This window comes from Opisthocomus hoazin, chromosome 3 (genome assembly GCF_030867145.1).
Source record: "Opisthocomus hoazin isolate bOpiHoa1 chromosome 3, bOpiHoa1.hap1, whole genome shotgun sequence".
Lineage (NCBI taxonomy): Eukaryota > Metazoa > Chordata > Aves > Opisthocomiformes > Opisthocomidae > Opisthocomus > Opisthocomus hoazin.
The window spans coordinates 64,315,092-64,387,180 of NC_134416.1; the positions used below are offsets into that span (position 1 = coordinate 64,315,092).

At 37.2% G+C, this 72,089-nt stretch overlaps 1 protein-coding gene across 2 annotated transcripts; it reads right to left on the reverse strand.

Annotated features, from left to right (window-relative positions):
• Nucleotides 1-785: 785 nt before the first annotated feature.
• On the reverse strand, nt 786-14,606 carry DSEL (dermatan sulfate epimerase like). Of its 2 annotated transcripts, XM_075416538.1 has the most exons (3): nt 14,103-14,606; nt 13,632-13,711; nt 786-13,411 (listed from the first exon to the last, which is right to left on the reverse strand). In XM_075416538.1, the coding sequence occupies exon 3, from the start codon at nt 12,452-12,454 to the stop codon at nt 8,804-8,806; it is 3,651 nt and encodes a 1,216-aa protein (XP_075272653.1). In that variant the 5' UTR covers nt 12,455-13,411; nt 13,632-13,711; nt 14,103-14,606; the 3' UTR covers nt 786-8,803. The 2 variants fall into 2 exon arrangements, with proteins under 2 accessions (XP_075272653.1, XP_075272654.1); XM_075416539.1 differs by lacking the exon at nt 13,632-13,711.
• Between the last annotated feature and the right edge of the window lie 57,483 nt (nt 14,607-72,089).

Sequence of the window (72,089 nt, forward strand, 5' to 3'; positions counted from 1 at the left end):
TATTTGTACCTGTTTTGTAAGATACATTATAGAGCATGAATAGTAATAATTTAGTAACACAGTTAATGGCAGTTCTGATAAATTGACTCTACAGGTTTTTTTCCGAAACTTAAATAGCATCTGAATGTCTTTATTTTAGAGGTTATTTATTTATATTTAACTTTAAAGGGGAATTTAATAAATTTAACAACTTTTTCCTTTCATTTGCCTCGCATCTATAAATCAAAAAAAAAATTGCACCTAAATTAATTTCAAAGGCACTAAAACAATGATATATATATTAGCTGTTTAAAACTGTACCTTTAAGTTATAAACTTCTCAAGGGTGATTCTGCAAAGGATGCTATGAGTCTGTTGCTATGCACAGTCAACTGAACTAAATGCAGATGAAGCAGATTGCTGGCAAACTCTTTCAACAATCTGTGAACTACGAGTATCAGTGCTTTTTCTTTATTGTCCATCCTGGCTCTTCACTAATCTTTCTATTCACTTCACGTGTTAAAAGTACTAAGGCCTGGCTACTATCAGAAAAAGATGGAATACAAATAGGTAAATTCCGATACACTGAAGTCATCAGGATCATTCATTATGCAAGATTTGCAAATGCACCCTTGAGCAATTTAGAGGTACATACATTCAAGTGATAGCAGCTTAAAAAAAACCCTAGTACATCAACAAAGCCAGGGCATCTTAATGTAACCTTGTTCTTTTCTTTCAGAAAATAGACGGAAATTCCTCTTAGACTAGCTTGCAATTAGAGGGTCATGAACGTTAGTCATTAGGCTGAGGAATGGATGAAAACTACACATACACTTTTAAAGATCTGATTATGAGACGGGCTTAATCATGACTAAATGACAGTATTCTGACTGTCTATAATATGCATGTTTTCTCATCACCTCTATTTTGTTCAGCAACAGTGCAGTCCATTCTTAAACATGAAACCATTCTTTATTACAGAAGTCACCTTTTCTTTCAAATGTGTCACCAAAGGATGCTGGCAGTTGAGAAACCATCAATATTGAATCTACACCAAGCAGGTAAAGTTGCACCCCCTCATTGAAAAACATCCATTGGTGCTAACAGTGTTGTTATAGAGCTACACTGGGTAACAGCTACACAGTTACAAATTAACACAGTTTAGGAGTACAAAAGAATAGCACTGCTTTGAAGAAAAAAAACCAACAACAAAATGCATCCAAACAAAAGTTCCTTTTAACTTACCTTTCCATTAGTACTCTTAATGGTAATTTGAAACCGACAATGTTAAGCTGATCAGTTAAAGTGAATAATAAAGTCTATGATTCAGGCATTCATAGTGCATAATATGGCAGCTCATTAAGACCTAAATGTTCGAACACATGCTTTCAAGTCTATTCTCTTCAGCACCATAACATTTTATTTCTCCTGTTCTTCTCTTCATTTCTGTGTACCTATCTTAGCCCTCACCAGGTCTCAGATTATGTTTCTTGAAATCAAGTGGCATCTGTACGATGTAATTTACAAAAAAGATAGACTGGAACATCCTGAAACACAACAGAAGGTTCAAGAAAATGTAACAAAATGGACATTTCAAAATAAGATTCAGAAAACATTTATTTCTAGGCAAGCTGTAGGATCAAAACACAAAAAAGTCTAAAATACTCCCCCAAAAAATGTAACACCTCTCTTAGAAAAGCAATTAAGAGTGAAAATATTAATTGCTTTCTCAAAAACAAGTGTATATTTATTATCTGTGACAGCCTGACTTTATCACTTTCTTCATACTAGTTTCTTCTGCGCTTTGTACATTGGATTTATTCACTTTGAACAACCTTCCAGAAAACAGCTAGAGACAAATATTTTCAAAGAATTTGCAATAGACAGCAACATTTGTTTACACCATACTTTGTTGCTCCTATCATAATAGAGATCTTCCATGTAACTCTCCCAAAAGCCAAAGCTGGGTTGAAGATTCAGAAAGTTAAAAAAAAAAAGACCTAGGATGAGCTACAAAGGGTAAGCACATACCGCCCACCAACTGCAAAATAACCAAGCAGCCACTAACAGAGAAAGCACAGGGCTAACGCACTCCAGAAAAAAACCTCAACATTAAGCCTATTTCACAGCTGAATATAAGGTCATCGACACTTAAAAATGTGCAAACCTTTGCTGTACAACATGCTGTAGTTCACAGGAGAGACAGAATCAGGTCTTACTCTTGCTCCTACGTTTAAGATACATCTTAAGCATCTTCTGCTAAATTAAATGAACAAAAACATTAGTTAGCTAAACCTGCAAAACTCTGCTGTGGGAAACTAGTTGCAGCTCAGATGCACCTGCAGTGGGTGACAGACCTTTGCAGCAATAATGGTGCTGAGCTACCTGTGCCTCTGGATCTGATAGATACTGCCTGTGCCAGCCCACATTCAGGGACAGAAATTCAGAGGGCTGCAGTTATTCCAGTTGAGTATGTGTCCTTTTTTTTAAATGAACGCAGAACAGAACATTCCTGGCTGCTGGACCTTGCCTACCTACACTGTCAAATTGTTAGAACAGTCTTTCGGCCAACTATCAGTCTCCAAAAAAACTCCTGAGTATAGCTCAGGAATCAGAAGAGGCACTACTCTAAATATACAGTTTGCATATAGCTACAGTGTTTATAGAATAAAAGACTTCAAAATTATGGATTGCACACTTGTCCAGTTCCTGAGAACTGAGCTGGAAATCACCCTTTTTGTTCCAGGAATACAGCTATTTTGTGATCTTTTACTTACCACCAAACACACTTAGTGTGCATCCGAGGGCAGACAGAATCAGGTCTTGCCATCAATACTTTCTGAAAGATAACAGTAGCTCCCATATTCAAAACAAACAAAAATAGCAATATTTAAAAAATTAAAATACATACACTTGACCATATCACAATGGTTTGTGATATCCTAAGTGGTGAAATAATTTAAGAAAAGAAAGGGATAACACAAAAGTATTATTTTACTAACAATAGTTTTATGCAGGATGTTTCACAAAATTTTGTTTGGACATTGTATGCACTAGAACTGCTCAGACACAGAAGTCTACTTAGATGTTAAGACCATATACATTTAAAGCCAAATTCAACCCAATTTCTTTGAAGCCTTTCAGTGGGTAACTCAAGTAAGAGTTCAGTTACCTTTGGCTTTTGAGCATTTACAAAGAGGTAAGCAATGTCTGACTTACCTCTGAAGGCAACACTCACTTTCCATTGATTCTAGAGTGACAGTGCTCCTTATTTAAGTGTGAAAGTTAAATTACTTGATGTGAGATAGATGAATTCAGGTCGTGTTCTTAAACACCGCAATATCTTTCCAATAAAGACAGTAAAGTAAATGTTTTATACCAGCATAAGTGAAGAACCTTTCAGAAATTATTCTGTGTTAGAAAGGTGTGAATGAAATAAGACTGTCTTTGTTCTCCTACATCGCATATAACTCAGCATATTGTCAGCTCAAAAGATGTATAGTTTAATTTAAAACAGTATCATTTTGGTAATGTGAAACAGCACTTTCCCATTATTAAGTATTTTCTGAGACAGCACAAGATCAGCCATTCACATCCATTATGAGAATAGTGTAGATCACGTATCAACAAATTTCTCTTCACTAAAGAAAATCAAAGTCCTAACACTTGAAACTGTGCTTTGTACATTATTTTGAATAACTGCTTATTTCTATACCTCCATTTATAAGCTTATAAATTTATCAGACAGCCTACAGATAGCTTTGATTAGGGTTATGGAATTTATATTTTTTACATTACTAAAATGCATTTCCTTTCTCCATCAGATAAAAAGAACAGTAATATTTCATAATCATTTGAGGTATTTACTTCCTGTAATTTCTGTTGTTTTGGCATATTCAGGCTAAGTAGATGATAATATTTTGATGATAGTAGAAGATAGTATTTTGGCCCTGTTGAAGTCAATGGCACAACATTCATTGAGGTTAGCATGGCATCACTTCACATATGGCCCAATTATGAACAGCTCACAATTTAGGGATTTGATCCATGATGAATAGTCCATGATATTCCACACTGAAATGCAATGAAGTGGAACTTGAGACCACACGAGTCTACAGACTCCTTGATCAGAAAACATATTTCTTACAATGAGATTTAAACAAAGGTTTTAGTCTGAATCAAAGCTAAAAGGGAATCCACAAAAAGGAAGGAAAGCTTATGATGCCCTGATGATAGAAATATTGAGATCCAGCACTCATCCTCTTGAAGAAAATAATTTTATGTTTAATTAAAAAGAAATCATTTTGATAAATTACTTCTGTCATCTAAATAAACATCAGTTTCTAATTATAAAATATTCCAACATATGAAACCCAAGACATGGGCCACTCACAAAGGGGCTAATTTTTGTAACTTACAGAAATATTGAAGTAACATACTTGTACTCTTAATCTTGAATGGTGCACTTCAAATGTTTTCAGCAAACACAGTATTATATTCCAGATAATGTATCTTAATCAAATAAATAGTGTCTCTAGGACTAATAATAGAAATAATTGACTGTCAGGTGGAACCAGGACTCCCTTAGCAGTCATATCATTAAGTTTCAACAGCTAGTGAAACTGTTTTTATGGTTAAAAAAAAAATCTGATTCATGACTGCAGCTTTACAAATCCGTTACCAATAACTTAACAAACCTTAAGTGCATTTTTTGATTTGCATTCTAACACTATCTAAATAGTAGAACACTGTCAAATTAATTGTGTCATATATTTACATACAATTGAGGATCTTGTACAGAAATTCCACTCTGGATCTGGCAAATTAACTTAGAACATAAATTCAGTGAGGACTGCATGCCAACTGCGTGCTAAGAGGATGAAAGGAACCAATCTGACCATGATACCAAGGCTCACCTCCACACATGTCGCTCTTGAAAAAAGCTTACTAGAAGTAACAGAAGTATTTAGGTATGCTCAGAGACTACAGATTCATGTGATTTAACAGAACTCTGAATGCCACGACCCCTGCGCATCTCCCCAGGGCGAATGTCACATAATTACAAAGTAAGTAAATAACTGAAATGTTTTCCTCAGCATTTATTTTCCTTAGGCTGCCAAATATGATTCAGAGATGTAACCATTTAAATAAAGCCTGCCTTTTTAAAATAGGTCAAAATCTTAGCTGTCTCATAATTGGACAGTTCAAACTACAATATAGTACAAATAATTATCAACATTTAACATAGGGACAAGAAGGAAGAAAGTTAACATAAAGTACTGACACTAATTTTCATCAGCATCTTTATGAAAGTGTAACTGAAACTGCCCGTACATTCTTCAATACAACGTACCTTAACAGACATGCTTTTCAAAAAGGTCTACCAGCTCTCAAATTTTACTGACAGTCTTAAACATTACTATATGGAGAAAGGGGTTGTTAACGTCTGTGTCTATGTAGTGACGACATTTCCTCTGGATGCTAGCAACAGAAGGGAATTCTGAGGATAACTCTGCACACCCACAAAATCATTTCATATTACAAAATTGCACTCATATTCTTCATATATGGAATAACACTCGTCTCAATGGGAACATTTGCATAACAAAAAAAAAGATTTAATGACCGATTTCACTGCACATCAGCACAGACATAATATTAGAATTGATCTTTTAATAGACAACGTTTATTTTTTTTTTATCACCAGACCTCCACGGCATTCCTGCTTCTCCATACCACAACTGTCATTTTATGTGTGGTGCCACCGAAATTTATTCCACAAAGTCCCAGATCTGCATCCTTTAGTGGGCATTCTCGTCAACCATTTGCAAGTTTATTCAGCTTTCTGCTGTGTCTTGTGTTGCTATTCATGCAGGCAGAAGGCCACAATCTCAACACAAAGTCATTCAGCTCCACAGCTGGGATACCTCCTGTCTGGTACTAACCTTGGTCAAGTGGTCATGTAATTTATCATCTAAAACTCAACAAAACAATTACTTGATTGAAAATTGGAGACTTGCCATACCTTAGCATTCCTACCCTGCTGTTTTCAAAGACACAGCTTTTCCTTTTACATATTTTTAGCATAATGATTTCAATACATTTGCCCTCACAACAAGATCTAAAAATAAAGAACAGAGTTCTCTTTTACCTTTTTACATCTGCACAAGGAACACACAGTCCAATGAAATCTGAATATATGCATTCTTTGAACCATGAAAGTACACTACAGAAAAGAAATAGCTCCTAAATCTTGCATATCATTAATGACAGCAATGATGCTATTTTGAACGTAAGTGCGTGGGATACCCTGTATTCCAAACGCAGCACAGATGATGCTTCCAACAGGTAATTCTGTCCACTCTAACTCCTCAAAAAAAAGCCCAAAAGTTGGTTTATAGGCTATTGTGGCATTCCATATGGTACTTTCAGGAAGGGATTTAAAGGTCTCTTTCTGCTTCCACAAATACACAGTCAGTCTTAATTCTTACCTTCAGCTGTCCTAAAACATCTGACAGACAAAAGCCTTTTTATTTGTTCTGATTCTAGAGTCTAAATCCTGGAAATAGAAGGCAAATGCTGAAACTTACTCTGTCAAGTACAGACTGTACAGACATCAATACTTGTTTTTTTTTTTTAGCACACGATCAAAAATGGCTTCAGAGAGAAGCCAATTTGAAAGACTGATACTTGGAAACCAAAGTTTCACAAACATGTCAGTGTATATCAACTTGTTTAGTATTTCCTTTAACACAGCATTCTACCTAGTCAGGGGTGAGACTTAGGACTGAAAGGGGAAAAAACAACTGCTCCTAGTAAATGACAGCCAAGTTATGGTTAGTGAAACTGCAAAATTTCAATAGTTTTATCAAGCTAGAGGCCAATTTTGACATATTAATGACTGGCTGAGAAAGAGCTACTTTTATCTAGGTCATAATGAGATACCGCAATTTGCTCCAAAGGATGTAAAATGTACATATGGGAGGGACAAGACAGCGGTGTAAGACAGGGGCATCAAAGCAAGATTGGAAGGAAAGGCAAGAACTCCCTTGTATTAAAAATCAGAAAGAGTACCTGTAATCTGCACGAAAAAACTCACTGCACTTTTGACATTGTCTAACGCTTACCACCCAAATAAACACTAATTACATGCATATTTCAATATAATAAGCCAAAAAACTGATCCTAGCTTCCACAAACCAACTGAAGCATATTTCAAGACAATTCCATTTGTAACAAAAAACAGATGGTAAAGGAAACAGATGTCTCTTTGTGATCTGATTTACACATCTGCAGACATTTACAATATGCATGCATTTCCAAAGAATGCAGAGCAAGTTAAATTAGGAAACAGGAAAATATGTTCTTGATGGGCATGCGCAAAGAAAGAGTGTGACTCAAGAAGAAAATTAGCTGTGATAAAGACACATCTATCCTATCAAGACTATCTGTTTCCAAACCAGTATCATATTACAGCACCTTGTTAAAGAAACACCCATCACCACAAAAATCAGATAACTTTGGAAACAATTTACTGCAGGGAAACATCACTCAAATGTGAGGTGGCTGATGGATGGGTGATTTTCAGATTTCTCCCCTCTCTGAAAGAAGTCCCAAGGTTAGTAATGGTTGTCCTTCAGAAATTCATTACACAGGAAAGCAACACATTCCTCAGCAACACAGATCTGGAGATTTATTTAAGATCTTCTAAATCTCAGATTGCCATTTTATGCAGACATCAACAATAAGCCACTGACAATGACATTAAATATTTGCACTGGTCTCAGTGAAACTATGCACGAGAATCAGCAGAGAAATGTGTTACAACAAAGAAGGATGGAAGAGTCTCACTCAAAAGGAGAAAATCCTTGCAGAACCTCTTCAACAAGAGGTACAGGATAAACCAGTGCAAGGAGCCAAGATGTCAACAAACTTCAAAATTAAGTTAGGTTGAGGCAGGTCAAAACTACACAAAGTCTTCTCCAAATTTAACTGCTCGTTTGGGAGATCTTGTTGGTTTCTTAGATTTTGTCCGATTTCTTTTTCTCCAGATAGTTTACTTCAGGCTCACAAAGGGTATCACATTATCAGGCACGGAGAATGAAGTCTTCTCTTTCGTCAGAGCACAAACCCCCATTTAAGTGCCACACCTCTGAGCTGAAGGAACCATATCCTACAACGATATTCAAGATCCATGTCCATTCCAGTCCCGCACCTGTCTGCTCAGACTGCAAATAAGGAACTAGATTCACTCAAATGTTCTGACTGTTTCCTCCTGCTGAAGGGAAGCTGAACAGTCTTAAATCTCATCTTATGTTTAGTTTGTACCACTATAGTGACCAGTGAGACACAGACAGAATGCATCAGTAAACCTGTCCAAGTGGGCTAATCATCACATCATTGGGAACTGGGCCAGTTTAACCAGTTTAATTTAATATAAGTCATCACACATTATCAGATGGTAAGTACTTTCAGGAACTAACCACTTGGGCTAGAGTCAAACTGGTGAACTGGAGGTGAAAAGCTCCATATTCTACTACTAATCCCCTGAGCTATAGAGTCCCCAGCTGGCAGTTTTACAAAGGTTCACACAGCTCTTTTTGAAAGGCAGCAAAAGTAGTTGAAAGGTTTTTTCTGAAAACAAAACAAACCAAAACAGAACAAAAAACCCTGCACTTGCAAGAACAACTATATTTTTCTTAAAATAATCTCTCTGAAAGTAGCAGTCTATACACATTTTACAAGAATAAACAAACCTCTCTAATACTTATCCACAAATTGGGAGTCAGAGATCATTAGTGCAAATTTCTGCTGACCGGCAGCATTTACTCTATAAACTTTGGGTATCCTAAGTGGTCCATTAGAGAACAACAGATATCTTCAATCTGTCTAATCTCTTCATTGGGCATGTTTTGTTTCCAGGCATGAATGCTACTTGGTGAAATTTCCCCTTCGTAAGGAAGATAGAAAAGACTGGTGGAGGTGGCAAATAATATTTGGTTTAAACTAGCGGGAGGAAGAGGAATACCAAGAAAGGCAAAAATTGTTTCAGCCGTCTTCCGAGGAAAGCTCACGATATCTTCAAACTTAACCAGCTGATAATTTGTTGGCTGCAAGTCCCCATTTATTCTTAGTGCTGCTGCTGTGTTTGTTAGCCATAAATGGGACAACACAGAAACAGCATTCGGATTAGAATTTGAAAGTTCTTTTCTTAATGATTCATATTCAAATGCATAGCCTTCATTTAAACTACATTTTCCTTTACCATTCTCCCCTTTAAACATTGCAGCCAAGCGTTTTGGAACATTTTTCAAGGAGTAAATGCTTGGCTTATTTTTGTACAACATTGAATAGATCCACGCCCGTGGGTCCCTTACTACATATAATGCTCTCATTGACGGTCCTAGGATTTCCTGAAAGAAGGGAAGCTTTAATGTCCAGCTCCCACTACTTAAACTAAGCACAGGTCGCGCATTAGGATAATAAGCGAGATGTCTTCTCAGTTGCCTAATATGTTCAGCATCTTTATCTTGACTCCCTCTTGCCCTGCTTCTTTGCTCTGACAGAGCTTCTCTCTTTTTGGATCTCTTCTTTTTGTCCTTGCTTATGGCAGAATGCTGCGCAGTTTTACTTCTGCTGGCTTCATATAAATGAATGTTTTGTAAATGTAACTTTGTGTCTCGAACTAGAGACTGAAGCCACCCTTGGACAAGACGAAAATGACCATTCTGGACATCAGAAACCTTCCATTCACATGGATCTACAAAGGAATCAATTTCAAATTCAGTCTCTGGAATTTCAAGATAGGGTGTAGGTATCCTAATGTATAAGAAGTCACTGCTATTAAAAAACAGCTGTTTCAGAATTTCTGCACCAGAAGCAGGAAGAGAAGTAATGACAACATCTGGCAAAACAACAGGGTTTCCTTCTAATTTTTTGGCTTTATTGCCTTTATCACGTTCTAGCCTTGTCATGTCACTGCTCCATTTTGCACAGATGGGCTGAGTACACATGCTCCACATATCCACTAATTCAATAAGCCACAGTGTGACAACCAGTATCAGGATCCAACGCAACATTTTACTGAAGGATATGTAAAACCGCCACTGAAAAGCCAGTATGACCAAACTAACACCCAGAATTAACCCTGCAATTATGTTCACCTTGAATCCAAAAGGGAAAACCACCCTATCATTTTTTATCCGTTTTTCCACAGATTCAGTACCTAGACCAAACTTGGTCACTTTGTTTTCATGAACTACTTTGGCAAAACCACCAAATCCCAAGTAATCAAACCTTGTCTTTAAATTCTGATACTCAGTCACAACAGAGATGGTATTTTCAGTGTTGTTAACGCTGAGCGAAATCTGAAATCCAGTTTTTGCATTATCTATGAGCCTGCAGTTAGAAACATTGACATACGGGCCATAGAAAAGGTAAACAATCCTTGTAAGCATGTCTTTCATTGGAAAGGTAACATTTACAAACTGAGTCCATCGCTTTTTGAATTCAGCAGCTTGTTCTGCCTCCTGTATCCTAGCAACAGGACTACTCCCATGATGATCAAACCAAAACATCTTGTAGTGGGCATCCCACACATCCATCATAGCTCCATTGTATTTGTTCCTAAACTTATAGGGTGTGTATTTAAAATCAATGTCAAGATTATGAAAAAAGGCACTGACAGAATTAACAGGAGAGTCTTCCTCCTTCTCGATGTGATCTACTACTAACAATGTCTGAGAATTTAAAAGCAGCAAAACGCGATACACACTTCTCAATTTCATTGCTGATGTGTAAGCAGATACCGCTTCACCACTCACAAACATCATGTCTCCAGCCTGGGAGGCTGTTATAATTTCTCCAGCTGAGTCTCCAACCTCATCACCAATCCACTTCAGCCACTGGGCACACTCACCAAGCTGTCCCTCCCAAGGCTGGTTGCACTGGCTCGTAGGAGATGGAGCAAAGACCAAGACGTTGTTCAGGTGGCTGAGTTTAGGTCCGTAAAGAGCCTCAGATACAAACACCTGTCCATTGGGAGCAAAAGTGAAAGAGTTCTGATCAGGATGTTCATGTCCCGGATTGAAACTTCTCCACCCATCAATCCAGGCATACGGCTGAAAGCGAACAATGTCATAGACAGCACGTCCACCGAGTTTTCCAGACTTAAAGGACACAAAGGTGTTTGCCTGACTGTTTGGCAAGCCAGCCCCGTAAGTAACAACTCCCCAGTTAGGAAACACATGCATTTTAGCAGTACCGTAGTCAGGAGGTGGCTGAGGAGTGATTTCGGCAGCATACCATATAAATTCAGTGTGCAGTGTGCTCCATCTTTGTGAAGTGGACGGCACCATTGGCCCGTCCTTGGGTCTGTGCTTTCTAATCTGCTGTGCCAGCCAGTTGCCAGCTCCATTCTTCATGATAAACTTATCCAAGAAAACCAGTTGGCTCTCAGGACCATAAAACCAGTTGTAATTAGAATCCGCTATGCCCACAGTCCTCTGAAAGCCTGGCAACAGGGTGGCATAGTAAAACCAAAAGTGCATTTTTAGCCAGTTATTCTCCAAGTTATTAATACCAAAGTGGCGCTGGGCCAGAAAAACATACTGGGTTACTGACTTGGCTGTGTAACTCCCGTAAGCTACCCCCTCATCCAGAGACCCATCTACAATGTGATTGAGCAGAAACATTGTTTTCTCCATCACATCAACAACAGTGTGTTTCCAAATATTTGCCTGAGATCCTTTGTCCACCCCTGCAACTAAAGCCCCAATAAGCAAAGCAAGCATGTTGGTTGCTTGGTGGTTATGGAGAAGCTGCTTTCCCCAGGAACGAACCTTTGAGTACTCATACATTTCCTCGCTTACAGACCATATCTTCTCCAGGTATTTTTGCCTTCTCTCATTTTCCAGCGAATTATACAAGAAGTCAAAAGCAGTGGCAAATCCTGTTAGGGAGTGACCGAGTGGCACTTCATCTCCAGGTGCATTCTCAACCAACCAGTTTTTGTAGCCAGCCATTCTATCCATATATTCTAGAGCAAAATCTAATGCAGCTTTATCTTCAGGGCACAGCAAACAATAAAATGCTAGAGGTGGCAGATTGTTACCATAAATCTCATTCCACTTTGCAGCAAAATCAATGTGCTTGGGTGGAGGCAGGTAGTATAATGGGTTGGACAGCATAACCATAACCGCACTTCTGATGGCTCTAAATAGATGGGAATGGCTTGTATGAGTCTTCTGCCTCAGTGCCTGGACATCTTCAGCGTCAAAATACAAGCCTGGATGAAGAACTGTTTTTTTCAGCTTCTGCTCAGCACTAAGACCTTCAAGTTGCTGTTTTTCATACTGAACTACATTTCCTATGAAAGTCACCCAATCAGAGTAATTGCTTACAGATTCTTCAAAAGTGAAGACGGCAAACATCACTAATGTTAGAAATAAAGCATGCCCCATGAACATCAGAGCCATGATCCATTAGGCAGCTTTTCTTCCCCAGGCACACATTTCCTAACAAAACACACTGTTCAGATATAAAACCTTGATCCAGTTAGTACAAAGCCAAACATCCGAAGGCATATTTTTCAGGAGAAAAGACTAAGCGTGCTTTCTAGCAGATAATCAGATTACTTGTAATCTGAGCTATAACGCAGAAATAACACGGCTGTTGAAAACTCAAATCTCGGGTGCCTTGTCTTTTCACTCTTTTCTCAAACATAACTCTACAGCATAAATACTAAAATTAGGGAAAACGTAAAATCTCGAAGATATGCATATAAAACACAGCTTGACAATACACTGTAAGAGACTGAAACACTATCTCTTGATAACCTGAAAAACTTGACTTGAAAAAAGGAATCGGAGTCACACATTTACTTTTTTTAAAAAGGTTTCAATCAGGTCAAATTCCACTTCTAAAGCTGACAAAAACTCCACTGATCACAAATTGATAGAATTTATTCAAAACAATGTGTTATATTGATGAAATAGGGAATTTACAGCACTTGGAAAACAGACTCCAAAAATAAAGTTACTGTCTTCAGCTTTCCCCTGATCTCAGTTTCCACACAAATCCTTCCCATCTTTCTCTTTTGGGACTCCTGGGAGAGTGGGAAGGAAAAAAAAAGTAAAAATCAAGACAGATCCTCCATTAGCTCCTTTTGATGAAGCTGCTGTGCTTTTAACCACTGTCCCCCTCTGTCCGTGAACGGTGCGTCTGCATTAACAGTCACAGAGTATCGACATATTTTCAAGCCTTCTTTCATCTTATCTTCAGCCAACAACGCTCAAATTTTGCCAAACGATTTGGATAATCCCGCTCCTTCCATTACGAAGCAAAAGGAAAGCATGTGAAAGAGGCAGAAAGCCAGCCCTTTGTTGTCAAAAGGGCAGTTTCAGGTTTCCTTCCACGGTGCACGTTGGTCCTTTCTGCGGAAACAGAAACAACAGCTCTCTGAAGCGGTACCGGCGTCAGGAAACATTCAAATCACTTCAGGCGACAAAGTACTCCTGACTTTCCAGGAAAGACGAGTTCATGCACCTTTCCTTTTACATTTTTTTTTGTTTTTTTTTTTTTTAAAAAGGGACATTTTCAAAGTTCCACGAAATTTCAGCAAAACAGAAATTCTGACTGGCTGCTTAAACTCACTGTATCTCATCTTTTCCTTTCATTCTTTTCGCAGCTGCGAGTCTCGGGGCGCATTTTCCCGCTATGCTGCCAGGAGCTACCTGAGAACACAAACCCAAGACGCGCCGCCAGAATCAAACGGAGCTCAAATTTAAGAAAAAATAAAATAAAACAAAATTATCTGTATGCGTGAACCACCCGCGGGGTTCCGCCGGCGAAAGGAAGGCGTGAGGAGGAGAGACCCACGGGCCGGCCCCGTCCCCCCGACCGGGGGGCGACCCCCGCCCCGCCAGCCCCGGGGCGAAGCCTGGCAGCGCCCACCACCCGCGGCCAGCAGAGGGCGCCGGCCGCCGCCACCGCCCCCCGCCCCCCGGGGCCGCACAACTTGAACAAGTTTCGGCGGCGATCGCGGGCGCGCCCCGCACGCTCCTAAGCCCTCCCCCGAGCCCCCCCCCGCGGCCGGGAGCGCCCCGAGTGTCACCCCCGTCTTACCGCGGCGGGGTCGGGGCGGGCGGCAGGCGCCGGCGGGCCGTGTCGTTCCGCCCCGGGGCGCAGGGCCAGCCGCCGGCCGGGGGGCCGCGGGAGGCGGCGCGGTGAGCCGGCCCCTTCCGCGTTGCCGCTACTTTTCACCCGGGCTGGCCGCAACTTCGGGTCCCTGCCCTCCGGCGGCTGCTCCGCGGAGCTGATGGCGGGGAAGACGCGGCGGCGGGCGCTCAGCGACGGGCGCGGGCAGCGAAGCAAACTCGCAGGGCTGTCGCTCCGGAGGGGCGGGGAGGGACGGAGGGAAGGAGGCGGGGGGGCAGAGCCGCCTCCGGCAGAACAGGGATGCGCCAAGCCTCCGCGCCGTGCTGCGGCGGCGCTCGGGCTCCCGGCCCCGCCGCCGTTCCCCGCCGCTGTTCCCCGCCGCTCCTCTCTCTTTCCTGCGACTGCGTGAGCCGGCCGCCGCTCCCGGCGCCGAGCCCGGCCCTGCTCCCAGCCGCCGGTGCCACCGCCGCCCCCGCGCCTCGGCAGCGGGCTGCCGGCCCAGCCCAACCCAGCACAGCCCAGCCGAGCCGAGCGGGCACGCCCGGGGGCAGGGCCGGGGCCGGAGCGGGGGGGGCCGCGCCCGGGAGCGGCGGGGGGAGGCGGGGCCGCGCCGCCCGGGCGGTTCCGACCCGGCGGCGAGGGAGGATCTGGTGGGTTCTGCGCGGGTCCCGGTGCGGAGAGCGGCGGGCAGGCGTGAGAGGGATCCGCGGAGGAAAAGCTGCGGCGGGGGTCGCCTCCGTGTCCGGCGGCCGGCAGCTGCCGCCCCCAGCCGCGGCGATGGCGGGGCCCGGCGCGGCGGCGGCCGGGGGCCGGCGGGCAGGGCCGGGCCGGGCCGGGCCGGGCGGCAGAAGCTGTCTCTCTCGTGGGTAGCAACTTTGCAAGCGCGGAATAAACACGTAACGGCGCCCATTGCTCACAAACCAGGGGGATGCGGAGCATCTGCTGGTTGGAGCGGTTCCGCTGTTTGTAACTGCCTCCTTGCACAGGCACTTAAATTTATGTGGCGTATTAAAGTAGTTCTCATTCAGCTTTAGCTGAAGGCTCCTGAAGTAACACATAAACCGTGACGAGGTGTAAAAACCTCCGCCCCTCACTCGGCTCGGTCACCGCCAGCGAGGGGGTGAAGGGCCGGTGGAAAACGCCGGCTGGCCGGCCTGGTGCCCACGGTCCAGCCATGAAGCTCCGGAGGTGTGATGCCGCGCCCCGTTTTGAATCGCAGTTTGGGTTGCGGTGATGACTTTCCAAGCCTGAGTCTGTAACCTGTCTGATGTGATGCCAACATATTCTTTGGTAGTAAAGGCACTCTAGGAAAAGAAAGGGTGCGAGATTTTTGATGTGTGTTACCGATTACTCTATGTATAAACCGTACCTGAAAGGACGTGGGTTTCAATCAACCCGAGAGCATAAGTCACCACTTTTTCCCAGGCATAGCTTGTACCCTTCTCAACTTCCCTTTTTTTCACTCGAATATCTTAGAAAATACAGTTGTATATTTCAGTGTTTCTTAAGCTACTCAATGTATAACTATCTTGAAATGAATATATGAATATATAATGGACATACGTTATGGATACTGATTCTGTTTCTTTGTGCTATGGAAGGCACCTTAGAAGGATTAAATTATTAAATTATGCACATTTTCATCAATGATGAACTACATCTGGAACCATCCTAATCTTTCACATGTGCCCTACAGACTTGGTTTAAGAGGGAAAAATACTGATTATTGCCTGGATCATATCTTCCCATCAGCAGAAATTTGCATAATGACCAAAGATCAGCACACAGTTCCCTGACCTTGCATCTGTTAAAATTCCGCCTTTTCATGCTGTTGGAGAAGTTATTCCAGGAGGAGAGCAAAGGGAAATGTAAAGCAACAGTAGAGGCCACGTTCCTCTTGAAGTCGGTAGAAACAGAGTGGAATACGCTACAAATTAAAACCTCCCAAATCTTTTTCTCTCTGTTCCACTTCTACCCTGTGTTGTACCCATAACGTTTCTCCCAAGGCTGACCCATTCCAGAACGTCTTGAAGTCTTGGAGAATGACTTTTCCCATAAATAGTCAGGCAATTCTGAATGAGAAGAACATGTGGAGGACTTTTGTTAGGTTGAAAGCAAGAATAAAGCTCTCCCAAGAGCCCTTTGGGACCTGTGGTGAGATCATTACGTACACAGTGTTCAATGGCAATGTGATACTTGTGGAGAAGGATGAAAATGAATTATTGACTAGCCCTGTATATTCACAGATGATACCATTTTGACAGTCTTATTTATAAAGCAGTGAAGCCATTTGTAAGGCATTTTTCTTTTTCTGCAGAAGCTTTTTCACATTACCAAAGATGCACTGGCAGAATAGTTAAGGTTGATTTTCTGCTAAGCCCATTGCAAAGCAAGAACGTCCTTAACCATGTACGATTTCAACTCGTATGGGCTACTTACTTTCTGACATTTTCAAGTCATTATGCTTCAAAAAAAAACCCAAATATCAATAGTGGTAGAACTAGTGATCAATTATTTTTCCACTAGTAATTTTCAATAGTCAGCAAAGACCCATAGTTACTATACTACAACTGAAAAACAAAACCTCATAGATTTAACTGCTATCCAGGAGAAACAATTAAGCAAAGCAAACTTCAAAGGGGTTGGATTAAGGTAATTAGAAATAGTGACCCTGGGTTGTAGCCAACACTTTTGCGTAAAATGAGCCTGAATTGCATTGGCATTCTGCCTTACTTGATTGCATGGTGGTCAGTAAAACCAAGGTCACTTTCAGAAGAACTGTTCATCGTGAAAGTACCTATTATAAGTTACCATTTACATTCTTATTTGTAGAAACACTGACCATCTGGCAACAAGCTGAATTATATTGTTACTTTTTCAAATATTCTTCATAACTGTGAATAGCTGAAATGCAAGGCTGATGGGCTATCAGCCGGAAAAAGATGCTGTAAAGTATCTACCAAGAAAATGAGTTTTGAGTCATGGGAAAGTGACCTTGCTGTCACTTCAAGTTCTTGGTATAAGAAATCATGGGTTGTTGTTGCAGATACGCTCTGGCGTACCACTTCAGGGACAGAATTCTGCACTGATACCAAAATCAGCCATCTGAATGATCTTGAAAACGCTAGCAGCATTATTCTGCTTGAGTATAGGCCAAGTGCTAACAGATGGAAGTGAAGAGCAGGATAATCAGCTGGACTGCAACAAAATATTTGCCAGTGTCAAAAAGGATAGTAATTAAAAAGTTCACAAATGCATGAGGTATTTGAGACGTTGTTCCACATGCACAAAAAGAGCCAGGTATTTAGGTAGGATCTGGACTGAGGTAAGTAGGCGTCTAGTAATGCTGGACTCTTGAAACTTCTGCCTAACTCCTCAACTAGTGAAAGTGCATAAACTCCAAAGTTTCAAGTACAGGTTTTATTTCAGAGGCATCACAAGTTTGGGGGAAGAGTTGTTGACCACATAAAAATCTCTGCATATTGGCAGGGCTCTGTGCTTATTTCACGTCTAAACCTAACTGTGGCCTGAAAGATACACTTTTCTTAATCTAAATCCAACCATAGATCTAATTCATTGTGAACTCTTGAAATATACCTCATCTGCAGCTCCTTCTTTTTCAAGACACAAAAAAGCATTGAAGGACAATGCAGTGTTCATGAGGATCCTCTTTAATGCAATAATCTGTCGGTCAGAAGCACCCACCTTTCACAGAGAAGACATGGGTGCAGTGGTCTTTTCTCCTTTAAAGGATGCTAACCAAAATCTTTCAGCCCTTGAATGACCTAACCACCCCTTGGTTTCAGCATAGAACACCTTTTTGTTCTAAACTTAAGGGCATCCTGTGAAATCATGTTACTTTTCATCAATATAATCACACATAGAAACATACACACATAAATTGTATCACAGGAAGGAATTAGACCCTCTGCCATCCAAAAACAGCTCACACACTTTATGATAAACAGGTGTTGGGACAAAGTGTATACTGCATTCTCAGAGCAGGGGTCATTCGTTCAAATCAGGTCTCCCGTTCTGACACTCTCCAAGTCCACTTCCTCTCTGTAACACCATGCGACAAGAACACAGACAAAACCACACCCTTAGCTAGTCAACTAGTTTTGGAGGGAGAAATCAGATGTTGCTGATGACATTTGACAAATAAAGGGGGTGAAAGATAAAGTATACAAACAATTAATATCTAAGTTCATGTCTTTTGGGGACTGAGTGAATGCAGAAGAATTGTATTGTAGAATACACAGAAAAGAATAAAACAGCATGTGGCAATACTGTTCTTATTTTTTATTTTTAAATTATTTTTTAAAATTTTATTTTAATTTCAATGTGTTATTTTTTTATTTTAATTTAAAAAAAATTAAAAATATTTTTTAAATTTAAGAGTGGTAACTAATTAAAATCAACAGCAACAAAACGCAAACAAGCAAACAAGAATATCCTGGTTTTGTTAAAACTAAAAATTAACAAGATTATCACACTGCACAAAGTTGAGAAGCAGTGACTTTTTTTTTTCCATATTACGAAGACTCTTCCTTTTAATGGAGTTATCCGACACTACAAGACTGGAGTGCTCAGAGGCTGGAAAGTGCCTGGTGTCGCTGTCAGCGGAGAGACGTAGCATGGAGCAACCTCCGAAAGCCACAGTGCTGCACTCCTTCTCTGTCCCAGCTGTGTGCCCCTGCCAGCCCCTTTGTGTTGGAGCAGTTGGCAGTCTGATTGCTACATAATTGCTCGTGCAGACACAACAGGGCAGCACAGTTTTAGGCCAGCTTATGTAGATTGTGAAACTGCACCTTAAAAATGCCAGATGCGTACAGGGGTAATTTTAAGTCCATTCATGACTACCTCAGACACTACATATGAAGCAAATGGGACTACTTGTACTTAACTTTGGCAGCATTTTTACCAAGCAATCTTCAGTGGAAGTGGTTTAAAAACATCGGGGATGACATTGTGTGCAGCGGTGGGACCTCAGGAAGATTCTCAGCAGTAGGTCGGAACAGCGCAGCCCTAAATTCTCAGGACATCAAATTCATTGGAATAACATCTGTGCAGATCTCCATCAGTGCACATTTTTCACCATGGAAACTCATCACCAATTGCAGAAAGAAGATTAATGCTACAAATGTTGTATTTATGGAAGCATTTAAGTATTCAAGGCTTGCTGATTGTATCTTGGCTATTTTGTGACCTGTCCCTAGATGCTGCCATATTAATTAAATATGTTGCCAAATTAATCATAACATAAATCCTAGAGTGGAAGTGGATGGAGTCTGCTTTTTCTTGCCCTAGTGTCTTGGCAGTCCAAGAAACTCTTGAAATTAGACTCCTCCTCAGCTCCCCACCCCCGAAAATCACTAAGCTCCATAGGCATTAAGTTTTGAAGCAGGACATGATACATTCACGGGACATATGAGTGATGAAATGTATGCTATAGTTTGGACCAGAGAAGAACTTAACATCAGATTCTCGAGCAGTAGGCAAAACTTACATAACATTGCTGTAAATGGAGTTTTACCCTTGAACTGCAAATAAAGGTCACGTGTGAAGAATCAGTTCGTGGAGGCCTGTCTATGCTTTGGTTTTGGTATAACAAAAACCATGGTTTTTCATTTTAGCAGGGGTATATCAGCTGTAGCTTTGCAGTCCTAATGTAAGCTCGCTATTGTGATTTCCTTGAAGTGCATACTTTTCCATCGACCTTGTAAACTTTGGATCTGGGCCTAAATTCTACTACCCTATCACTGGTGACCTTCCACCAGAAGTTATTAATACAGTGTTCTTATTTGTTAGCAACCATAAATTAGAATTAACTTGAGGAGATTTTTAAATCTTTTAGTCCAGACCAAGAGGAATATATATGAAAAATGTTCTTGCTGGACAAGCAGAGCCTACAGAGGCAAGAATTAAATCATAAGACCGAAAATAAAAACTGTTATGATCTATACCATTGTCTACAAATTATATGATTAAGGAGATACTAATTTAGACATTATAGTGAAAGAGTACAGCTACAAATCTTAACTAAGCATGTTTTTTGTACTTCTATTCATTATACTAATGTACAGGCTTATATTTAGCAGCTTCAGAATCATTAGAAAACTGGCAAACTACAGATTACAACCCATAAGGGTATGCTAAGGTTGGCAGCAGTGATTAATAGTATCTGCTGGTTTTGCTTTTTATAAACCAAACAATATTTAAGACAGATATTAAGATGATTTACATCACAAAGAATTCAAACACTGTACTTAACTTGAGCAAAGAATACTGCATTGAAAGGAGTGTGGGCTGGAGTAACATGTATTAGTTCACTCATTATCACAGGGAAACAGGCAAGTTCTCAGGTTAAAATGGAATATCTCGGTTTGCAGCACAGTACTCTGAATTTACATAATACCTAACCCATTCTACCTAAATATCCTGAGTGATATGCTATCAATAAAGGCCACATTCATCCAACTTAGTGGGATATCTCACTTTGCACAGTCCTGTTAGATTTAATAAAGTGACTGTGAAGTACTCCCATCTCCTCCTTTTTCAAGGATGACATAGCTATGATGTACCAGGTAACGGGATTGATTTTGCAAAAATCTCATCTGACAAAATAAAGGTCAGTTTCCAGCTAGATAATTCGCCTCAGTTTAGATCATCTGGCGTAAGGCAACAATATATATGTGGAGGTGGGAAGTAGTAAAAAACACTTCTTTAGAGACTACATGAAGTTAAACAGCATTTGCAAAGCCGGTTGAATCCTTCCACACCTAATTCTGACATTTTGTTCTGCAGGAGGAGAGGTCTAGAATGCCAACTATTTTTAATCATCTAAGTAAGCCTTAATAATCTGAGAGTTAGGCTTCTAAAAACGTGAAATAAAAATGAAAGGATAGACTATCAAGCCTTTTCAAGTAAGAGACCATTGTTGCAGAAATGTTTCAGTTTTATTGTAAAAAAACCACATTCCCAAGCACTTACAGTTGCTGGTGAATTTTAACATTTACTTTTCTAAATGTTAAGTAGATTGCCACTGTCCTCCTTTAATTTGAAGAAAGTGATGCAGAAATATTGAGGTCATAAAAATACACCAGTAAACTGCAATTGACTTAAGCGGGATTATAGACGGCACAGTGACCTGTGTTCTCTCACAACCTAGAATATGCAGTTTGCTTTCAGTTCTGCATTTAACTGAGATTTTTTGAAGGCTGAATTTTGGGAAGATTCCACTTTTATTTGTTTTCCCAGCTAATGTATTTTGGTCTGCAAGTTTCTTTTAAAATTTCTTCTCTATCTGTACTCTGTTATTCTGAGTGCCTTTGTTGTCATTATTTTTACCTTCATAAATGCTACCAGAGAAATCAGTTATGTCTATATAACACAGTGCAGCTCTGCACACAGGTATCCAAGCTAGTTGTAACAACCTTAGCTAACTGGAGTAGATAACAGTCTCTATTAATGAACCTGTCCCTTCTGGGTTCTAGGCTGATACATTAAAAAAAAAATGACTTGAGGGCATTGGATGCTTCTTAGCTGACCCATGCTAAAGAGAAGACTACTGAAATTTTTGAGGATAAAGTTAGGATGCAAGTTGAATAGTCTATAGATCACTACACATAGAGGTCCCATTGGAGGGTTCGTAAATTAATAGCAGGAGGTATGAAATGATCAAATAGGTGGAACCTGAAGCTCAAACTTTAATGATGTATAAATTGTACATTATTAATGGTAGTTGTAATTAAGACTAGAAGAGCTTTTCAAAGCATATGATGGATTCTCTGTAATTTGAAGTCTTTAATTAAGACCGGATGTACTTCTCAAAAGATATTGTCAAATGTGATAGTAAAAGAACTATCAGGAGAAATTCACAGGTCTTAAACTCTATGAATATTTCATCACATCAGACTTTTTTTTATGGCATTCATTCATCTAGAAAAGTGGAAAAATACAACGGACATTTATAAAGGTCATATAAATAGCTTTCTTATAAAGGCAATTGAATTGCTTTCTGTTCTGCTAACATAACTGCTTTTGGAACCAGCTCAAGACCTCTCAGCAACATAGACAAAAATGAATCTTGTTGCTCTAAACGTTGGAAGGTAAGGCTGATCCTTCAGCAGTAAAAGAAGACATACGGAGAAGAAGTAGAGCTGAAATGGAATGGCAGAATTTCACGTCGCACTTCGCTGCCTCCTTCCTCCCACTGCAGTTCAACACAGCAGTAGTTTCTAGCCCATACACCCTAACCTTTCCGGCAATATTAACCAACCATAGTGACTTTCTAGACATATAGCTTAGCCAGGGGAAGATAATTAAGCTGTGGATGTTTTCCTGTTCATTCCAGTTTGCTGCCTAGGCAACTGCCTCTTCTGCCAATGCCTGAAGTTGGCCCTGATTGCACTAGTGATTCCTTAAACTATTGTGGACTCATTCAGAATCCCACCTTAGTAACTACTGCAAGGCTGTCTATAATAGTCTGCAATACAACTTTTAAGTAAACAAATCATATATAGTATAAAAGACGTTGTTTTGTTCATGGGGCTTTAAGAAGTCACAGACATCTATGCAGAAGTGTTGTATATCAACTGATAAATGCTTTTTTTTTCCTATAAGCATACATACAATAGATATCCTTGGCACACGTGAACAGTATTATTTTGACTCAGGAATGATGTAGTCACAGAAAGATAAATTCACTTAAGTGTGCTTTCTAAATAGTACTACTGAAAAGCAATAGATGTAAGAACAAAAGCATTCCTCTATTTAACTTGAGATGCTTGCCATCACAAATGATTCAGAGAACCCTTAAGCAGTTAGCCTGTTTCTGACATTTTTTTCATTTACAGAAAACATGGCAACTGATAGAACTCTTTTCTATCTAACTGTCCACAAACACAGAGATTTCAGTTTCAAATATTTTTCCCACACAAAAAAATGATTCTGTTTCCATCTCCAGATCCTTTGTAATATACCTACAATCACAACAGCAGCAAGCAAACAAATTCATAAACAAAGTCCATCAAAACCCAAGATGAGTTCAATTGCCTGTGCTGAACCATGACTTTCCCACAAACATGGGATTACTTCTGGCAGCCAGGAAGGCAGCAAAGTATCCCTAGTAATCTCTGTACCCTGCCTTCTTCCTCCCAAATCCACATAGTTTTGCAATAAGCCCAGAAAACTACCCAAGTTCCAGCTGTTTTAGCCCAGAGCTCTTTAGAATTGTGACAGCCATGCACTGCTACTGCCAAGAGCTGCAAAGAAATTACAGAGAATTGTTCAGAATTTTCCTGACAGTTATCTGTAAAAGTAAATGATTTATTGATATCCTTAATTGATGGGATTAAAACATTCTAGATGAACACATGAAATCTCTTGAAACTGTGACAGTAACTGAGCAAATTTCTAGTCATTTTACCCACTCACATCTCTATATTCCTCATCCCCTTGGCAGTTCACTTGACAGGGCAAGGAGCTCAACCGTCTCTTGACCTCTGACACCTTAGCAACCTAATGAATAAGAAAATAAGAAATTTCAGTCTGCTACTAAATTAGCATGAGTGTTTTGAATCTAGCAGAAAATAGCACAAACCTGTTCAAGCAGTTATTCCATCTTTGTCCTACCACAGAATGAAAATTTTCTTTAGGCAAAGCTTCAACACATTAGGTTGCCTGAGAACATCAAACAGGACAAATTAAATAAAAAGATGTTTTATCTCCATAATTAAAACACCTTTTATTAAAAATATTAAAAATCAAAAGATTTGCCTTCCAAATGTAAAGCAGAGAACCATAGTCAGAAAAAGAAAATTTAAAGTATCAGCAGTTAAAAATTTAAATATTTCAAATGTTAAACAATTTAAATGTCTCAAAGCAATTCATCTTTTGTTTTAAGCTACACTATTTTCTCCAAACCCTAATATCTTAATATTTCCTTCCAGGTTTGATGGTCTGCAAAGAATTGGGACTGTCCTGAAAAATAAAAAAAAAAAGCAAAAATAAAAGTAAATAGGAAGCCAAGCATTGGCAAGTGATGCTCAGAGGCCAGTCACCAGTCCTTCTCATCTAAAGTTGGTATACGTCCTAAGTCACCTGTCTTAGAATATGTTGTACAGTGTGCAATAAGGACTTTTTTTCCTCCAAGCTATGGAAGAAGTCTGGATAACAACTCGAGATACAAATGACTGGTTTAGACACATCAGTGTAGATGAAGATTAATCCAATATCTGGTATTCAGTTTGGCACTATCTGAAGTCAAGAAGAATCTACTGTCTACTTCTCAGACATTAAATTAACCCCTTGGTCATTAACAGCAAAGCACATAAATTCCTGTTTCAATCCTGCGATATTACAGTTTGAGATTTACAACCTATCTTTGAAGAAAATCTGTGTAAAGGATACAAGCTAGCCCATAGCAGTGAGGCTTATGTAGCATCAGAGATTTGGTGAGATAATGCAGTACATCAGTCATACACTATTTTTAAGGTTTTCTTGACATGCTGCAACAAATTCAGTTTAAAAACAAAACAGAAGTGGAAAAGAAATATTCTGCTATAAATGTAGTTTATTTTCATCTCAACAATAACACGAGACTGGAGTTTAAAGAGTAAATATTGTGATGAGGTAATGCATGACTATCATCATCATTGTTTTCAAATGCAGCTTTATTTGGGACTGTGAAATTTGCTGTATACCCTTCACTGACAACTCTAAAAACACATGTGAGGAACAGGCAGGAAGAGCAGAAGGTAAAGAGGAAAATGTTGAAAAGTATTCTTAAATTAATAAAAATGTGGAACTGTAGAAGGGAATACATTAAAATCAGTTATAATTTATATAACAACAAAGCTGTATGCAGTTAAATTTATGAGTTGATTACTTTAAATATAGGACACTTTTTTGTTCATGATTTTGTAGGTGGAAAATCTGCATTAGCTGTGGATTTTGTTTGACTCAAATTGAGGAGCAAGGGTAAATCCTAGTTCTATCAGCATAAGCAGAAAAAAACCCCTTCTTCACAGGCAGTTTTCCATTAGGATTTTTTTTCAGGTTGAGTGCCACTGAGTGAAGGAAAAGTGAGGTAGCATGTTCTTTTGGAATAGGAAGCAGCAGAACCTGAAATTCTCAATGAAATACTGTTATTAATTACATTGACTTTTCCAATCCGGCTCGCTTTCATATTTCTTATTCTGAAATTCTAACTGAAAAGCAAAAGCAGACAGTGTTTGTTATAATGTTACAAAGGTAAAGTGTAATGGCTTTCCGCAAGAGGAGCTTGTTCCCGCTTGTGATCACCACTTATGTGGAGGCCTTGGTATTACAGGAACTTTGTCTCAGTAATAATTTACTAACTATTCTGCAGCTGTATAGTGGACTTTAAAGCTTACTAATTTAACTCAGAAATTAATCAAATTCAGTCTGTTATTGAAACAATGAGTGAATTTCCAGAGGCCTTGTGCTGTGTGTAAATCAGGACACAAACCCAAGTTCCTTTCTGTCTGAAGGTGGACGCTGTTGTGAGATAGCCTTTCTTCATCCTTCACAGCAAAACCAACAACAGGCAGACTGAAGCAACTTGCAGAAATTTTATAATCATTCTTGTGTGCAGTTGTTTCCTGTCGTTCCAATCAGAATATTGAACATATGTCTAACTATGTACATCAAATTTAGGATTTTTGTATATCTATATTTTTTTTGTTTTTAATTAAAGTTGCATTTTCCCCTCCTACATTTTGTTTTTAGACCCAAATGTGTCCTACTGTTCCAAACTGACTTTTGAAGTGTCCCAGATAAGGTATAGTCATACAGCAACATGAAGAGACTATAATAATTGCTTCCAGGAAAACAGCATCAACGATAAAAAAAAAGTCACAATATTTTTCTTTTTTTTTAATGCTTACCTTACCAGAATATAAACTACCACAGGGAGATTTTAATATTTTTTTCCTGTCATGTGATTTCTCTGTCAGAACAATTACTCTAAATTGCTCACTTAAATTTCCCGACCCAGTTTATACATTTGATAATAGATGTCTGAAATGTTCTCCATAATGCCGTACGCTAAAAGGTAGGATCTGCATTCAAACAAAAATAAGCACAAGAGCAAAACAATGGCATTAACAAGCATAAGGAAAATGGTATGAGGCGCTGACTACTGAAATGTTCAGTTTTAAAAAAATGCATTTGAAGATTTCCTCTAGCATGGAAAGTTCTTTTTTTTTCTCCACCCCCCCCCCCCTTCTTTTTTCCTCTCCTGACACTAGAGAGAAAAAAATGATGCAGTACAGTGAGGAGATAAAGCAGTTTTTATTCCTATTTCCTAGCTCTTACCTAACCTTCTTGTCTCCTGTCCCTCAAGGATCCTATTTTCCACCTTCATAACATCTGCTTTTTTTTTCTTGACCTTGCACTTTGCCTCTTTCCCTCCAGGCTACTCACTTATTTCCATTCCACTTCCTTCTCCTCACCAGGACATCAGCAGGGAGAAGTGCAGGTTAAGCAGAAGACAGAAACTCCGTGTTCATAGTCTTGTTTTTTACTTGGCATTACAGACAGGCTTCTGCCTTCCCTTCTTTCTAGTAAAAGCAAGTTACAACAAGCTTACTACAGAAGCCAAATGTTATGCAGTTTCAAGTCAATATGTGAAAAATGCATTTTTTTGACAGTGGTTCTTTTGCTTTTGTGCTTCCCTTGCCCCCGTAGGCTTGGTACAGCGTTTTAATTCCCACATGAAATGACACACTGTTGATACTGGACAGATAGCACCATCTCAGCCCAAATGAATTCCTTTTCTGTGCTCAAAAGAGAAGAAATGCCACATTTTTCTATCGGAGTTTTTTAGCATCACTTTTTTTGAAATTTTTTTTTAAGAAAAGATAATATTTTAGCTTAAAATTCACTCAAAATATTCACCATTAGGCAGACACCTGACATAGACACCTTTCAGTGCTGTGGTTTAAGTCCAGTAGTTATAAACAATTGCAGATAGAGTTTCACAGAGACTGTAACCTCACAACAATTAAATACAATGGAGATGTAACTATATTAGTTTAAATAATTAATTTCAACTTTTCTCTGCTATTGTCTTTCCATAGATTAAATTACATGTTAGCTTAGGGTCCTCCAACTTCAATAGATAAAAAGATAAATCTGAGACCTATTTGATTTTTGTTTGTTTTTGTTTGCTTTTCAAAATGTAGGTGCAAGACAAGAAAAGCTGGTAGGTCATCTACAGGGAAAATGCAAATTTGCAGGAAAGTCATTGCAAGAAACTCCCACTTCCTTTCAACAAACAAAAACCAGGAAACAAGTTGTTCCCAACCAGTTATAGACCAACTTTTACTCATTTTAAGGTGACTACCTTCTACTTCAAAACACCTAATGGAAGAATAAGTGTAATTTATTTCAGCCTGTCATGCAGGATATAGGTAACATATGTTCTAGTGTACTTGATTTGCAACATCAATTTCTTATGTAATTTTTGCTTCTATGAGTGCAAGCAACAGAAATGTATTTAATACATTATTTAGCAGACAAGTAGAACATGACAGAAAATTGCAAGATATATCAGATCAAGATCAAAGTAAACATTTAATAACCTTTCTTCTTTCTCTTTCATTAACCTTGTTATTTATATTTTGTCCCTTGTTCTGAGGTAAATACATATCTGACAAAGCAACATTTTCAGAACTTTTGTTTAACTTTGTATTCCTAAATGAAAGGAAGAAGATAAACATAAATTGAACTGACAAAAAAGACTTTTTCTAATAATTTGGGAACTGCTTGGAAGTCCTTTTCTGGTTATAAAGAAAATAATTAATAGCTGAGAATTGGTCTTGAGCAGTGCTTTATTTATTTATGTGAGTACGTATGTATGTATTTTTAAATAGGAAAGGGGAAGCTTTTACTTAATACTTAAAAGTGGTTAAAATTGTAATAGTCTGTATGAATATAGAGCATCATATTTATATTTAAAGATGTATATTTATACTTTGAGAGACAGATGGATGCTCAAAATGCAGTCCAGTTAGTAATCTGAAAGCTATGAGAATATCTAGACATAAATAGAAAAAAATACTTTTTAAGTACTAACAAACTTTCACCTTATCCCTTTAGGAACATAATTACTGATTTAATAGTCATGTAGAAATGAAGTGTCTTTGGCCATCCATTGAGTAATAAAACTTAATTGCTTATGAGTCAGAAGTGAAAATAAAATTTTCAAAATCGAGTTAATAAGGGAACCAGGAATTCCCTAATTGAAGGTGAATGTCTACAACCTCTAATCAGCTTTAGAAACTGCAAGACCAGGTTTATGTTCCGAACAAGTTTAAATTATGATCACTGGCACTGCATCATGTTGGCAAGGCTCTCTGGAAATTAATGTTAATGACAGTTCTAGTTAACACTATATCTCCATTTTCTCAAGACCTCTGGAAAGCCAGCCTTGCTCCTGCTGTTGCCATTGAGGAAACTACTGTCCTAGCATGTCAGGAGCATCTGTTGTAGCCAGACAACCATACCAGTAGCAGAATTCACCACTCATATGACAATTGTTTGCAACATCCATGACAGCATCCCTAGAAATCCATTCTCAAGTGGCTACAGGAAAAGTAAGCTTGGGTCTCCAAGGATCTTTTCCCAGATCTACCATCTCAGCTCTACCCTCATCCTCTGCCCTTTAGCTTCCCTGTGGCAGAAAGAGCAAAATTCAGTTTTGCCTGTCCTGCTGAGAATTCATAGACTGCTCTTTCTGAGTGGTAAACACATTCAGGAAGAATAGCGCCAAAGTGTTGAACCAGTATCTAATGAGTCTTTCTAATCATGCCCTTGCCCTTGATTTCCAATAGTCAACATCTCTCAGAAGTGTGAAATGTACAAATACATGAAGAGCTTTCCATAATTTATTTGTGTTTACTGTGAACAAAAGAAACAATCTGGCATTTCCCTAGCAAACATACATTATCTTACCCCATTAATAAAATATTCCCAAAAGGTTAATTATAGAAAAAAAATGCAGTTCAGCATTTAAACACCATATTAATACATTAGTTAAAACTTAATGATACCAGTCTGTAGCACTTCTGGGGGATTAATGACCAGATGGGAGAGGAGGTGACCCAAGAAATTTCCACAGGTCATTTATTCCATTTATTTATTTATTTTCTAAGAAATGTTCCTGAGTCAAGGTCATTGCTGATAGGTCACTTGTATAAAAATAAATTGTAATAACAATAAACCCCAACTTGTTATGCTTTTATTGTTCTGGAATATTTATCCAAAGCGTAAAATAAACTCTCGCTTTAAGCCATGCTACTTCTTGTGACAGACAATATTTAAAATGGCAGGAAAGCAACTATGTAGCTAAATTTTTACACTTATTTTTATTGTCAGAAACAGAAGTTTACACAACTTTCTTCTTCCTGCTAACTGAGAAAAAGTAGGAAAAAAGTCAATCTACTCTTGCATTTTTTGAAATAAACTATCTTGATGGGTTTTTTCTGTGCTAATGATTTGATAAGCTAAAATTCATAGTGATTAACAAAATTACATCACCTGTGGAAAAAAAAAAGGAAAAATCCGCCAACAGATCTGTCCCAATTATTTTTTTTTTCCTTTTCTTGCCTACGCTGAAGACTCATCCTGCAATAAGAAAATCAGTGATAGTTTTCTTCACTGAATGAATAAATATCAAGCTGCGGTCTTTACTCAAGCCTCTGTCCTGCTACGGTCACAAAGTCTACTGTCAGGAATTTACAAAAAATGGAAAGAAAGGCAAAGCAGCATACATCATCTACAAATTAACAATTTGATAAACATATGTCCAAGAGACCACTCCTTACACCTACTGATCTTGCCAGTTGAGAATTTCAGCTGCTTTCTTAGCTATAAAGCTAACGTGATCCTTTTTGCAAAATTTCAATTCCTATAGTCATCACAATATTTTGTTCAAATTGTTTACAGTTTTTGGATCCTACTTGATGGTGAGTAGGATCAAGAAACTTGATATTTCCTTGATAAATGGAAACAACAACATGGTTACTTTTTTTCATTTTGATAATAGTATAGAGACTACATTTATTTGCAGAAATAGAACTCAATTTGACATTGACTCTTAATGACACCATTTGATAACATTTTGCTGCCTTTTAACTTTTTTTTTTTTTTTAATTTTAACCTCGTGTAGTCCGAATAATTACATGGAGCTTTATATTTTCACTTTCCAGTGACGGTACTAACTTTGAATTCATTTCTGGATGTAAATCTACGCAATTGTTTTCCTCTGCAGTTATATGTGACCTATGACCCATCTTTTCTCTTTCTGCCATGTTTCTGAGGCTATGTCTACACCATGAAAGCAGGGATTTCTGAGCCTTTCAGTGCTAAGTGCGAAACTGGAAGTTTGGAGTAGCAAGATGATTTGTAAGCGAGCATTTATTTGCTTGGGCATAGACCCATGCAAACAAAGCTTTCTCAACTTTCACAACTGAGTTGTCTGTCTTCACAGATGCTGTGATGGTCATAACGAGGGAATCTCTGCACCACATTCTGTTCCCTAATGCAGATTTGGCAATAGCCATTCTGGCTGGGTAAGAAGATGCAGTGATATTTAGATTTATGCGTAAATTCTGCTGAAAACAATGGGCTAAAAAATGTCCAGATACATAATATTTTATTAACTCATGTTTTTACTGACTTTGTGCATATCCAATAATTGATCAGCTAGCAGACGATCTCAGCAAAAAGAAAATAATATGTGAACGACAGTGGACAGTGGACAATGTCTCTTGACTGTAGTCTGTTAGAGCCTTTGACAGCGCTCAAATGCATGCTTATTCACTTTATTTGTTTTACTTTGTGTTTGTCAAAAGGCTTTCCAAGAATACGAAATCAGCTTCCTTTTATCTACCTGAAAATACTTAGAAAAATGAGTTGGCAGAGCTCCGATCTCCTCAAAGGCTGAACTATTTTGGCTTCAGATTGACATTAGTAATGGAGTTTGAAATTCAAACACTACTTTAAAATATTGTGGAGAGTCTCCCACCTTTGCTAGGTTTTCTTCATCTCTGTTTTACACACAAGCTTCCTCTGCTGTGATTCCAAGTCTCTTTGCAGGCAAGGAGGCAAGGCTTTGTTTCTGTAAGCTGCTATTATGGTCTGACAAGCTAAGGGAAGCTGTCAGATATTCTACTTTGATGTCATCCAGATCCAAACAGAGAAGCGTTTTGTAGAAACAAATCATTATCATGTCGTTGCTGCCCTTGCTCAGCGGTACAGATACTAGTGGAACTATACAGCTGAGAATTAGAATAGCATCTGTTTTTTCATGGTTTGGTCTGGTTTGGTTTGGTTTTTTCCTTTATCCCATAACAGATGAGAATGTAGTATCTGTTTACTGTTTTGGTGATAAAATTCTTACATCATTTTACATATTGGGGCTAGTAATGAATCTTCAGCCAAATATTACTGTGTTAACTTTTCTCAGACACATCCAAGTTTTTACAATATTTTTGCCAGAGATTGTGTATTCGACCACAGTTTAGTTTCTGAGCTCAAAACCAAACACATTTCATTCTAATTGCTCAGTGCTTTCTGTTCAATTTTTATCTTATGTCTATGTATTTATGATGTTCAGCTGTATGCTGACTCCACATTTGACAAGGAATAAATTTAGGGTCTTCTTATGACATTTTAACGCGTGCATATAGTTCAACATCTCTTTGCTACTTGATAGTTCCCATCGTATTTAATTCTTTCCCCAAAGCTCTCCTTTAAGGTAAAATGATCAGAAACAACAATCAGCACTGATAACCTTTCAAATAAATGTGTGAAAGAGAAACAATTGAATTAGGCATTCATCCCACTGCTTTGTCTCTTGGGTGTTATGGTTTGCTTTCTTGAAATTCACGTCTACGCTAGATTAAAAAAAATGACAAAAAGCAGGTTGAAAAAGCATTACTTTAGATTTACAGTTAAACACAAAGTCAGGAAATGCAGTTTGGTGTTTGCATGTGCAGCCTCCATTCAGCCTATATTTGCATCCCATCTTAGGTACTTAGTAATTAATGGGTTCCAATAAAAAAATAACCTACGGAATGGTGTCAATAGAAAGTGTGTAATGTATTTGCATCCAGAGAGGTGTATTCAGCATGTGTAAAGCTATTAAATCCAGTATTTCTGAATTTTGACTGTTTCCCTTGCAGCCTGGGTTAAAGTGATCCAAGTGGTGCATCATGAGCTGACATAAACCCATAGGAATCTTCCCCATCTGGCTTTTCCCCACAGAAGGGAAAGTGTCTGTTAAGGAAAAAGTACTGTGCAAAGAGTCAAATGGTCTGTCCTACATCTGCTTATAATCCTCCCCAGAGACAGAGGTTACTACTGCTTCCATCATACTGGAAGGAATGGTGAAGGAATCTCTGCCCTAACAAAATCTCTCTGAGTCACTCAAAGCAGCCCGCTGCTGCTTCTGCCTCCTGGAAGGCAGAATGCAAGGGGGTTGTGGCACTTCCAAAACGCTTGGTTGTTCCTGAAGCTGGAAGCCATTTCTGATGTAAATAATGCCCTCTGGTATAAATAGCATTCAATTTACTCACTTCTAAAAAATAAAAATGTGACCAGAAAAATCTCCATCATATCCTATAAGGACCAAACTGCAAGCTCTTAGGTTTATAGTACAGGCTTTTGTCACATATGATACATGACTAACTACATTAATTGACATCCAGATACTGTCACAGGAGGAAAGGATTCTGCTTAAGCCACAGGTATTGAGCTGACTCTTTCACATCATTGTTCCATATCTTCCTAGGATGACATGTGCTGCTGCAACTATATTGGTTGGCAAGATAGTCCTGGCTATATAGTGGGTATGCTTAGTTATTATCTTCATATCTGCTGAAATGTTTGGGCTAAATGCAAGTGAGAGAAAGGCCATAACACATTTCAACTATTCACATCTCAAGAAAAAGCCAAGCAGAACATCTTTAGGTGAAAAAAGGTCCCACTTGTCCCAGGGAAACTCCTTATCATATCAGATGTAATAGATGACCTGAATTTCTCATAAGGCGCTTTAGATAACATTTTTATAACCAAAAGCGTTTCTTCCTGACCAAAGGAGCTATCTCCAGCTTTTTTTCACAATTATGATGCAAGCACTATCAGGACATAATATCTTCTTTTTGTTTGCCCTAAAAGAACTGTCTTGTCCAAGGTTTTCATTAGGTCATTATTTTAGAGATAGCAATGGAGAGTCTTTTGTTTCCTGGTAGAAAAACTGGCATCAAAAATGCCTCTAGATCCCATTTGTGCTAGATTTTTAATGCATCCTGACATCCTAAATAAAACAGTAAGATTAAATGTCTTACAATATATCTGCTCCAAATGATTGACAGCAAGGCAATGCAAAAGGTTTATACTTTCCTTTAGCCTACAGTTTATTATCAGTGCATATCTTTAAACTATGAGATAAACCAAAGTCCCTCATTAGGAAGCTGAAGATAAGTACTTTGCCTTTGTGAAAAGCATCAGCTGCTTGTCTGGGAAGGAAGAGCTCAGACTCTGAATCTGCAGTGTATTAAGGAAAAAAAAGAACATGAAATACATCCACATGAAGAAAAAGAAAATCTGCCTTCTATATGTTTATCTAATGTTTATGCCTTTTCTAAAAATATTTACAATAGGAAATACTGTGAATGCTAAGTCCAGCAAGATACAATTAAGCAAAATAAATAGAAAAGATGATACCTGCAAAATGGAAAAATATACCTAGCTGCAGGCAGGAGCAGCAATAGGAAGAACATTTCAGCTGACAGTGGACACCAAAAAATATGAACTTGTAATTTAACTAAAATTTCAACATTTTACATCTGTCTGTGGCAGTTCATTTATAAAAATAAAAGAATGTTATTTTACCAGATGTACACAATAACTTTTTGCTTGTTTTTCCCTAATTGTTGGGAGGATGGGTATTGAGACTTGTAGTAGCTCCTTCCCTCAAACCACTTCAAATCACAAATTCCTCAGAGCATAGAGAGGCTATATTAAATATACAGAGCCCAGACAATGCTGTCAGTTAATTCTGGGAAGCAGCCAAATCTCTGACATTGGTGCTGCATTAATAGTACTCTGCACTGTGTTGAACATATGCTTCTCAACAGGCAGTATAGTACTGTTTACAGAAAAGAGACAGTGCAATTATTTGCAGAACTTTATTTTTGCCCAGAAGAAAATGTAAGATCAGACCTGATACTTCCATTGGCAGCCAAACCAATTCTGAGGTTTCAGCACTTTGAAGATCAAGCTCTTTAATTGTGCTAGCATAGGGCAGTATAGTATAGATTTAGAATCTTAATTTTTGGTACACGTCAAAGCATCCTGACTTCTTTTGTCCCATTCACTGAAGATTTGCAAATGCTTTCTAGAAACTGGGATCCAAATTTTCTGAAAGACCTTAGTGATCTATTGCAACGTTTAAGTAACTTAAAATCAATGAAGCCATTTAAAATATAGTAAGTACACAGAAGCACAAATCTAGGTTTGATCTATAATATAGGTTTAAGTCACCTTAACAAGCAAAAGTTATTACATTAACAAGCAAAATATTGCCAGTTTTAACTGGCTGCAGTTACGAAATCCATATTCCTAAAGTAGGCATCTGACTCCCTATATATTATATAGCAATGTTAGTATGATTTTTCTCCTCTGCATTCTCTTTTACAAAAAATGTTGTTGTTGTTACAGTTTGGGGTTTTTGTTTGTTTGTAATTAATTTTTAATTAATATTCCCATTACAATCTGTGGTAGCTATACCTGCCTTAGAAACAACTGCACTGATTAAAATTTATCAGAACAAGTAGCCTGCTGTGCACAATATCTGTGGAGAAGTATTTGCTTTAAATGAAGTCTTTCTTTTCATGATGACAGAACTGCCTCACTTTGTGATGTGTCTGAGCATGTGATGTGTCACTAAGGATTTACAGACTTCATTTGGAATCCGGAATCTTGATTTCCTTTGGCAAGAAGTAGAGAGTCCTGCTTGCTTTCAAAATTTCATGGTGATATGCCTCTTTTCAGAGGATGAAAGCACTCATCCAGCATGTTGTAAACACTGATTGTACTTCTTTGCTTCTTTTAAACAGATATGGATCTGTAGTTGTCCCCTCTCAGGAGAGTATCCTAATCAGTAAAGACAGGGGCTCTCCAGCCATTCTGTTCAAATTTCAGGGGACAATTTTAAGAAAGTAGTAGTGAAAGAATATCTCTCTAATTTAATAGTTAAGAAATTTACACTTGGATACAGAAACCTCAGTTTTAGTTCCTATTCCAATGACTGCTAAAAGAGATGATTCTCAGGTACAAATATTTCATACTTGTTTACAGATAGTAACCAGAATCTTGCATCGGCTGCTCTTGATTTTCTATCTACTTCCAATGGCTAATACAATTAACTAAATCTCCTTTTTTATCTTGCACTTTCATCTCACCACATAGTTATGCTCCTGTCCGCAAAATGAGTGAAAACTTGTAGACTTTTTCACAATTGACTACAGAGAAGCAGAAACTGACTGTCCAAGAGTTTCAGGAACTCTTACATGAATATACACACTGAACACATGGATATGCATATTGAAGGGAAATGCATGTTACAAGGCTATTTCTTCCTTACCGGTAAACCAGGTCATGGCTTCATCCCATGCTAGTTACTGACAAGTATCAGGAAGACTATATCATCTTCTACATCCAGAACAAAAGTGGAGCACTGAACTTTAAATTGCTGAGATTCCAATTTGACATCTGGTCAAGGAAACACTTTCTTATTCTGAAATATGAGAACATTACATCAGGGAAACACTTACCTCAAAGACCCCGTATCAAGCCCAAGAGGGTGGCTACCCCTTTGGAGCCATGATATCCTGCCCAAATCCCTGCTGAGTGCTGGTGGAAAGTGCTTTCAATCAATCAGCTTTGCAAGTCAGTATATCCTCAGGCTCAACACCAGCATCTGTAATGCCACTATCCCGGTCTTACTGTGCTGACGTGTGGTTACCATGCAACTTGTATAAAAAGAAACACAAATTGTGCAATTTTCCCTCCTACACACTTTTTTTCTCTTTTTTTCTTTTTTCTTTTTATTGCAGTTTTGAATTAGAAATAACACTCTCCACTGTTTCTCCAATGTTGATGCACATTCATTTCTGTTCATCTGGACACAGTGATTTGTATTGGCACAACCCTGATTTCCTCATTTCAGGAGTCCAAATGCTTGAAATTTTCCATCCATCTGTAATTTTCTTGAAGTTCATCAAAATATCAAATGCCTTAGATTGTGAAAACATATTGTCTGCTCAGTGCTTCATGTGTGTATAACTAACAGATCAAGCAATGCATAAGACAAAAGGTCTAGATCATGGGAGCACTCAGAGATGGGATTAGAGATTGAGTTACTCATCATTCTCAAGAGTGAGGCAATTCTGAATATTTAAGCTTTATCTTACTTCAGAAATCTTAATGTAAAAATATGGACTTTTTCTTTCCAAAAGTCAGGGATAGAAGAGCGTTCAAAAAGGGTTAAATTGCTGAAAATCTGGAATCAAGGGAAATGGAACCTTCAGTCAATCCTATGTTCTTTGGGGTCTGAATGCTTTTATCTTCACATAGAGGAATGCCTGAATTTATTATTAACTTTGGAAGGTGTTACTATTTTAATCTAATTTCCAATACATTTTCTTGTCTATCTGTAGAAATTCCATTTAAAGCTTTTCTTCTCCTACCCAACATAGAACAATGATCACACTAATTAGAACTCAAAAAATAATTGACTAGCTCCATTTTTTCTTACTTTTCAATTAAAGCCTTTCTCTGTAGTACCTGTGTAGGAAATACACATTTATCTAATAAGCTCTATTTTAATAAGCGCTGGTTTTAGCAAGATATCAATAAATTAGTAGCTGGGAAACTCTAAAGAACCTTTCATCTTTACCAGTTTCAGAACAATTTTGGTGGGCTCTAGACCTTGGAGAACTGCTGATTACTAGAATCATGTAAATCTTATAAAGCTCGGGTACACAGCTATGGTGGATCCCAGCCTCTTGTCCATGTGTAGTCATAAAGTCAAAATATAAATTAGCTTCCTATTTCATTCCCAGGTCCTGGACCCTAGGCCATTTACATCTCAGGTGGGTGAGTCTGTGCATAGGCTCTCTTTTTGGAGTTTCTCTTGATGTAGGAGTAGTTCTGGGAAGAGTTTTCTTTATGGAGAAATCCTGACAGGTTTTTTAAGTATGATCCCACAAGCTATGGCAGCCTACACAAGACACTCTTCAAAATCCTAGGAGATGCTGTACCCTTCATGCCACCCACCTTCATGACAGACAGCAGGATCGAACGCCCCCTCAGCAAGTTTGCAGATGACACCAAGCTGAGTGGTGCAGTCGACATGCCTGAGGGACAGGATGTCATCCAGAGGGACCTGGACAAGCTTGAAAAGTAGACATGTATGAACCTCGTGAGGTTCAGCAAGGCCAAGTGCAAAGTCCTGCATCTGGGTTGGGGCAACCCCTGGTATCAGCACAGGCTGGGGGATGAAGGGATTGAGAGCAGCCCTGCCGAGAAGGACTTGGGGTACTGGTTGACGAGAAGCTTAACACAACCCAGAAATGGGCGCTCGCAGACCTGAAAGCCATCTGTATTCTGGGCTGCATCAAAAGAATCTTGGCCAGCAGGTCAAGGGAGGTGATGCTACCCCTCTACTCTGCTCTGGTGACACCCCACTGGGAGTCCTGCGTTCAGCTCTGGAGTCCCCAGAATAAGAAGGACATGGAGCTGTTGTAGCGAGTCCAGAGGAGGGCCACAAAGTTGATCAGAGGGCTGAAACACCTCCCCTATGAGGAAAGGCTGAGAGAGTTGGGGTTGTTCAGTCCGGAGAAGAGAAGCCTGTGAGGAGATCTCACTGTGACCTTTCAGTACTTAAAGGGGGCTTGTAAGAAAGATGGGGACAAACTTTTTAGCAGGGCCTGTTGCAATAGGACAAGGGGTAAAGGCTCTAAACTAAAAGAGGGTAGATTTAGACTGGATATAAGGAAGAAATTTATTATGATAAGGGTGGTGAAACACTGGAACAGGTTGCGCAGAAAGGTGGTAGATGCCCCATCCCTGGAAACATTCAAGGCCAGGTTGGACATGGCTTTGAGAAACCTGATCTAGTTGAAGATGCTCATTGCAGGGGGTTGGACTAGATGACCTTTAAAGCTCCCATCCAACCGAAACTATTCTATGATTCTATGATTCAGTGTCAGGAAAGCCATGTAAGATCCTAAGCTTCATGGGTTTAAAATGTTACCCTTGGTGAGAATACACGTTATTTGAGATATTTTGAACTGGACAAAAAAACCCCTAGACCCTAAACCATCTCTTACAGAAACAAGATCACCACATGTAAGTCCAAATCACAAGCTATGCAGTGAGATCATAGCTGTCTGCCCCAGTCACCTATGGCTGTCAAGCTGAGGAGTGAGGACATGAGTTGCTTTGTACTACTGAGCCTCTCAGGGGGGGATTGTTTTAGAATTACTAGTGTAGCTTGCTATTCCTAGGCAAATTTTTATTCCTAGCAGAAGTGGGGAGATCCCTTTACAGGATTATTTCTTACAAAAAATATTTTCTTTTAATTAAATTAAAACAGGTGCTATGGAACCAATAAATTTACAGTGATCAGCTTTTTTTGCTTTAATTTTTAGGGGTTTTTATAGCATCCAGATAAAAATTCATCAAGAGATATTAAAAGTAATCAGTATTTCAGTCAGCCTTCATTCTATTTCTTTCATCATGTGAAAGAAGGCATGCTTTAATAACAACATTTTATTTTCATTTAATTGTGACCATTTTATCTTTTTTTTGCCAGACCTGTAGGACAATAGAAATGGCATATTAGAAATAAAACAGAATATTATATTCTAGCCATATGAGCAGGAGAAATGATTATCAGAGTTATCACATTTAATCAGGAGACACTTGTGATTAAAGTCACCTTGTGTCTGTTTGCTAAAAAATATTTAAAAGTCTAATTGCTGACAAACATTCCTTTATTTATCCATACAGAAGTTACAGAAACAACAAAAAAAAATCTCCTTACTAATATGCTGGAATTGAGAACACTGAAGAAAATGAGTAACTTTACTCCCAAGAAAATATGTCAGCTACTGATGACCTAACTTAGCTCAACTTCCTGCAAATTATTTTTCCTGTGACTACATTTCAGCATTTTATTCACTTGGGCCCTTTCTTAGGATTAGATTATTAGAAAAAAAATTTTTTTCAATGAAATAGATTTGTTTTTAAATGCTCGTACTTTTTTTTTTTTTTTCCTCCTTTGGTCTCTAAAGAGAAGTTCACCTCTTCAGAAACTTTGGTCAATTATACTGAGTTGATAAGATTCATCATTCAGCTTTTCCTTTTCTTTAGCAAAAGGAGAAGACACATTCACTGTATGGATCAGTTTCTGTGGTGTATTCAGACCTTAGCTTGCTTGCTAAGACTGCCAACTATTTTATCTGTGTCAGCAAATGTATACATATTGTTGTAATGTATTGCTGTATTAACAGTGTTTCACTAAGAAGCCAGCTATAATATCCCATTTGGTGGTTTCAATCTACTTTATTCTTGCATCTGCCTAAACTTGAAATGTGGATTAAAATATAAAGGAGAAAAAATGAGTGTGGAAAATGTTCATATCTAATGCCTAGGCATTCTCTCCCTTTTCTTTTTTGCGTATGTATTCCCTGTTCCCATTTCCAGGATAAAGCTCATGTTGTGCATGACTAAAAATAAGGCAAGTAAACACTTTTCTTGTTTACATTCTCTTTATGAGTTTAGGGCAAAAATCTTCATATGATATGTGAATGCTCATATTTTCTAACAATACAGCAATTTTTTTCTCCTGCTCTCTCCAGCCTGAGGAGCTTTTTCCATAGAAAGTCCTGAAAGTTCTTTCCAAGCATATGTAATTTCTTTGAAGAAAATCACGTGCACCCATTTCTTATTTAATGGGCACTTTTCTTCTGGGCATTGAAGTGTTTACTTTTTGCACTTACTCGAATTGAGGTGAACAACTAAAAAACCCCCCCCCCAAAAAACAGGCAGAAATACATTAGGTCAAATGGAAGAACAATAGTTCTCAATTGAAGTTTCATTGACATTTACTCATGAAAGAAGGGTTGATAGTTTTAAGGGGGAAAAAAGTTAAGTCAACCTATTTATTAGGAAAATGTGTTTCTATTCTTAAAATGTTAAATATATGCTCAAAATACCTAACTAGACAACAATAAAAAACGAACTTCTAACTGTATATGATGCCTTCAAAATATTCTGCTGATGCCTTAGGCCTTAGACTTTCAGTATTTTAAAACCTGTTCGTAAAATACAGCCAACTGGCATTTGTTCAGAGCATGTTAATTATGTCTATTGGCATTTAGGTGGGAGATTAGGGGAGTAAAACTCTGCACTGATCTTCATGCACCATCTTTCACTTTTAACTGATTGCTTGAGCATTATTGAAGAGGACAATCTGTCACAGATTAGTACTGTTCAGTAAGTAATCTATTTCAGCTTCACATTCTTTGCTGAAATATAAATAATACATCCAAAAAAGTCTTTTTTTTTTGCTGTTTAGGCTTTTGATCCTTCCTAGTCAAAGACTAATATTAAAGAACATTTCACTTGGCTGTGCTAGTAAGATGAAAAAAAAGAGAATGCACAAGACAGTGAAGGACAAAAAAAAAAATAGAGAAAGAAAAAAATATTGAAAAACAATGCTTCTGCTAGCATACTGAGCACAGTTCAAAAGAACCAGCTGCTCCTCCCATTTGCCACATGGCTTCTACTACCTATGTTTCAATTATGAGATGGAGGTTCTCTAGGGAACCTGGTACAATAGAAATCTTTGCTTGTTTCCCCATCCTGATTTTCTTTGAGAATAAGCTACACACAAAACAAGTTTGAAAGCTGCTTCTTTGGACAGATGTGTGAGTCTGAGCAGAAACTTATTTTCAGTGTTTTAAGATCATTCATATATATATATATACACATATATATTTAAAATATATACATGAAATATATACGATATTCACTTTTTCTTCCCCTCCTCTTTCCCTCAAACTCACAAAAGCTTCATCAGACCTTTAGCTGTGCTTTGTAGGATTAAAGGCACTGTTCCTGAGCCGTCACTAAAGAACCATTCCTACCTGGAGCAATCTAATTAAAGTTTATTAAATTATTTGTGCCTGCCAGAAAGCCCCAGTTACCACTAGAAAGTGAAAATGAAATCCAGAGGAAGTGAAAAGAATAATTGGTTAAGATTCGTGAAGTGTTAAGCATATTTTAGGAAGTTACAATAGATCAGTGTAACGGAAAATCACTGTATGTCAGTATTGATGTATTATTTCTTGGGAACCTTATAATGGTGTAATATTCATAGGCTTTTCATCCTTTGGGTCTTTTTCTTTTACAGCATGTAAGTATAATTAGAAAGAAACAGAAAGAAATACTGAAAATCAGAGCCAGCTTCGGCATGATGTGATGGCCAGAATTCTTTTGAACAAAGAGTATACAGAAATGAGAGTGGAGAAGAAAATTTATTCTATTTAGAAATTCAGGATAGGATTTTGGAGGCTGTGCAGGTTTGCATAGATTCGCTTAAACTGTAGCTTCGTGGTGAGGAAGTGAGGTGTATTCAGAAGAGGGAATAAGGTGGAATGAGAAAATTCAGTGGACAGTGGTAGAGATTAAACAGGCCCAGAGATCTACAGGTACAGACTTAGCAAGTTTTATGCAAAAAATAGTTCAACCCAATCTAACTTCATTCTTGTAATCTGTGACTATATATAGTAAATCTTATAACACAAGTTATACTGAAGTTTAAATTATTAAAGATCCTTAAAAAGCACAAAAACAACAAAGAAGAAAGGAGGTTTCGATATTAAAATCACAACCTAATATAAAGAGTCAAGAAAATTTGGGAATTTTATTATAGAATATTCTTTTCCTACTGCAAATAACAATTTTGAAAAATCGTGATTTTCTGTTTGTGTTTTTAAAGGAAAAGACAAAATTTGAATATTTTCATTAAGCTCAACCTGATGATGAATACGTCAGTCATTGAACAAAGGAGCAAAGACACCTAATTCTTGTTTCATACTTGCAGGTACTTTTGTAACAGAGTTTAAACCCAAGTATTTCTGTATTGCTATTAGAAGACTCCAACAGATGGTAATGTGAATTATTTTTAAGAACTGGGAAAATCAACCTGTAACAAAACCTTGAAAATATTTTAGCAGAACATACTGAAAAGAAAATAAAGAGTAGGAAAATAAGCTACAAGGAAAAGCCCATCAGGATAAAGGATATACTTTTCAGATGTTAAACAATCTGAATTTTAGCATAGCAATATATCTATGGCAATTTATATCATCCATGAACAATAGTTGAAATATAAATATGTACACTACATACATTTGGTGCACTACTAAAACATAACAAATAAGAATCTTCTTATGGGATAAGATTATGAGTCTAAAAACATATTAGCACAACTCCTATGTGCATAAATCCTTTCTTCTTCCTGTTCCAAGAATCCAATTGACTAAGAGGTAGTTTTCAAAGAACCTAAAAGATAAAATTTCCTGTTCCAGAAAATAGACCCCTAAACCCTCCTTAATCTGCACAAATAAAGTCTCAAATTGCTCTGAAGAAGACAGTCGTTTGGGTTAAGAAAACTAAGCTTGTATATAATTTTCTTTTCCTCTCAATAAGAGTTATTCAGTAATGAGGTAATAACATACAGTTTAATAATGTAAATTTAGACATAGTATGAAAAAAATAGTTTTGCTCAACATTCCCTATGTAATATTCACCCACAAATTTTTCTCCAAGTAGGAGTATTTTGCCTTTGCACTGCCTTTTATTAACTAAAAAAAAAAAAAAAAGAAACCAAAAACATTTTTTAATGGATATCCAAGTAAAAATACCAGTGGAAAATTCTCTGACCCAGCACAAGAAGGCACTTTTGCAGATCTGGAAAAATCATAATAATTTTTTGTTTCGCTCATACTCAGACCAAAGCTTAAAGAACCAAAATATTCTCTTATGGATTGTGCCCAGTAGTGAAAAGGTCAGTGTTTCCTTCCAAGTGAATCAGAAAATCTTACTTTACATTTTCAGTAAAAAATATTTAAGGCAGTTTGAACTCCTTCTGTAAGTGTAAACTGCAAGGAAAAGTGGTTTGCTACCTAATGTAAAGCCCTATGTAATTGTCTTGCACATCTTTTGATGGAAGAGGACATCCTGCTTTCTGGAACTACCATCCAAAACCAAACAGAGGAGTCATCGCTTAGGTCCAAGTCTTAGCAGAAGATGAGTTTACTGAAACAGAATAAATCTTGCCTCAATCCTAGTAATACAAAAGTGGCAGTACTACTACCATGTTAAATCCATGTTTTTAAAACAACAAACAACAATACAACAACAAAAAAAGAAGATTTGAGGAAAGAAATAAATATTATTGTATTGTTTAAAAATACTTCACCCTCAGAATCTTAAAAAAATTTGTTTTCCTACAGTGGCATTTCATAGTGTGTTGATTGGTGGCTTATTATGCCATTCATTTAGCCTGGGACCACAAACCTTTTCTGTAAAATATTTAGATTCCCATGAAAATTCAGAACTCTGGACATGCCTTGGCATTACTTTGTTAAGCTTTAATTAAGTAAGTGAAAAAAAGAATTTGTTCTCTTTCCTATTATTTCATATCTCTCCTCTGCCCCATTCATTTATACTTGTTCTAATCTTAACAATATTTAAACTAGTCTCCTTCAACTAATGATCATTATAGTCACAATTAAATAGACATTTGTTTCTGTGCCTTAATACTTTTTTAAGTTAATCTATTTGTGATTAGGATGGATTTTTTTTCTTTAACAGTACCCAGCTTGAGGCTAACAAGCAAAATGCTAAATCTTCCTTTTTCATTATGAGTCATGAGCAAGGTACAGCAGGGAAAAATACAGCTCAGGCCTCACAGGCAGTGCTTGCCCACCATAGCATGCTGCCTGCAGAGCAGACATTGCCATCATTTTCTCATTCTCATAGTAGCTTTCTCTGATAATATGACCTAGGACTGTGACACAATAGTAAATATTACATTTACATTTTACCACATTTCCAGAAGCAAAACCTCACATTAGGCAAGCAGGCTCTGTTTATATACCAGTTCTAGACACACGTGCACGTACGCGCACATAAACACACACACATACACAAAGAACTTTGGAGACAAGATATTTTCACAGATTTGATGAAAATCTAAAACTTCTCAAGAAATTTGCAGATGGCTGGAAAGTTTCAAGCCTTTGGGCTCTCAAACCATGAAACAGAGGTTGTCCCAGTAACAATGTCTGTGTCCAGATGTACAGAAATTAATGTGCACCAGCACTGGAAAACCAATGAAGAATGTGACTTCTAATTCAGAAGTACAATGACAAGGAAAATAATGAAGTGTGTAGGAGGCAAAATTACACAGACAATTTGTGTTTATCTTTATAAAAGGTAACATTATGCTTAGAGGTCTGTCCTCTTGAATTCACGTCAGTGATTTCTCCGGCCTCTGGCACACCTAAGGATTAGCTTGAGATGTGTTCAGGAGATGGAGAAGAGAACTCCATCTCTGGGTTCTGGCAGAAGATAAGGAAAGCAAGGTGTGGCTAAGGTTTCCAAGAAAGAAAACCGCATCACTTGCAAAATCATCACCAAAGGGTAAGTGATACCAAAGCCAGGCAGTTGTGCAGGCACAAATGGTATAGAAGATAAGAAGAGACAGGTGGCCCATACCCAGCTTCCATCAGAAGTCTGGCCCCTCTCTTGGCAGCATCCTGTGCCATTTGCTCTGGAAGTCACTCCCTTCTAGTCAACTGGTCTGTTGTTATTGGCTGGTTACTGCTCTAGAATCTGGTTCCTGAGGTGAAGCCATGCTAAAGCACACTGATGAAAATGACCTGCATGGATTAAGGATTATTTTGTGGGATTGTAGTCAGCTAGGTTGCAATTTACTTTGTTTACTCACAAATAAAGCAGCAAAAACAGTCAAACAAATCTCTGCATGGTTCCACGTGGTTGTCCTGATGCCACAATTCTCTGATTTCCTGCCTTCAGCCTCATACCGGCAAAACAAGATCTCACTCATGCCTGCTCTGGGAAGTTAACGTATCTTGTGCCAGAATTTGCTGTTGCCTCAGATTTTTTGTCAGTCTTTCTGTAAGCTGGATCAGGCAAATGGGATAAGTTAAAAATGTTTTTAAAAACCTCAGAAGTCACTTCACTGTTTCAAGGTATCCCCACCAAATTACAACTGCAAGAGTGGAAAGTTGGAGCATGGAAGAGAGAAGAGGCAATGAAAATGAAAAAATGTATTATACTAACTTCTCTTTCAAAACTAATATTTCAGGTAATGTTATCTAAAATGAGGTGAAATTTTTTCTTCTCTCTCTCTCTTTGCATCGGTTTGCACACTCCATACAACTGTCCAAATATCACAGGCATAATACTGTGTATTTAAACTATGCTGAATTTTTATGTTTTATCGATGCCTGATTTTTAAATAAATTTAAACATGAAGTCTTGAGGTTTAATTTGTTCATCCCTAACTATTTCTTCATTATTTCTAAAACTTCTAACACTTGAGGATTTTTTTATATTATGACAACAAGTAGAAGAGACAAATATATGTATGGAAAAAATGTTTATGAGTGAATAAAAAGATGACTGACACAAAATTTTGATGGACATCTGTTGAATTTTTTATTAAAAAATGTTTCTCTGCTTTTTAATCAAATTACAAATTTTAGTGTGAAGAGACACAATTTATTGTTTATGCTTCTTATAAAATAATATCAAGAAAGGTTAGGTGAAACCAGAGAAGTTCTGTTCTTGGCAAAGGAAACCAGAAGTATTTCAGAAAAATCACAGTTTCATACAGAACAAAACAACCATCCAAACTAATACTTAGGTTGGGAATGCATTTCCTAAAGTGCCAAGAAAAACAGTTTTTGATATTTTGGTTTTAGAAAATCAACATGACTGCGTATTAAAAGGCAATCAAGAAAGATAATTTTATAAGTTTGAACAAAAAAGTGGATAAAAATTAAAAATTGTATTTTCTCTAATATCTATTAAATGAAGAAACAGTATACCCTGAGCAGAAATAGGTAATAGTAGATTTTAAAAATGGACAGCTAAAGCACTTATATTCAGTAACAGCCAACAGAGACGGGCTTTCCACAGGGATCCTGACCACAACCAAAAGCTCATTCTGAAAATCCTGAGCCCTATTTCACTAAAAAAATCATGAGGCTAATTAATTAGAATATTAATAGCCTAATGCAATGAAATAGTTGATGTCTGACCTGTCTGATCTACAGTTAAAACTGATGGCAATTTTAATTTACTAAAAAAAATGGCAGTAATAGTTACTTTGCTAGCAACAAGTGTGGCTCAAATTCTTTTGAAAATAATTTACAAAAATCAATTTTCTTCTTTGAATAATGGAAGAGTGTTCTTTCCAGAAACTAAATTTAAAATTATCTGTTACTGCTAATATAAATTTCTTAAAAATCCACTGTGATATATATATGCTCAGTCTACTTCAAGAAATGTTGTATGCCTCTCCCTTTGGAAACAAAAAGTGTCTTTCATAACAGGATTTCTTCTTCAAAAGACTTGGTTCTTCAGCTCTAGGATTACAAAATGAGTCTGATTCAGTGAATACTTGAATGGGATTCAATGAAATCTGTGTAGCATTGGAGCCAAGAAAGTATAACAAAAAAGTCACAGAAAGTATGCTATTAAGCGTGTGTTGTTTGCACTTGAAATGAAAACATATTCTTCAGCTAAAACATACTACTGAAAAGATAGTGGTTCGTGTTACTACATATTTACACACACATTTGAAATGTCACACACACATTTGAAAAGTCAAAACAAAAAATAAAATTAAAAATAACAATCGTGATTCTTTTCATAGTGGTAGTGTTGAAAAACTGATTAAGAATATAAGTGGTCACTTATCAGTAAGATACAGATAGTAAGGTGCTACAACAGACACTAAAGAAGGAGGTGGGAGAACGTATTGAAGAAAGGTAATCAAGCTTACTTCCACCTATGTTTGCTTTGCCACTGTTTAAGGACATGATGACTGGTAAAGGTCAAAGACATCATCAGGAAGCTCTGATTCACCATTTTTTTTTGTGGAAATTCCCATTTCAGGGTAAAAATGGGAAGGTAAATATTTACTCAAGACAGAAAATTCAGTAAGATTTATACTTAGTCAACTGGAAATTATTCTTGAGAGGAAAATTGTTGTTATGGCTAGAGAACATCAGGTCTCAGATTGCTCTGGTTCCAAAGTGCTTGGGACATAGAGTCATCTGGAAACTGAATTTCCATTCCCCGATTGTAACAGAAAGTTAAACAATATAACATATGGCTATAAAACTAGCCCTCATTCAACTACTTTTAGAAACTTCATATGTTTATTTTAAGTAGAAAATAACTCCAAAGCAATACAAATAACCACAACCACATTTTTTTACAGAACTAAAATCTTGTACTGTTTCATTTTGGAAACACTGGTATAGGATCACTGCTTTCAACAACAAAAAGTTTTTGGTTTCATTCAGCTGCTGCTAGGGCTTCCAGTGTTGAGACAGACTGTCCATGCAACTGCCTTTGAGGTAGGATTTCAGGCTTAACTGGGCTGCTACTTAAACCAATTTACTTTCTTCAGCTGTGCTACCAGTTTTCCTACATTTTTGAAATCCACTGTTGACATTATTAAGACATTTTATTTTTTCATAAACAGAAGCAGGGAAATTTGTGTATGGAATTAAGTTTTATATAAGCAAATTAAATTGTGGAAATGCTGATATAGACTAAAATATACGAGCTGCCCTGTTACCTAAAATGAATACAGCAAACACACTTGTTATTCAAAAGAAAATGAAATATGTCATTTTTCTGAGTTTAGAATGTCTATGTTATCTGATCAAATTATTTTAGCTTAGTAAACGAATATGAAATTAAAACATAATAATGTATAGCTATAATAGTATGATTCTAAAATAGTAAGGTAAGATTGACTAAATGATTTGTGCAGTCAGGAAGAAGTATGCCTTGGACAATTAATTGATGCAGTTAAAATATTCCTGTGAAAACAAAAATATTAAATGCATAAAATATGTCAGGCGTAGAGTTATCACCCAGAACTTTCATTTGTGTCTAATTAAAATATAAAATATTTCATAAACGTAATAAATTTAATAAAACATTACCTAAATAAAACACATATATGGAAAACTATGTTTGTAGCTATGTAAATATGTATTGGTCTATTTCCTAAATATTCTCTATGTATACTTAAAATAAAGATACCAGTGCCATCAGAATTCACATGAAGTTTTCAGAATCTTATAGGAACCAACCAAGCGAAGCATTTTTTTTACACATACGAAAACATATAATTAAAGAAAAACAGACCTTCATCACTGTTTGTGCCCAGAGCTCCTGCATCTCACAAATGCAAGTCACACCTGCAGTTAGGATGCCTGGGGACATAGTTTCGGTGTCCATGTTTTTGCAAACATAAACATAATTATTATAGTAATTCTAACAAAAAAAGACTTTTAAAATGTTTTTAAACAGAGGTGCCCTTAAATTTTGCAAAATATATGTGCTGACTAGGACTGGTGCCTCTAGTGAGTGCCATATAGCTTATAAACTTTCAGCAGAGAGCTCTTCCTGGGTGAGCTGTCAGTGTGTCTCAAGGTGATGTAGGTCTTCTCTACATTTAACGGAAAGGGCTGCTGCACATATTTACACCCTGCAAGCCATCAGAGTAACAGTGAAAGGCAAACAACCTTTTGGAAACTTAATAAACAGATTGGCTAATTCAGATGATCCAAGGTTGCTGTTAAGGCTAAGTTACACAGTGATTTTATGCCTCTGTCCATGAATTCGGGAAAAGTTGAACTCCTAAAACCAGTTTAAATTAAAAAATGGTATGTTAGGGTTTTTTTCTGACATTAAGGCCAAGATGGCAAATCAGTCACAAAAACTATAGATTTCTCTCCTAATTCTTCTTATTTTTCCCATTTCTTTCTAACAGCAAGTTATTTTTTTCCCCCAATGTCTGGGGGAAGCTTTCTGATGAGTGGAAGACTGATTTCTAAATTAACTTTTCCCTGTGGCCATGTGACATTTAGGATACTTGTTTTCTCAAAGCCAACCATCCTATACCAGCTGTAGCAAGCTTCACTGGAACTGCCATAAGCACAGGGCCCCGCAATCACCAGGAAGCATAGGGAAAGTTGAACATTTTTGGAAAATGTTTTTATTTTGATATTTACCATTGGATATGTGTTTTTCTAAAAAGTTTCTGAGAGAGAAAGTAGGATCTTCATATGTGCATCTACACACTAAATAAATAAAAACGTCACAAGCGAGTATACATTTCACTACAAATTACTTACTGTTATTTTATTCCTCTCTGTAATTTAACCAATACCTGTAGTTAATTCCTGGTTTTAATAAGTTCTTATTTAATTAATGCTGTAGTTTCCTAGACTAATTCTACTTTCTTCCCTTGGGAAGTATAAAGTATCAGAAATATTATATAAAGTACCAGACCTTTTTGCAACACAGTAGGTTTAAGACAACTTTTGACAACTTTATTCTGTATTCTCCTGAAAAAGAGCAACAAAAAAAAAGGCAACAGCTAAGGAGTTAGGCACACTCAGATCAGTTAAGGCACTGAAGCAGATTCTGTGCTGCCATTCTTCCCCTGAACTGAATCACAGAGAATTTGGAATGAGACCAGTGGTAACTTTTTTAGTTCCCTTTATTTCTTAGATTTCCTAGAGCTCATTCCATGATTTTAAGTCTTGAGGATATTTCTCTCAGTTCAAAGATAATTGCTTCACTGAAATATGTTTTACTTTTATTAGACATGCAACAACCATGGTGTTTGAAGACAGATTTTAGACTACCACGTTAAGTATTTGAATGCATTGTGACCGTGGCATTCAAAGTTTTCGGCTGATCAAATTTTTGTTATTTTATCTCCAGTTCAAGTGGATTTTTCTTTTTATGATTGTTTTTGTGCCTCACAAGTATTCTGTGACACATGGATAGGAATATTCTAGTCAGAACTGGCTGGGATTGTGTTGATGCCTGCCATGTATTAGTCTGTTCTTGAAGCATTTTAAAATCTTTACAAGACTCACAATTTGTTAATAGTTTCCTACAGACATTACAGACTGTTAAAACTTTGTTTTTATTTTAATTATTTTCATCAACTTTAAACTGTCATTTAAAGTAAAATATGTTTCCAGTAATACACTTTGTAGACTTGATTGAGCAAGAAAACAAATGAAGAAACAAGTCCCTTTGAGACAAAGATGTATTTCATCACGATCGCTAAAAACATTACAAAACCTTATAATTTTATTTACTCAGTGCCCTCTTGGGAGAAGAATTCACACACAGTTATGACTTTACAGTTCAGTTTTAACAGATGAAAATTACAAAATGCGGACACATTCAGAAAGCAATTTACTTGCTTTTTCTTTATATCTTTTCCCTATCTTGGAATGCCACAAATAACAGGATACAGAAGAACCTCCGCCCCAGCTTGGTGCTGTCTGTTCAAGTTAAAATATATACGAAATTTTGTAGTCATGGTGTTTATCATGTTAGACAAAACCTGTACATTAATATCCCAGGGAAAGTGTTTTGTATTTCAGCTGACTTGTATTTAATGTGTCTTTTCTTAGCATTGTTAAACTGCACTTATTTTTATGTTTTAAAACTTATCCAGTTTGCACTGAAAAAAACCCTGAAATCTTGTTGTACTGGTATATAAAGGTCCTATCACACCATCAGTCAAGTCCAAAGTAGTCACTTTTTCAGTCTAAACTTTTCTGTAACCCTCCAAAAAAATTCTGCTAAAAAACCAAACACACACACACACAATAAAAAAAAAAAAAAAAAAAAAAAAAAGAAAGTTTTTCGGTAATCTTGTCAATATCAAGTTTAAAAGGGGTTGTAGTGAGATAAACACCAGACTTAACAACCTCGTTGAAAGCATCCTGCCAAATCACCACCACTGTCCAGCCCCCACCTCCACTGTTCTTGAGAGTCTGAGTGCCTGGTGTGAAGGTAATTACCATGGTACCACACTGCAACAATGGCAAACAACCTGACAGTCTCAGAGATTAGCTGTCTACTACATTATTGGCCATACTGGCCCAGAAGTTGCACTTACAAAAAAGAAATGTTGATTTACAATCATGAAAAACAATGAACTAGTGCAAAACCAGCCCAGGATTTTGTGGAGATTATGCAACATCCATAGCAGAAGGTACACAGAAATGTACTTTATGTTACACATCAAAAATTTATTGACTGGACAGATATCCTGAAGTGTGAAACTGGAACTATCTGCTGATGAAGACAGGTTTGGTCTGGCCTAAACAGAGAGACACTGAATGGAGCTAAGTTAGGTGCAATCTGTGCTGTCTGTCACTGACTCTACCCGTGTACTAGTTAGTGGAAAGCAGACAGAAAAGGTCAGCTGAACAAATGGAAAAGTAAAAAAAGTCTTATAATCTGTCGATCACCTAAGCATCTGACATTTTGCCCCCAGGGGCACACAAAGCAGGTACGTGCCTGACTGTCTAAACACGTGAACTGTTTATGCTATAGTCACGTCCACCATAGTCAAAAAGAAAATTTTATGGCTGCAACAAAGGTGTCCAAATCCTGTTTAGTTGGTTACATTTTTGTAGTATCAGCAAGCAGAGTATGCGTTCTTGAAGGAATGCGCCAGTAGGTTTGTTGCAAGCTAAGACAACATGAGACTTTCAGGTGAAGACTTGAGCAGTAAACTAGCCTGGAATTAGGCTTTGAAGGAAAATGTTATGAGAAGACACTGAGGGACTAGAAACCATGGCTAAGAGGCAAGTGCAACAGAAAGATTTGATCAAAGGTTGCAAAGAAAGGAAAGAAGATCTGAAGATATATAGTCTTCTGTTTACTCATTATATACTGAACAGAGTACATTAAGCAATGCATGCCTTTACATAAAGAACATTTATACATAAATTTGTGTCCTGTCCTGTCAACTTTGTATCACATGTCGATGCCATCCATGCCAAGTCTCTGATCAGAGGCAATAAGTACCAATGCAGGCAAAAGTCTCTTGGAGAAGAACTGATTCACCAGCTGATAACTGCTGAGATTATTTGTTATTTCAAATATACTGGTGTATACAGTGTAGGTAAGCTACATTTTTTCCCATTAATTATAATTTAACCTGCAGTGTTCCTAGTTGTGGAACCTTTCAGATACAGCAAGTTTTGCAGAAGTTTTAAGAGTTGCAAAAGACATTTAAAAATATCCAACCAACTCAATATATACCAAATATTATAAAGGAACCCCAGAACATTTTGGAGCTTTGCATTCACAAGCTGACTTGTATATCAGTATGGGTTAAAATGTCTATGTTGTGAATGATTCAAAATGGTGTATAGACTATAAACAAAGCTAACACTTGAGAAAAACTGATTGAAACCCCTTGCACAGAATAAACATCCATAAATAACAACATAAACTACAAATAGATGGATCCAAGATAAAGACATAAAAAAAGAGAGAGAGAAGCTACTCATTGTACTGCATATCATGTGCCCTTTATTACTTGTTACTGAGGTATTTAATGCTTGATTCTGGAGGGCACAAAGAATAGACAAGCATTTCTATTTCTACATATTTTTTCTCTTTGGTCTTGATCAAAAGTCACTTCATAGACTAAACACACTGTCACTAGCATATGTGTATGTATGTAGAAATTTGTATGGGCAGGTGGCTTTAGCTGCTGCATTCTCTGGGCAGCAGAGGTTAAGTAAGTGGTCACAGAATACATTTGGAATTCCCAGTGCATTTTAAACTTCTCTGCTTTAAAGATTAATCAACCCTTTGTTTTCTCATAACCTCTGTCTCTGTCTCAATAGGAAAAAATGTGACTGGAAATTACTTCTGGCTAAGCCAGTCTAAGGAAAATTTGGGGCTCTCAAATTAGCAGTAGGATCAGTAGTCAAACCACTGTATAACAGTATGCTATACTGGCCTTTAAGATCAGCACTTTTCTTTTTACAGAATAGACTTCATGGCAGATTTCCTCAGTATGTATACTGGGACTTTTTCCATCCTATTTCAACTAGAATAACCAACAGGGACACTTTTACATTTAAATGTACGGTACATTATGATTATTTATTGTCACATTTGACTTATTCACCTAAAGAGAAGTCCAAGGACCATTTAGCTTTCTATACTATACAAAATGAATGGGATATATTTTCCAGAGATCTAGATATCCATTACCTGCCACTGAAAGAAGTGACTCAGGTGTGAGGTTTTTTTAGAAGATGAGGAGGAGATGTTATGAGAAGTTAGTATAAGAAATGCTTTTAATAGAGCTTTCTTACAAAAATTCTGTTGAAAAATTCATAAGCACAATGTGAATAAATAAGCTATATAAGTCTGCAAGGATAGAAGTAAGAAGGCTGAAATACTTCTGCTTCTTGATTTGCTTTGGCAGCCAGAGACTGTTAATGATATTGACCATCGAAGTAAGTAGTGCCATAAATAACATCTGATTTTTCTCTCATTCTCCATTTCAATAAAAATGTTGTATATAATAACACCATTCCCATTGGTGTCACTATGATTAGAGAAAGGAGTGATTAACTACAGTGCTGATGTACGGAATCATCAATGATATGTAGAGTATACTGGAAAAAATACCCTCCTTTTCCAAGATACAAACAGTGGGAATTTATACCTACACCAAAATATACGTGAAATTAAAGGTCATGAAATAATTCATCATTGTAAAAGCAAAGAAAAAACACTTTGCATATCGGCAATGTAGGTGCCATGCAAGTAGCTGATAACAAAGACACAAATGTGAGACATTAATATTCACATGAAAATCACTTCGGATTAAAATCATAACATAAAAGCCAAATTTAACTTGAGGGCTACATCCTTATCCTTTCGATAACTGCAACAGTAAAACAGAAAGGAAAAACTTCCTCCAGTAAGCATACATTCCCAAGATTCACTTACACTTTGGAATAAAGCAGGAATCCACTTGGATTGGGAGCAAAACCTAATGACTGCAAGAAGTAGCATACAACTTTCCTGTAGGAAAGGACAATCAGTTAAATAAGCACAGCAACTGCAGTCTTTTCAATCTCAGGATGTAATTTCTTATTAAAGCAGAACATCAGATACAAAAAATTCCTACTAGAAAGGTAGTATGCCACTAGTGAAGGAAGACTGTCCAAGAACAAATGGGGGAAAACCTTTTTTGATTTGTACCACTCTCCTGCCGAGATGACCACATCCTTGTCCCCAGCATGTGTCCTTCAAAGTCCTACAAAAAACTAGCCTGGGCCTGCAAGGTAACAGTTAAAACACAAAAAAACAAAACAATTGATCCACCAAATTTACATTCATACACTTTTCAAAAGTCTTTTCTCAGTCAATATAGTACAGAATTAAAGCTGTCTATGCAGGTAGTCTTCCACTGCATTTCTTCTGACTTCATCTTCCTCTGATTTCAAGTACACAACAGTAAAAACTCAATTACTATTTAAAAGGACTATTGAAGAAATTGATCTGGCATGGCCTATACTATAGTTCCTCAGCAGCTTCTCATAGACAAAGTAAGGAATAATAATATTTTCATCTTTAAAGAAATATAGAAAATAATGTTGAAACAAATAGAAACTTGAGGTCAGTGTAATAAATGGTGCCAATACTAGAATTAAAAAATATTGCAAAAAATTCTGCAAAGAAATAATACATTACAAAATACCTGCAAATTAAAAAGTTGATAATAGAAATAAACTCATATGTCATAACTTCATTTGACAAATATTTATTACCATTATAATTGTGCATTTTTATCATAAATTAATCTTTGTGAGAGCATTATGCAGTTTTAAAGGGAATTGTGTAATAGACTGGCACTCATAAACAGAAGAACAGTGTGTTGCTTTAAAAAATGCAATGTTGAAAGTAAAAGCTTTTTAAAATTGAGACTTCCTCATTTGGAATGTAAAAGCAAAACTGAAGAACCTGAAAACATTCGTCAAAATCTTCAGAATCAGAAACAGTACGAAGGCAGTAACATTCAGTGTAAAATGAAGCACATTTTCTTCCAAGTGCTTACTATAGAAAGAAACTCTCACATAGTAAAGAACCAATTTCATCTTGTAGGGTCAAAAGTCAAACTCTTCTCTTTCTCATGCTCTCTATTAGTTCAAAGTCCTTTGACATGTTTTTATGCCAGAATTTTATGCCTTTTTTTTTTCCCTCACCAAGTCATTCTGTTAAAAAAAGGTGTAACGAAGGGAAACACTCATTTCTTCCTCTGAGGTCAAGGGTTTGGACCACAATGACATAATAAAATAATTAACTTTTGTGTGTCTGCTTCTCTCTTACTTGTGAGTTTGTCTGACCCTAAAATGTGAGATATTACCAGTCTGCAGTATCTTCCTCTGTACGCTGTTTTAGATTGTGCTGCCAACTATGTAGTCATTAGTGTAATCTTGGGCATAGTTATTTTCATCACTGGATTAAAAAAACCCAAGAAAATACTACAGAGAACAGTACAGAGAGAACATTCCTGTACACAACCTCCGGACTTTCTGTGTCCAAGTTATTGAAATTAAACATAATATATAAAAAATATACATACTATAGATATAAAACCAGTATTATTTTATGCCAGACATTAATGTTTGCTATATATGAGATTTTAAAAAGAAAGCCATTTGACATTTTCTTTCTCATAGTTCATTAGTAACAGAAGATTCTGATGTCACCTTTATATAAATACATACAGTTCAAGAAAAACTGAAAGTAAATTTTATTCTTTCTTTCTAACAGTTTAAACAGATACAGTCTATGAAAAATCATGGACTCTGATGCACTTTTATTAACTAGTCCATTCTTTTACTGCCTTTCAACCACTGGTACTCAGATCAGTTTTATTCTAATAGTTTCTCAGTCTCATGTCTCTATTCTCTGGCAATCATCTTGTTTATGACATCACAGTCTTATTTATGCAATATAGACTGTTCTCCCTAGCTGCTAGTATTAGAATCTTAATCTTTCTTGGGTGTACAGTGAATAATTCAGTTCAGCAGCACCATCTTTGTCTTGGACATTGCTAGGCACCTTTGGTAGCGTCCCAGACCTATTCTGCATTAAAGAGTTGAGGAAGTCAGCAACTGAACTGTCAGTGACAAACACCATGTCTAAGCATGTTCACACGTGCACAGAGCTTGCATTCAGAAAAGACTCTGACTTGGGGAAGGGGCATTACTTCAGATAAAGAGGTTCATTTTTTTTCAAATGTAAGAAATGCAGAATCCAAAAAGCTGGTTTGGCATAGCGTCAGAAAAGAACGACACTACAGGGATACAACTGGTATGTCAACGTCCTCTTAAATTCTGTGAATAATCTTTGTTCTGCCTAATTTATACCAGGTACTTTATTCTAGGTGTTTTATATTGGAACTAGGTGCCCTAGCTGTTACAAAGAACTACACTCTGGGGTTTTTCCCCTGATTTTTAACAATAATTGCAAGTATATAAATAAAAGAGGGGAAAATATTAACAATAGTCATAGGTCCAGCCAATACAGGAAAAAAATCTTTGGCCATCTAATAACCAAATGACAGAATAAAAAATTACAATATTAGTGCAAAATAAATATTTTTCTTTTCTTTGTGGGTATGTAATATTTCTGTTTAGACTTTGAATTTCTCTGTATGTAATACATGTCTATATAACTGGATATATTAAAAGCTTAGATATACCTTAGAAGTCTGATAGGTGGCAATGATCTTTTTTTCCCAGGAAATACATCTCTAACTGTAACTAAAACACCTAAGTGTGATGGAGGACAGAATGCAAGTTAAATGAATCCTCCAGCTAGGCGTGATTGTAGCATTCTTAAACAGTCCAGGATAGAAATAAAATTTTAAATGTCTTAAGTGGCAAAATTAGTCGTTAGAAGTGTATGGGGATATAAAGAAAGCAGAAAGACAAGTTTAAGTACAGAATCTAATAGTTGCCAAGAAAGAGAGCGATTGAGGGTTTAAAATTGGTTTAAAAGCCTCAGAGCAAAATTTTCTTACACTCATTTCATATCTGTTTATGAGAGAGAATGAAACCAATAATTGGCAAACAGAGAATAAAATGGGAAGTTTATATCCATTAAAATTTCTTAACACCATTTGAAGTTGAATAAATTCAGTAATGTGACTGTGAAAAGATGTTAGGTGAGATGTTCTGAGAGTTTACTTCTTGTAATTTGCCCATAGGAAATCACATACTAGAGAACTTTCTCTGCATCTGTATCAGACTTAAGGGAGCAAAAAATTCTATATTGCATACACTAAATACATTTCAGGAGCATTTCCTTATTCTTTCCTGGTAGGAAGAAAATGAAAGAGGAGAAAAGAATAAAAGAAGGTGAAAGAAACAGAATTATTTTTATTGTATGCAGAAAAATTACCATATATGAAGGACTTGGTATCTTTCCTGACATTATTCTCTCCTTCAAGATTTTCTCTCCTAAAAACAGTTCTGAGTACAGGTGCTGAAATAGCAAACACAGGTAAGAAATTCTACTGCTCCAGGAGGTTTACTTGTGAAGCTGACATTTGTGTTCTCCAGGATCTTGGATAGTTTAAAACCTATGATGATTATTAACAGGAAGAATAATTATGCAGAGACAAATGGCTGGGAGGATCAGATTTTTTCTGGACTTTGCCTAGGCTGAACAGGCATCTTTCATTTTCTCTCACAAAGTAAGAGCAAGTCCTTCAGACTCAGACTGTCAGACCATACAGTTCTGTCTGTGTTAATGTACAGAGCTGCCTAGGTTAAGCAGGATATCTGGGGAGGAAGGAAAAATAATGCATTATCCCATAACAAATAAAGCACTGTCATGCACACTGTCTCTTTATCATCTCCTTAACATATGAAGGGTATTCCAGCTCTTTACACCCACATTATATTTAATTGTGAATAAGGGTGTGTCCTCTATTGCAGAGCTAGCCCTTTAGGGGTTTAGGATCATTAAGATACTTCGTTCATGGTCCGGTAGGCATGAGTACTTTTTTGTCTTCGAGCAATCATAAAAGCCAAATGTGTATTTTCCCTGAGTGACTGATAGCAAGAATTTGATTAAGTTAACCTAATGGCTTTTGGTTCATTGTGATATGCATTACCTGGGGACTTGCTGATATTTCAATAGTCTGAGCAAATGTTCTCAAGACTGTGAGAGTGTTTTTGTGGCTCATGTATTACTGATTACTTTCAGAGGATGATTTCTGTCAAGATAATGTTACTCTTTAACATAGACTATTTTATTCAGAGAATAGAACTGTTAGACTGTATTTCAACTGAATTTATATGTTGTATATGGCCCACATACAAATATGCTATAAAATAGAGGTTTTGATTCTGTAGTTGTAAAAAGACAAAATGTATAGGTACATAGAGAGCACCAAGAAGAGTAGATAAATAGTACAGACACATCAACAGCATCCAGAAGTACAGACAAATAGATCTGGATGGGTCTTATAAACCCTCATTTATATATTCTCGTCCATCCAGTTCCTTTTTCTATCAGCCATACAGCTATACAGTTAGTCATGGCACATTCACCCAACATGCTCTTGAAGATCTCAAATGATCTTCCATCTTCTCCAACAGCTATTTTAAATGGAAAGAACATTACATTACTATGCTTTATGTTTTTCCTGTCTATCTAATCTCATTATAATTTGAGAACATTACTTCTTCTTCTATCCAATGTGAATGAGAAGAGATATTCCTTTCTTCGCAACAGCTTTCTTGTAATTTGGGACTGCTGTGACATGGCTTCCCATTCTCTGTCACACAAACATACACACATATGTGGTATACTTCATCTTCTCATGTTAATGTTTCCCTGTAGATCATGTTTTATACACAAGTGATCATTCTTTTTGCTAGAAAACTTGACTCAGGGAACCAAATACAAATATTGGTCTCAACGTTTATAAATGTTTAACGAAGCACTGAAATATGTTAAAAATAACACTGAAAATATTTATAGTCCCTGTGTATTGGGTGCAGATGTTCAGGTGATGGCAGTGCGGGGCTGCAGGGTGACCTCTTAGATGTGACTGGTTCCAGCCAGCTCCAGTGGACTCACTGCAGGGCACAGCTGAGCCCTGCAGCCACAGGTGGGACACCTCTGTGAAAGCATGAGTAAAAAAGGGTGAAAACATTCTTAGCAGCAGCTGTGGGAGAGAGGGGATTAAGAAAAATGTGAAAAACAGCCCTGCAGACACCAAGGCCAGAAAGGAAGGAGGTGCTCCAGGCACCGGAGCAGAGATTCCCCCTGCAGTCCATGGAGAAGACCAAGGTGACAGAGCTTGTCCTCCTGAAGCCCATGGACAACCCCGCACTGGAGCGGGTGAACATACCCTGAAGGAAGCTGCAGCCTATGGTGAGTCCACACAGGAGCAGGCTCCTGGCAGGAGCTGTGGCCCATGTGGGACCCATGCTGGACCAGTCAATTCCTGGAGGACTGCACCCTGTAGAAAGGACCTATGCTGGCGCACTACTTGAAGAACTGCAGCCCATGGAGAGGACACATGCTGGAGCAGTTCATGAAGCACTGTATCCCGTTGGAGGGACCCAATGCTGGAGCAGTGCTCAACTGCAGGAGAGCAGTTTAAGGAGAAAGGAGCAGCAGAGACAAAGTGTTATGAATTGACCACAACCCCCATTCCCCATCCCATTGCATCACTCTGCTAGGGTGGGGAGGAGGTAGAATTGTTGAGAATGAAGAAGTGAAGTTGAACCTGGGAAGAAAAAGGGTGGGGGTGGAGTGACAGTTTTGTTTTTGTTTCTCACTATCCTACTCTATTTTTAATTGGCAATAAATTAAATTAATCTTCCCCAAGTCAAGTCTATTTTGACTATGACGGTAATTGGTGAGTGATCTCTCTTTCCTAATCTCAGCTGATGAGATTTCCATCTTCTTTTCTCCCCTACCTTCTGAGGAGGGGTAGTAAGAGAGCAGCTTGGGGGGCACCTGGCAGCCAGTTAAGGTTACCCCAAAACACCCTGTATTTATTTAACCTTTTTTATTACTAAAACTACTTTTTGTCTTCCCAAACACTTATAAGCAATGTATTTTCTATAGTCAGGGTAAATGTAACTAAGCATAAAAATAAAATTTGAAAAAAGATTTTGTAATAATAAACATAACTTTGCCAACCGCATCCTGTGCTGCATCAAAAAAAGCAGGGCCAACATGTTGAGGGAGGTGATTCTACCCTTCTACTCTGCTCTGGTGAGACCCCACCTGGAGTCCTGCATTCAGCTCTGGAGCCCTCAGCACAGCAAAGACATGGACCTGTTGGAGTGGGTCCAGAGGAGGGCCACAAAAATGATAAGAGGGATAGAGAACCTCTCCTATTAGGAAAGGCTGAGAGGGTTGGGACTATTCAGCTTGGAGAAGAGAAGGCTGTGAGGAGACCTCACTGTGACCTCTCAGTACTTAAAAGGGGCTTGCAAGAAAGACGGGGACAAACTATTTAGCGGGGCCTGTTGCAATAGGACAAGAAGTAATGGTTTAAAACTAAAAGAGAGTAAATTTACACTAGATACAAGGAAGAAATTTTTTACCATGAGGGTGGTGAAACACTGGAACAGATTTCCTAGAGAGGTCATGGATGACCCATTCCTGGGAGGCTTTCAAGGTCAGATTTGACAGGGGTCTGAGCAACCTGGTCTGGTTGAAGATATCCCTGCTCATTGCAGGGGAGCTGGACTAGATGACTTTTAAAGGTCCCTTCCAACCCAAACTATTCTCTGATTCCAAAACATAAAACAAAAAATAATAGCAAGTGGTTTAGGAGTTTATAAGTATTAGACAGCTATACCTAGATATCTAGCCCATGAAGACTGAACACTTTCTAGGAATATCATCTAAGTGGTTAAATATTTTACAAGAAAAATAGCATTTTTATTATTGTTGAAGATGAATAAGTAAATAATTTGATTGTAAAAAACTGATTTCTGAATTAGTAAACAAATCAAACACCTTCATAGACAAACCCCTGCTAGATCAACAGTGACAAGTTTCAAGGGGTAGGTAATACAAATTTTTTGTTTCATATACCCCAAATTAATACTTATTTCATTATTCTCACTTTCAGCTTAATGAAACTGTGACATGACATGTCAAGAGCAGTGTCATCAAACCTAGCTGACATGGTTAGTTGGGATGGTGTACATGATCTATTCCTATTTGTAAAAATGAGGAAATAAGATTAAAGATTGTTCACAGTTTTGAAACCAACTACTATTAAGTGGAGAAGAATCAGAATTTCTGCTTTAATGTGAAAATACTTCTTATTGTCTGTTATAACAGTGGGTAAATTCCCAGAAGAGAAAACAAAAACACCTTTTATGCTGTTTGTCATGCCTTAATTATGCTTTATTCTTCTCCATCTAAAATGGGCTACATGACTTGACAATAAATGTAAACAAATTATTTAATGCTTGTTCGTCCTTAAAACTTTTGTAGTTTTCAGCAAAGAAGTATCGGTGAGTAGGAAGACCCCTCAGTTAGTAGTGATATTTTTCAACAGGAAAAATATCCTCTCAAGCTTGACTTCAACAACAGTTTCAGAATATTCTTTAAGCATTTTTCTTTAATGAGATGGTATCCCATCCCACTCGGGGGGTAGGGGGAGATGACGTTTTCCGCCTCTCTGTGCGGTACCCAGCAGTCACGATAATGACTGAAGAAGCTTGATTAAAAAAAAAAGCTTTGCTTCAAATTTAGTGGAATTACAGAAGATGGTAACTTTGCAACTTTATAATGACATTACTTTTAACGCAGTGGGTTTAGAACTGATATTGACTTGGCAAAACTTACAACAAACTACAAAATACAGCAGATGTATAACAACTTGTGCCTAGAAGGTCAGAGACAGAGAAAGAGAGGAAAACAAAAAGAAAGATAAGAGAGATCACCACCCTTGGATGCAGTGGAGACTTCTGCTGGTGGTCAGGGTGCTCCAGTGTTGGGCGCGCATGCCCACTTACAATCGCATTGCATATTTATACACAAAAGCTACAAAAAGCTCCACTTAACTAATACAGCAGTTCTACCTATCTAATGCATATTCTTTATGTTGTGCAAGTAGTCATCTGCACTTGCACGGGGATTGTGCTGAGCCAGCAAAGTCATCTGCGGCTGTGTGGGGGTCTCAGAGGGTCTCTGGTGGTTGTCTGAGGAGGAAGACCCCTACTAATTTTGTCCTTTTATGGTCATGCATCACCTGAGGACACCAGAGTCCTTGTTATTCTTGCCAACTCCTTGGTTCAGTCTCGCAGCAGATGTATATCCTTGGTCAAGCAAGTTTGTAACTGTGAGATGTTCCTTATCTTGGAACACTGGCCGCTATTCAACAATTTAGAGATTGTCTTCAACAGTTTGTTCCTCCCTGGGGGAGGAGTGCTGTTGTGCTTAGTTGGTGGGTATAGTGGAGGGTGTCAGTGGTCTCATGGTCCTCCCTGCCTACATGACATCTCAGAGGGAGAGAGGTAGCCTTCACAAGCCAGCCTCCTGCCTCCACTTCCATTTGCCCCTGTCCGTCACCAAAATGAGGAAATTCCCAAAGCACAATGCCTGGTTTAGGAGTTTGCTTGATTCGAGTGTCTCTGTTTCTCAAGACGACATTTGAGACAATTGTTCACTTTGATCTGGGGCTCTGCAGAAGGTTCTCTGGGGACACTTGCAATTTGGTAGCAACAGAAAGAGTGATATAAGCCTCTTAAATTTTAGTTTTTTCAATGTCTCATTCTCTTTCATGATCTCCAGTTAAGACCCATATATCTATGTTTGCAAAGGCATTAGGGTTTGTCTTACATATTTTTTCTTGTTTTCGAAGAAAATAGAAGTTGGTAAAATTAACTGCTTTAAAATGACTAAGATTTATTTAATAGAGTCACAATTTCTTTTTCCTCTGGCTCTCTTTTTCTTCTTCACACCCCCAGTCTTCTATTTATGTTTCAGTAACTTTGTTCTCCAGTCATCCAGGTAGAGTTTAAATAGTTTTCTCTATCTGACAGATAACATTAAAAACTATACAAGTCATGGGCAGTTGCTGAAGAGTGTATGTATAGTCGGGTCATTGAAAATATGTGAGTTATGTGTGTATTTCTGATATATTTGTAATGACAAAAACTTTTAAGCAAACCCGTGCATACAAGACAGTATACTAATGTTTTGACCTCTGTTTCAGTAGAAATATTTCTTATAAAACTGAGGTAGGACATCATCTGACCATGCTGTGGAACTCCATTTTGCCACTGGTGACATCATCCCATAATAGCCAATGTTATGCAGAGGAAGAATGCCCATCCATGTTCTCCTTCTATTGTACAGTTTGGTTTATTCTCAGTTACATTGCCTAACTCAAAATTTTAGCTCGAGCTTTTAAAGGTTGATGTTCATTACTTACGCTGTATTCATTTCTTTGGAAACAGTCTTAAAAAGATGACTTTGGGGAGATACTACTACAGGACTATAAGATAAATTTTGATGATTGGCATTGCTGTTTGCATATCCTAATGTTATGATTAATTTCCTGTATTTCATGTAATGAAATGTAATGATGTGCTCTGCTATTGCCTCACACAAATCAGTAACAGATGATCCAGAGTAAATACATTCTACAGTAGAGTTGCACACTTTAAACAAGAAATAGGACTTGAGCACTTTGGGATGTAATCTAAATGGCTGGACTTTAAATGGGAACTAATTACACGGTGAAAGGTATTTTTCTCATAATTGAGATGAGCTCATAGCTACACTTCAGTCTTATTACAAAACTATGCTCAAGAGGGAAAAAATGGACATGGTTAAATAACATTGTGCAATATGGATAAAAAAAAAAGGAAAATTGAGAAATGTCATTCAGTACAGTAAATTGAATAAGCATAGAGTAATTTCCTCAAACTTAAATTAAGTGATCACTTTGTGAGGTTCTCTGAGAATTCACCGGTGGATCCTCATTAATAGAAGGCAGGTGGAAGAGAAACTGATTAGCAAGCAGTCTCCCTCAGAGCTCTTTGTGGTATAGATGTAGGACACAGTCTAACCATACAGTGAAACAAGCAACTGAAACACACTTCTGAGGTCCTTATAAACGGCTTGCAAGTACACAAGGTGGAAGAGGCTAGTGAGTGATCATGCATGGGTTTAGCAAATAAGGTATGGAGAAGGCAGACAAACTCTTTTTCATCAACATATACCCACTGAGTGTATGCATTCATATTTCCCATGTGAAAATATGGGAATATAATTTTTAGAAAATAAGCGAATGGTATTATCATTTACATTGAATCTTTTAGTGCCTTCTACATATTTGTGTGGATGTCAAACCTCAGCGCACTTAAGGATTTGTCTCATCAAATATATATTGCACACTGTTTTTTTATGTGTAGTTATTTACATGATCATGATGTAACTGTAGCAGAGCAAGAATAACTACAAAGGTGAGTGTTTTCAAAGAATATCCTACTAACAGTTCTTTCAGAACTATTATAATGTTATTCCATAAATATAAGGGGAAGGGGGAAGTGGTAAAAGAGAAAGAAAACTCAATGGGCTGGCAAATAACAACTGTACAGATTCTTCCAAATAATTTATCACTCAAGAATTTGAATATTTTTAGTGTTACACTCAAACTGTTGGGATATTTATAGTAAAGGTTGTGTGAGTAGTTACATGATCTTTTTTATGCTTTGTGTTTCAGTAACAACTATTTTAAACATGAAAATAATACCTGACTAATAACAGAAAATGCTGCACAGATTATTAACTTTCAAGTAAACATTTGCAAAGAAACCCTGCTTATTCAGTGACAGTCCATTTTTTTTTAACTTGTCCAGCTCTGTAAGATAATATTTCAGTGTCTGGGCTCTATGTAAGAGCCAAGTTTTACACAAAAAATCCCGGATAACATAGAATCATAGAATGAATTAACTTAGAAGGGTCCTTGAAGGTTTAGCCACCACAGAGAAACAGGACCAAATAGATCATGTTGTTCAGGACCATTTCAGGCTCTTTCAAATATCTCCAAAGATCGAGGTTTCAGCACGTTTCTGAGTCCCTGCTCTACCCTCAGGTTTCACCAACCTCATGAACAAAACCCGGTTATCTCCGCCTTTTGTTGTGCAACATGTGCTCCAGCCCCAGTTGTCACAGTGGTCCTCCGCTAGACTCACTTTGGTTTGACAGTGACTTTCTGATATTGGGAGCTCTAAACTAGAGAACAGCACTCTGGATGCTGCTGACATTCAACTTCTCATTTACCACGACCTTCAAGTCTTGAAAAGGTCTTTGTGAGCCTCGTGTATCTGCTCTGTCTCCACCCAGGGCCCAGCCTACCCTGTTATATGTGGTTAGTTCAAAACAGATGCAGAAGTTTCCATCTGCTTGTGTTGAACTCACAGAGTTTTCTGTCAGCCTATTTTTCCAGGGTCAAGGTTGCTCTGCAGCAGCTCTTCCCCACAGAATGTCAGTCACTTCCTCCCACACCCCAACTCCATATGCAGTTTGGTATCATCCCCAAAACTTGTTGAGGGTGCACTCTGCCTCACCATCTGGGCCTTTATTAAAGACATTAAACAGTATTGACCTCAGTATTGACCCCTGAGGAAGACTAGTAATAACTGTCCACAAGTTGGACTTTATATCGTTGACCTCAAGCCTTTCAGCCAAATAGTTCAGCTCATTTTCAATCTGGTAGCCAACCTTGCCAAACCATATCTCACTGGCTGTCAAGATAATATGGGAGATCAAGTCAAGGCAAACAACCTTGAGAGTTTATTAACAAAAGTCTATTACTCTTCTCTCATCCACAAAGGCTGTCAGCTTTTTGTAGAAGTTTATCAGATTGGTCAGGCACAAGCTGCCTTTAGGAAATCCATGCTGGCTGTTCCTAATCACTTTCTCTTTCTTCATACACCTATACGTAGCATTTAGGAGTATTTATTCCATTGTTTTCCTGGAGACTGCGATTTAGCGCATCACCTCTAGTTCCATGGATATTCTTTCGTGCCCATTTTGAAGATGCTGTTAAGGTTTTCTCTAATATGTTCTTAAGAGCAAAGACTTCTTTACAATATATTAGTAAGCTGTGTTAAATAAATAAGTAAACCCTATTTTCAGACTGCAGCAAGCCAAACATATTTTAAATATATGAGAAGTTATCTTAACACTGATCCACAGCAACTTTGAACATTCACATGCTAATGTATGATACTGGAGTCGTGTCTAAATACACTGACAGAACCCAGTTTGAAAACAAAATAATTAATCCATCAGAAAGTATTATTCAAATCAATTTAATCTCTCCAACTGGTGGAGCTTCCATTTAATGCAAAGTATAACATCCCATACAATATAATTAGTCATCTTTAATTACCTTGATATCAGAATGCAAATGGAACAAAGCAAAACCTAAATAATTAAGCTAATTAGCATACTCTTTCTATTGCATTAATATAAGGGAAAAATGTTTATATGGCTATAAGTTCTTTATTTATTTTTTAAAATTATATACAGTTTTGTGACAGATTATTTAAAGATATTTTTGATCTGTTATAGCTCAATCAACTATGTATTGCAAATACAAGTTGATAAATATAAATTTATGTAACGTAACATACCAAGATCACACTATCTTCATTCATGAAAGAAACTAGAGGCATACTCAGCACGTAATGTGAAAGTGTCCTATTGAAAATTCTGGCTTACATCATTAGAAAGTCTGCTAAGAGAGTTAGGACAGCTTATAAAAGCTGAGAATTTGGCCTTTGGTGACAAAATTCCTGTTTGGTAGCATAGTACCTTTACCTGAGAGGGGAAAGAGTAAATTTCTAAATACCTGTCCACACTCATAATATTACATATATATGTCTATGTACTGGAGGCAGATGAATCCATAGAAACCAACCTTCTCTTTCAAAATCTTTCAAAATCTTCAAAGTCATATTGCATCTTTCAATGCATCATTTTTGCTTTGTTCTCTTAGATAGGTAACATTAAGTGAATATATAAATAGTATTATCAGTCCAGAAAAATTTTTACTTTTTCTGAATTTTTGCATTGTACACATGATTCAGAATACAGCATGAGCAGAGTATAGCCCCATCACGGACCATGCTCATTGACTGGAGGAAGAATCTAAGAGCTGGTAACCGACAGAATTAATAGATCTGAAACTACTAACTCAAATTATTTTTGAATAATTCTTTCTTTAGAAGTGAACTAATATATACGCTGAAATATATATGACAAGTAAAATACGATGCTGAGGTTTTTGTTTGTTTGTTTGTTTTCTGCTCTATAACTGCTTATTTGGAATTAGTAAATGCTAAAGATATTAGCATATTACATTTTGTCTAAAATGTAGGAATTACTCCTGTAGCATATCATGCACAAGATGTTCTTCCAGCAGAGGAGAGTGATGTGTGAACCCTGGGGGGTGGATTTAAGTGTTTTCAACTTAATTTTTCGTTCTTTATTGATGTCTCAATCCTTGTTTGGAGTAACTGTATACTGAAACATATTGCAGGTAATTTTCAAGCTGTTTGTGATTCGTACTTAATAATATTGTGGAACAAAAATTAGACTTCAATATACTAAACTCCAGCTGATGCAAATGTAATCCTCTGAGAAGTTCTACAAATCACTAAAGCATATTCTATCTTTAAAATTGCCTATAGACACCTAAAATATTAAAAAAAAAAATTAGGTCTATTCCCTGCGGCTTATAGTGAAACTTCGAGCTATTGTTATTTGGTCTTTTGCAGTAAGTATTTATGTAAGTAAATACTCTTTTGAAAGAGTTTGTTATAACCAAAAAGTTTTCTATCAGTATACACGTACATATTTTTCCACAGGTGTATTTAGGACAGTTTTCTGCTCAGTGATATCTCTGAAGATACTTACTGCTATTTAAAGCATAGTATTAAATTGTGATGAAACAAACATTTCTGGAAAGTTTAGAAAAGTATAAATTTTAAGTGCAGCACACAGATACTGTTTGAGGTCTCAAACCAGGACATTCCCATTTAGGAGATCAGGAGACAGTTTTTTTGAATATACTTCACTTGAAATTAGGAAAAAAGTATTAGCAGTTTGATATCAGGAAAATTATTAGATAACATTTGTCATTGGCCTACATGATTTGTGATTGTGCAAATGCGAAATTATGAAATTATGTGATGTATCAATGCTCCTGATTCACCAGGTTCTAACTCTAATTTCTAAGATTCCACTTTTCTACAGGTTGTTCCAGAGCCATGATCCACTGGGTTATTTCATAGGCAAGGAAGCTTAAATATTCTTTTTTTTTTTTTTTTTTGAGGTTTGCAGACAGAGCTGCTGGATGGACTGCCATAGGGCAGGAAACCCAGACCCTCCATATATTGACCATCTTGAAAAGACACACAAAATCTGCTTCTGTGTACAGGGAAAGTTTCAACATGGAGTGTTTGAACTGAAACCTCAAAGACATTTTTTGATGAAACTCTCCTAAACAGAAAAATCTAACAGAAATTTTCCTATTAGGTCTGATCCTTATTTATCCTGACATCATCCTTGCTCTTTAGAGGCAGTATGTTAGCACTTTCTTTGCTTTTCGACATTTGTAAAGTGAGGTGGTGGTTCTGTACTGATCCCATACAAAACCTGGAAGATTTTACATATTCTTCTGACCACAAACTGCTTGTAGTATTAAGGCAAGGCAAATATTATACTGTTTAAATGCTTTAGCTCAACATTTCCACACATAAATGATGCTGTATTATTTTTCCCTTTAACCACAAATCTGAGTTCCATAGGTTTGCAATAATTGTTCTGAGAAATATCACAACACTTTTGCAATATTTCTAAACTTAAACTTCTGGCATGTACTCTAGGATTTAATTCCTGATTAATGGCATTTCCAAGCTTTGATATTTTGTATACTGCAATATATTGTAATATGGTAGTTCTTCACCTTCTTAGAATGTATTTCAATTCCAAAATTAGGTTTCAAGTGGAAATAAACAAGCACAGAAATGAAGTCATGCAATTAATGTTTGGTACAAGATCTTCACACAAATCAGTACCATTGACAATTTTTGAGCAAAGTGAGAAAGACTGAACTTCTGAAAGTCAGGCAATTAAATTAACTGTAAGACCTACATGAAGGAATTTACACAGCCCTTTCCAGTCATTTATAAACTCTAATGCACAGATCTAGCATAAAACTACTGTTCACTTAGTTTACTTCAAAATCCTGGATGTCTTCTACATGAAGCTAAGAAGCAGAATAGTTAATTTAAAATATTTATTTGTTGATATCGTTGGCCTTGCAAAAAGTTACTAGTATTTAAAAAAAATTAAAGTAGTTGTAGACAAGTAAAAGCAACCATGGTCTTAGTAGATTACATACATCATTTTAGTATGATTTTTCTATCTACAAACATAACTACAGAAGACATTTGAGTGACTACTTAAATAGTGGAAAGAGCAAAACTGAATTTTTAACACAAATAACTGAAAACCTAAAAAAGGTATTCCTGAAACAATCTTGAACTTTAATATTGCTTTTTATCAACTAAATAGAATTGTCATATTATAATTTTACTATCAAGTAACTATATTTATTGCAAAATAAGAGATGTTGTAGGTTATATGTCTTTAAATTTGCAAAGAGCAATTGCTGTTACTAGGGCTTCACTTATAGCTTTCCCTCTAAAAAGGCATTTTTTTCTGTAGATAAAATATGATTCCTCAAACAGAGCACAATGTCACACTGTAATTGCACATACAGTAAGAAAGGTATGTTTCTACTATACTGTGGCTGCTGATGATACCTAGAACATCCCCTAAACTTACTTCAGGTAGCTGTTCTCATGCCTCGTTGATTGCCTACTGATAATGACTGGACTGTTTGTCCTTACTTTACCAATCACATCACTCTCTAGAGAATTAATTTATTGATTTATTGATGATTTCTTTAATAATGCAACTACCTTTCATCCTGCTTAACTGATTCTCTACTTCTGTTGACTGTCCAGTTATTGATTTTCTTTGCTCAGCTAATTTTCAATCCTTAAAATTTTCCTGTTTAATTCCACTCCATTGCCTGTGTGTTTTACTTATAATGAGTTTTACAACCTAATTGACTCTGCACCTACATGATTTTCTCACTTAATTGTGTTTATACAATTAATTGCTTGATTTATACATCCCTAATTAACTGATCACTGCTTAATCATATCATTTCCTGGCACTGAGTTGCCAAAAGATCTGGTGGGCATAGTCACATTCTGCCAATATTTTCTACAATAGAACATGTCTCCTTTTTCGTCCCTACTTTTCTTCATCTATCACTATCTCCTCTACTTTTTTAATGCCACCATTTTTTAACTTTTACTTTTCTTCAACTTAAGTACTCACTAATTTTTATCACTGTCAGAACTTCTCTTTATGAATTAAATCATTAGTTTTAATCTAATTTTTATTCAAATTTTGCTTCTTTATTAGCAGAATTTATTATTTTTATTTAAAGTTGCTGTTTCTAGTTAAAAGTTAAATCATGCTTCTACAAGGAATCTTGGTTTAATCCCAGATTATCCCATATTATTCTAGATTAATCCTGGCAAATTAACTGAAGTTATTCAGTAAAAAAACCCCAGAAGTGATCCACAGACCATAGGCAGGTATTCAAGTACTTTTCCATACAGAACTAGTCACACGTCTCTAAAATACTACTATCAGCTTAGTCCTATGAATTGTAAAGAGAACTAACGTCACAGGAGAGGTGCCTGACAAAAATTAATCTATGCCATAGGTCTTAAAAAATTCTCTGAGGAAATTAGATATGGCTTTCAATGCCTTTAATTGAGGAGGACACAGGACCCAGGCTCCTAAATATCTTATGAGTGTGCTTTTTTTTGGTTTGATTTTTTTTTCCTCTTCTTAAAGAATTGTAATGTCAATACTCCCTGCCCATTTTCAGAGCTTTTCACAATTATGTCAGTGAGTCTAGTCTTTAAATCCCAAAAGGATGGGTCCTTTTTGTGTGAAGACTGCTGTGAATAGGAAATGTCCTGATAATATGGATGGATTCTGCAGATCACCCTCTCAAAGAATGTAGCCAACCCACTATAGACACAATATTTCATGTTCTCTGAATCACTTTGCTGCAACCAGGCAGAGGTTAAGAAGTAACTAAGTAGACTCGTTGCGTGCCTCTGTACAGAAAGATTTTAATGAATTTAACTGAAGGGAAAAGGAAATAGATATGATGGATAGACAACTAAAATTACTTCTCGGGAGAGAATCTCCAGATGCAACTGTGTTTCAAATCCCTGTAAAGTTCACTCAAATGCTGCAGTAGGCTAGTTTAGGTCTGAAAGAATCAAGCTCCTAAATAGTAATATTAGACAGCTAGCCGCATGTCTTCCAAGTTCCAAATGCTGCTATCAAACTAAATCCTTTGTTCCTAATTATTTTTAAAAATATTGTTAACAAATAAAGCTGCATCAGCTGGCAACATATTATTTCCACCAAATATAACATAGATAAAACAAATATGAAGTTATAGCTGTATTGTGCCAAAAGAGATATAAACAGAACTCTTAGATTGTTGACCCAGAAAGACTGATAAGTTGAATTCCATTT

What these genes read in the sequence shown, in the direction of transcription:
- DSEL (XM_075416539.1), bottom strand. Translation starts at nt 12,454, where the DNA reads ATGGCTCTGATGTTCATGGGGCATGCTTTATTTCTAACATTAGTGATG.